Here is a 72089-nt window from a genome sequence, read left to right as displayed (position 1 = left end):
CTCCAAATAGCATTTTAGTAAAAATGCAGTAAATGAGCTTCAACTTCCAAAGAATTCCTTGGAGGGGGATTTTTACCATACCCTAGATTTAGCTGAACTGACACCAGTTAGTCAATTGGCAAGTTTAGCCTACGTTTCTTCTTTTCTTTATGTATAATCTATTCCTGGTTATTCCAGAGCGACTCAGTCATTTTTATTACCTTTCAGTACCATTTCAATGTAATGATCGGGGAGGTGTCTGTGGAACTATAGTAATTAACTGAAATGTCTTAGTCACACGCGATATCTTAATTGGCCCAAGGGGGACGCTGTATCATTCATGGGGTACAACATGTTTTCTGTTGCCTTAGTTTTTCATACTGCACTGACAAGTCATATAACGATTGATGTTCATTTGAAAGTTTTTCAATAGGCCTAGCTATTTTTTTTAAGCGGTAAATTTGCAGGCCTTGTCGAGCTTCTTTGGCTTATGAATTGAATTATGTAGCCTAAACTCAAGCGAGGGGCCAGCCTGATCCTGGAAGAAAATATGACAGAGGGATTTCCAAATAATAAGTGTCAGAAAACGAAACAGTAATTTGCTGGTGGTCTAAAAAGCCTACTAGCCTAGTCATTTGTGAACAGACATTGTTCAACTTTAAGTTGAATAGCTAAAACAAATCCCCAACTTTAAAACAAAAATCGGTCATGGCGAAGGGCTAAGTGCTGCTCTGTGATTTGGAAAGGAATGTAGGCGGTGTGCCAGTGCCCCTTCCCGAAGAGCGCAGTGCCCCTTCCTGAAGAGCGCTGTAAGGGAAAGCTTGCAGAGCTGTCAGCCATCCGGCCCTGTTAGGGCTGCTTTGCCTGAATTGTTGAGTAAAAGTGACATTGAGTCATGCAGTGTCTGGTCTCCGCAACACAAGCTCTAAAGAAAACACCATACCTCGCCATAACTTCAGCAACAGAGATATGGCATGTCTGTACGTTTTAATTATTGTGTGTGATGCCGTCTGTAGATTATGGAGTTGCCGTTTATTTTGCCGTTTGCCGTTTATAGGGAGCGTTTATTTTTGCCGTTTATTTTTGACAGGTGGACAGGTTGTTAGCTGTCAGTCAAACGGAAACTAACCTCGATAGTTAAGTTTAAGTATGAATTCCGAATAGTTAAAGTAACAGAAACAAAAATAACAAAACAAGTGCCTATCACTGGTATTGAACCTGCGATCCTCAGTCTTAGCTTGCAATTTAACCCCAACCACAATGCCCTAGCTCGTCACAAGCCTACTAGATAGTAATTGGTGCTTGCATAGCCCATAGTGGAAGGTAGGAAATTGCCATGTAAATAAAATGACAATAACAACATTTTAAATATTCCATTATCCACTTGAGTTTAGTCTGGGTCTCCCATGATGAGATATCAGCCTTCTACATCTCCACATGAGGGATTGCCAATGGCACACCTTTCAGGGTCACCATGTCAGACAACACACTTTTTATCTTGTCTGTTTCACTATCCCTGAGCCTAATGCTAAACATTAGCATTTCACTATCCCTGAGCCTAATGCTAAACATTAGCATTTCACTATCCCTGAGCCTAATGCTAATCATTAGCATTTCACTATCCCTGAGCCTAATGCTAAACATTAGCATTTCACTATCCCTGAGCCTAATGCTAAACATGAGCATTTCACTATCCCTGAGCCTAATGCTAAACATTAGCATTTAACTATCCCTGAGCCTAATGCTAAATATTAGCATTTCACTATCCCAGAGCCTAATGCTAAACATTTTCAATGGTAAAGCAGAGTGTACGTCATCTGTTGTAGCCTACTATTTCATCAATTGAATTTCTGTTATTCTCACCAATTTCGTGATATCCAAATAGGTAATTACAGTCTTGTCCCATCGCTGTAACTCCTGTACGGACTCAGGAGAGGCAAGCGTCCCCTGAAACACGACCCTGCCAAGCGGCACTGCTTCTTGACACATTGGCCGCTTAATCCAGAAGTCAGCCACACTAATGTGTAGGAGGAAACACCGTGCATGCGCCCGTCCCGCCACAAGGAGTCGCTAGAGCGCGATGGGACAAGGACATCCTGACCGGCAAAACCCTCCTCTAAACCAGACGACGCTGGGCCAATTGTGCGCCGTCACCCGATCGCGGCAGGCTGCGACACATCCTTCTGTAGTGACGCCTCAAGCACTGCGATGCAGTGGCTTAGACCACTGTGCCACTCAGGAGGCCCTATTTGGATTTCTAATGGCCACACACACTGACAAATCCACTGTTTGTTTTCTATTTTCGAACATGGCACAGAGTGCATTCCTCTGAAAAGTATCAAATATGTCCTTCATTGCTCTATTAAACATTGATTATTGAAAGGGAAGTACATTATAAGGACAGGAAGGTTTCTGTTTCACGTCTTCGGATTTCTAGAAGTGGGTGATTGAATTCTTACATCCAAGGTTCTAGTAAGGGAAATAGGCTTATACGGTATTCACATAGAGGAGAAAGAACATCATTTATATTGTGATATTGTGTAAGATCCATACACTGACCGAGAATGAAACTATGCAGCATTTCCAGTCCACATACAGGATTATGCTAATTTCACATGGTGCCAGGATTCATCTCTGTAACCTGTGTCGGTATGTGTGGCCATCAGGCCCATGGGAAGAAATACCATTTACACTGAGAAACTGTTCTATAAAATGAAACAGCCTAATCTATTGCAGCCATGGGAACTATAGGCAGGCCTGGTTCCACAAGGGGCCCCCTCAGTTTTTTTATGTTCCTATATAAGCAAAAAAGTTAAAATTGTTGAGTGACAGGTTGGCGCAAAATCTGTATCTGTGCTGTGCCAGCACAATGGACACAGCGCGCCGAGGTGTGTGTAGGGCGGCTATGGAAAGCCACTGAGGCAGTTAGGTATGACTCCTTGGGGTTGTAATATTAGATTTTTATTCGGGGTGGGGTTGAGGTTACGGTTGAAGCTGCTTCACTCAACTCTGCCTCACAAGCTACCACTACAGAGTTTAGTTTGCTTGTAGGCTATCTGTAAAAGCGTAAGTGTTATCAGCCGATTCAGCATGCTCAAAACCAGATAATCTACCATTGCCACGATGGATACCAGAAATGGTCTTTGCCAAAGTACCCAAACAATACCAAAGGAGAAGAACCTGAATACTGTGTCAATGGTTGTTAAAAGTTGTGAGCATTGAGGTGCCTCCCGAGTGGTCTAAGGCATTGCATCGCAGTGCTCGCTGTGCCACTAGAGATTCTGGGTTCCTGTCCAGGCTCTATCACAACCAACCGGGAGACCCATGGGGCTGTGCACAATTAGCCCAGCGTGGTCCGGGTTAGGGAGGGTTTGGCCGGCAGGGATGTCATTGTCCCATCACGCACTAGCGACTCCTGTGGCGGACCGGGCGCAGTGCACGCTGACACGGTTTCCAGGTGTACGGTGCTTCCTCCAAAACATTGGTGCGGCTGGCTTCCGGGTTAAGTGGGCATTGTGTCAAGAAGCAGTGTGGTTTGGTTGGGTTGTGTTTAGGAGGATACCGGCTCTCGACCTTCGCCTCTCCCCAAGTCCGTACAGGAGTTGCAGCAATGAGACAAGACTGTAACTGCCAATTGGATACCACGAAATTGGGGAGAAAAACGGGTAAAAATTAATTTGTGAGCATTGTGAAGTTCCTCTCTGACATGTACAACAGATGACTGGAAGATACAGGGCTGCTGACGACGGTGAAGGACCCCAGCTTTTAAGTTTACAATCACCATGGTGCACAGAATCCTCAGTCTTCTCCATCCTACAAACTAATAACTCCAGGCAAAAGTAGCGTATCTTTACACTGGTCTGGAGTGCGTCGAAAAGCTGGTGTGTGACTACGAGTTCGAAGCCTTTTGGGCACATTTCAGTGCCAGTGGCACTGACGCACCACCAGTTCCAAGCATACGATGATGTTATGTAAGTACAAATCTCCAGAAATACGTACAGTAGGCCAGCAGGACAGAGGAGAAGAGACTGAGTGTAGAAGAAGGTTCTTGGATGCTGTCAATGATGAAATGTCAGAACGATTCAGCGAGCGCAACAGCCAACTGGTGGAGGCCCCGTGTGCCCTTGACTTAGAGAGCAATGACTTTCTAGATGTAAAAAAGGTGAAAACATCGCTGGATCTAAGCAAAAGAGATTTGGTGGAAGCTGAATTTAGTGTCACGTGGCAGTTTTTGCAGACTGAAATCGCTGGCTCTGGCTCCAGTGAGGGCAAATGGACCCAACTTGATTTTCTCCAACGATTCTCTGGGTCTTTCTTCGCTATGCTTACTGCACTGACACATGGATTGACTTTTGGGGGTCTACAGTGTTACGGATACAAGTATCCTGTGTGTATCCTGTGTGTGTGTTTCTATTCTCTCCTTCTCCCCTCACAAGTGAAAATCAATCATCAATCAGAAGACACACCTCCTCCTGTTTCCTACCAAATCACTGTTCCTTTCCCTTTGTTTAAAAACCCTGTCAGTTGTTTGCTGTGGAGCTCAATCTCTCTGTAAATGCCATGTCTGTAGATCTCTCTGTTTCACTCTCTTTATGTATTGACCTCTCTGTTGTTTGAGCACCTCCATATCACTTTGTCATCACCTGTGAGTATTGTTTTTGGTTATGGTGTTTGTTTGTTTCCTGGTGGGAAAAGGGGGAACCAAGACAAGTTGCCCATGGGCATACACTACCCGTAGGTAAACTTTGTTAAATACACTAGTTAGAACTGGGCGGACCACCCACTGTATTTTTGGTTAGTTAGTTCGCTGTTGTTAAAGTAGGCTAGTCTAGCTTAGGGGTGTTTTTGAATACTTATTGTTTCTTTCCTTGGGTCCAGCTCAGCCCCTTTTCCTGCTCCCCCATTAACGTGTGTTTATTAATAAACCCTGAGTTTGACGGTAGATTTCAGTTGTCGTAGTTATTTCGTTCTCACTTTTACTTTGTCACTATTAGAATTGGTATGAGTTATGTTACGGGTCTCATTACCATCCCCCCTAGACTGTCGGGCCAAAAGGGATTCGTAACAACAGCTACATGTGAGAACTCACTTTCCACTTTGAAGAAGCATGCTACTGCACAGCCGAGGGAAGCTCAACTAATCCAACCTGCAGTTGAGTGGGATCTTACAAGAAAATTTCAGGCAAAATGGAATGACTGATTACTCAGGAAGTTCCACAGAGCATAAAGGAGGCTGTGACTTCTGAAAAGGTAAGAAACAATCTGCTGGTTGGTTTTAATCCAAATCTTGGTGGTATAGCCAGTGGTGTCATGATATGTTTATAGGCCTACCTGGTATCGCTGTTTTGTTCTGTTCACATTCATTTGTTCACATTTGCGTCAGTATTCTAAGCCAAAATGCTATTCAGTATTTTTGTTTGCATGAATAAATAACTAGGCTACTACTATCTGTCACGTTCTGACCATCGTTCGAGTGTGTTTTCCTTGTTTTAGTGTTGGTCAGGACGTGCGCTGGGTGGGCATTCTATTTTGTGTGTCTGGTTTGTCCATTTCTATGTTAGGCCTGATATGGTTCTCAATCAGAGGCAGGTGTTAGTCATTGTCTCTGATTGGGAACCATATTTAGGTAGCCTGTTTTGTGTTGGGTTTTGTGGGTGATTGTTCCTGTGTTTGTGGCACCAGATAGGACTGTTTTGGTTTTTGCATGTTTGTTGTTTTGTAGATTGTAGTACTTTCATCTTTATTAAAGATGCACAAAACTAACAACGCTGCATTTTGGTCCGCCTCTCTTTCCCCACAAGACAACCATTAGTCAGCCAGGATCCACCATTACAGAATCACCCACCAACCAAGGACCAAGCGGCGTGGTAAACAGGATCCACCATTCAGCCAGGATCCGCCAGGATCCGCCAGTCAGCCAGGATCTGCCAGTCAGCCAGGAACCACCATTACAGAATCACCCACCAACCAAGGACCAAGCGGCGTGGTAAACAGAGGCAGCAGCAACAGCAACAGCAGGAGAAGCAACAGGTGCAGCAGCAGAAGCAGCAGCAGGAGAAGCAGCAGCAGGAGAAGCAGCAGCAGCAGGAGCAACAGCAGCAGCAGCAGTGGGAGAGGCTGCACTATTTGGAAGAATGGACTTGGGATGAGATCCTTGACGGGAAAGGACCCTGGGCAGAGCCAGGGGAATATTGCCGCTCCAAAGCTGAGCTGGAGGCAGCGAAGGCAGAGAGGCGGCATTATGAGGAGCTAGCACGGCAGAGCGGCTGGAAGCCCGAGAGGCAGCCCCAAAAAATGTCTTAGGGGGGGCACAGGGAGAGTGAGGCAGAGTCAGGAGCCAGACCTGAGCCAACTCCTCCTGTTAACAGTAAGGAGCCATGGATGTTATCGGAGCTATCGGTGAAGCTGAGGGCTGAGTCTGAGAGGGTCGAGGAATTATTGGACAGAATGGAGGAGAGTGAACGGATGGGAGATGAGGAGACACTCGAGGAGGTGTTAATAGAATTGGGGGAGTGTGAAGAGAGAGGAGTTGATTTGGTGTAGTATGCAAGGCATTCGCCCTCAGGTGTGTCCCCAGCCCGGTACCACCAGTGCCGGCACCCCGCACCAGGCTGTCTCTCCGTCCCATCAACACAGGTGCTCCCGCCTGTCCGGCGCAACCAGAGTTTCCGCCCCTCAGTCCAGAGGCGCCAGCGCCCCTCAGTCCAAAGGCGCCAGCGCCTTCCTGTCCAGCGCCGCCTGAGCTACCCGTCTTCCCAGCGCCGCCTGAGCTACCCGTCTGCCCAGCGCCGCCTGAGCTACCCGTCTGCCCAGCGCCGCCAGTCTGCCCATCGCCGCCAGTCTGCCCAGCGCCGCCAGTCTGCCCAGCGCCGCCAGTCTGCCCAGCGCCGCCAGTCTGCCCAGCGCCACGAGTGCTGCCAGTCTGCCCAGCGCCGCCAGTCTGCCCAGCGCCGCCAGTCTGCCCAGCGCCGCCGGCGCCGCCAGTCTGCCCAGCGCCGCCAGCGCCGCCGCCAGTCTGCCCAGCGCCGTCTGCCAAGCGCCGCCAGTCTGCCCAGCGCCGCCAGTCTGCCCAGCGCCGCCAGTCTGCCCAGCGCCATCAGTCTGCCTAGCGCCGCCAGTCTGCCCAGTGCCACGAGCGCCACCAGTCTGCCCAGCGCCGCCAGTCAGCCCAGCGCCGCCAGTGCCGCCAGTCTGCCCAGTGCCGCCAGTCTGCCCAGCGCCGCCGGTGCCGCCAGCCCAGTCTGCTGCCCAGCGCAGCCAGTGCCGCCAGTGCCCAGCGCGCCAGTGCGCCGCCGGTGCCGCCAGTGCCGCCAGTCTGCCCAGTGCCGCCAGTCTGCCCAGTGCCGCCAGTCTGCCCAGCGCCGCCGGTGCCGCCAGTCTGCCCAGCGCCGCCAGTGCCGCCAGTCTGCCCAGCGCCGCCAGGATCCGCCAGTCAGCCAGGATCCGCCAGTCAGCCAGGATCCGCCAGTCAGCCAGGGTCCGCCGGAACCGCCAGGGTCTGCCGCGCCGCCAGTGCCGCCAACCGTGCCGCCAGGGTCTGCCCAGGAACCGCCAGCCAGCCAGGGTCTGCCGGAACCGCCAGCCAGCCAGGGTCTGCCGGAACCGCCAGCCAGCCAGGGTCTGCCGGAACCGCCAGTCAGCCAGGATCTGCCGGAACCGATTCATCAACCTGCCTGAGCTGCCCCTCAGTCCCGAGCTGCCCCTCAGTCCCGAGCTGCCCCTCAGTCCCGAGCTGCCCCTCAGTCCCGAGCTGCCCCTCAGTCCAGTGTGGCCAGTTGTTAGGGTTCCTAGGCCAAGGTTAGCGGCGAGGGTCGCCACTCAAGGGACGCTAAGGAGGGGGACTAAGACAATTATGGAGTGGGGTCCACGTCCAGCGCCAGAGCCGCCACCGCGGACAGATGCCCACCCAGACCCTCCCCTGTAGGTTTAGGTTGTGCGTTCGGGAGTCCGCACCTTGGGGAGGGGGTACTGTCACGTTCTGACCATCGTTCGTGTGTGTTTTCCTTGTTTTAGTGTTGGTCAGGACGTGAGCTGGGTGGGCATTCTATGTTGTGTGTCTGGTTTGTCCATTTCTATGTTAGGCCTGATATGGTTCTCAATCAGAGGCAGGTGTTAGTCATTGTCTCTGATTGGGAACCATAGTTAGGTAGCCTGTTTTGTATTGGGTTTTGTGGGTGATTGTTTGTGGCACCAGATAGGACTGTTTTGGTTTTTGCACATTTCTTGTTTTGTAGATTGTAGTACTTTCATCTTTATTAAAGATGCACAAAACTAACCACGCTGCATTTTGGTCCGCCTCTCTTTCCCCACAAGAAAACCATTACACTATCAACATTTAGTTTGCATAATTCTGGTAAGACAGCTAACAGGTTGCATTCACATACTGTATGATGTTTGTAATATGTCAATTGCCCTATGAATCTTGTATCCTACATGTATAAGTATCACCAAAACTGCCTTGCTTTAGTGCGTGGGGCTCTGTCCATTGTGCTGATAGGTACGGTAAGTGCTGTTATTGTGAATTTGAAACGTCTAGGAGCAACAACGGCTCAGCCGTGAAGTGGTAGATCACACAAGCTCACAGAACAGGATGGCCGAGTGGTTGCAACACTCACTACCGAGTTCCAAACTGCCTTTGGAAGCAGCAATAACTGTTCGTCAGGAGTTTCTTGATATGGGTTTCTATGGCCGGGCAATTGCACACAGGCCTAAGATCACCATGCGCAATGTCAAGCATCTGCCGGAGTGATGTAAAGCTCTCCGCCATTGGATTCTGGCGCAGTGGAAATACGTTTTCTGGAGTGATAAATCACGCTTCACCATCTGGCAGTCTGACGGACGAATTTGGCGGATGCCAGGAGAACGCTACCTGCCCGACTGCATAGTGCCAACTGACTGTGAAGTTAGGTGGAGGGGGAATAATGGTCTGGGGCTGTTTTTTCATGGTTCGAGCTAGGCCCCTTAGTTCCAGTGAAGGGAAATCTTAATTCTACAGCATACAAGGAAATTCTAGACGATTCTATACTTCCAACTTTGTGGCAACATTTTAAGAAGGCCCTTTCGTGTTTTAGCATGACAATGCCCCCGTGCACAAAGCAGGTCCATACAGAAATGGTTTGTTGAGATCGGTGTGGAAGAGCTTAACTGGCCTGCACAGAGCCCTGACCTTAACCCCATTGAACACCTTTTTTATTTTTATTTTATTTCACCTTTATTTAACCAGGTAGGCTAGTTGAGAACAAGTTCTCATTTGCAACTGCGACCTGGCCAAGATAAAGCTTAGCAGTGTGAACAGACAACACAGAGTTACACATGGAGTAAAGAATTAACAAGTCAATAACACAGTACAAAAAAGGGGAGTCTATATATATTGTGTGCAAAAGGCATGAGGAGGTAGGCGAATAATTACAATTTTGCAGATTAGCACTAGAGTAATAAATGATCAGATGGTCATGTACAGGTAGAGATATTGGTGTGCAAAAGAGCATAAAAGTAAATAAATAAAAACAGTATGGGGATGAGGTAGGTGAAAATGGGTGGGCTATTTACCAATAGACTATGTACAGCTGCAGCGATCGGTTAGCTGCTCAGATAGCACATGTTTGAAGTTGGTGAGGGAGATAAAAGTCTCCAACTTCAGGGATTTTTGCAATTCGTTCCAGTCACAGGCAGCAGAGTACTGGAACGAAAGGCGGCCAAATGAGGTGTTGGCTTTAGGGATGATCAGTGAGATACACCTGCTGGAGCGCGTGCTATGGATGGGTGTTGCCATCGTGACCAGTGAACTGAGATAAGGCGGAGCTTTACCTAGCATGGACTTGTAGATGACCTGGAGCCAGTGGGTCTGGCGACGAATATGTAGCGAGGGCCAGCCGACTAGAGCATACAAGTCGCAGTGGTGGGTGGTATAAGGTGCTTTAGTGACAAAACGGATGGCACTGTGATAAACTGCATCCAGTTTGCTGAGTAGAGTGTTGGAGGCAATTTTGTAGATGACATCGCCGAAGTCGAGGATCGGTAGGACAGTCAGTTTTACTAGGGTAAGTTTGGCGGCGTGAGTGAAGGAGGCTTTGTTGCGGAATAGAATACTCTTGATTTGATTTTCGATTGGAGATGTTTGATATGAGTCTGGATATTACAGTCTAGCCAGACACCTAGGTACTTATAGGTGTCCACATATTCAAGGTCGGAACCATCCAGGGTGGTGATGCTCATCGGGCATGCGGGTGCAGGCAGCGATCGGTTGAAAAGCATGCATTTGGTTTTACTAGCGTTTAAGAGCAGTTGGAGGCCACGGAAGGAGTGTTGTATGGCATTGAAGCTCGTTTGGAGGTTAGATAGCACAGTGTCCAAGGACGGGCCGGAAGTATATAGAATGGTGTCGTCTGCGTAGAGATGGATCAGGAAATCGCCCGCAGCAAGAGCAACATCATTGATATATACAGAGAAAAGAGTCGGCCCGAGAATTGAACCCTGTGGCACCCCCATAGAGACTGCCAGAGAACCGGACAGCATGCCCTCCGATTTGACACACTGAACTCTGTCTGCAAAGTAATTGGTGAACCAGGCAAGGCAGTCATCCGAAAAACCGAGGCTACTGAGTCTGCCGATAAGAATGTGGTGATTGACAGAGTCAAAAGCCTTGGCAAGGTCGATGAAGACGGCTGCACAGTACTGTCTTTTATCGATGGCGGTTATGATGTCGTTTAGTACCTTGAGTGTGCCTGAGGTGCACCCGTGACCGGCTCGGAAACCAGATTGCACAGCGGAGAAGGTACGGTGGGATTCGAGATGGTCAGTGACCTGTTTGTTGACTTGGCTTTCGAAGACCTTAGATAGGCAGGGCAGGATGGATATAGGTCTGTAACAGTTTGGGTCTAGGGTGTCTCCCCCTTTGAAGAGGGGGATGACTGCGGCAGCTTTCCAATCCTTGGGGATCTCAGACGATATGAAAGAGAGGTTGAACAGGCTGGTAATAGGGGTTGCGACAATGGCGGCGGATAGTTTCAGAAATAGAGGGTCCAGATTGTCAAGCCCAGCTGATTTGTACGGGTCCAGGTTTTGCAGCTCTTTCAGAACATCTGCTATCTGGATTTGGGTAAAGGAGAACCTGGAAGGGCTTGGGCGAGAAGCTGCGGTGGGGGCGGAGCTGTTGGCTGAGGTTGGAGTAGCCAGGCGGAAGGCATGGCCAGCCGTTGAGAAATGCTTGTTGAAGTTTTCGATAATCATGGATTTATCAGTGGTGACCGTGTTACCTAGCCTCAGTGCAGTGGGCAGCTGGGAGGAGGTGCTCTTGTTCTCCATGGACTTCACAGTGTCCCAGAACTTTTTGGAGTTGGAGCTACAGGATGCAAACTTCTGCCTGAAGAAGCTGGCCTTAGCTTTCCTGACTGACTGCGTGTATTGGTTCCTGACTTCCCTGAACAGTTGCATGTCGTGGGGACTGTTCGATGCTATTGCAGTCCGCCACAGGATGTTTTTGTGCTGGTCGAGGGCAGTCAGGTCTGGAGTGAACCAAGGGCTGTATCTGTTCTTGGTTCTGCATTTTATGAACGGAGCATGCTTATCTAAAATGGTGAGGAAGTTACTTTTAAAGAATGACCAGGCATCCTCAACTGACGGGATGAGGTCAATGTCCTTCCAGGATACCCGGGCCAGGTCGATTAGGAAGGCCTGCTCACAGAAGTGTTTTAGGGAGCGTTTGACAGTGATGAGGGGTGGTCATTTGACCTTTGGGATGAATTGGAACAACGACTGCGAGCCAGGCCTAATCTCCCAACATCATTTCTCGAACTCAATAATGTTTTTGTGGCAGAATGGAAGCAAGTCCCCGCAGCAATGTTCCAACATCTAGTGGAAAGCTTTCCCAGAAGAGTGGAGGCTGTTGTAGCAACAAAGGGGGGTCCAACTGCATATTAATGACCACAAATTTGGAATGAGATGTTTAAATATACTTAAGGTTACACACATACTTATCCCTTGGAGCCACCTGTATTATTGTGCTCTAATGTGAATAGAAAACCACTCGGCTATGTTTTCCTGGTACAGCCTTATTAAGTTCTGTTGAGGACTCTATTATTATTATTAGATTGCTCTATAAGGTTGTTAATCAAATGTCAGTCTCTTCATCAATGTAGTGGATATTGGCTAGTGATGTGTATTTAACCAACTGATGGCTCCAGAGGATAATATTTTGAGAGGGAAGTTGAAGCATGGGTCTGGCATCGCTCTGTCTCTCTCGCTCTCTCTCTGTGTGTGTGTTGTTCTGAAACTGACTGGTGGTTCCACACAACCAGCATTTTAACAACAGGAGTATAAGGGAGGTTTGCATTGTGTATGTTCTGCCAGTCACATTCTGTTAAAGGTCCTGAAAGCACAAACATCCCTGGGTCGCTCCTCTTTTCAGTTCGCTGCAGCTAGCGACTGGAACGAGCTGCAACAAACACTCAAACTGGACAGTTTTATCTCAATCTCTTCAGTCAAAGACTCAATCATGGACACTCTTACCGACAGTTGTGGCTGCTTTGTGTGATGTATTGTTGTCTCTACCTTCTTGCCCTCTGTGCTGTTGTCTGTGCCCAATGATGCTTGTACCATGTTTTGTGCTGCTACCATGTTGTGTTTTCATGTGTTGCTGCCTTGTTGTTGTCTTATGTTTCTCTTTATGTTGTGTTGTCTCTCTTGTCGGGATGTGTGTTTTGTCCTGTATGTGTGTATGTGTATGTGTGTGTGTAACAAGTATTTGATACACTGCTGATATGCAGGTTTTCCTACTTACAAAGCATGAGGTCTGTAATTTTTATCATAGGTACACTTCAACTGTGAGAGACAGAATCTAAAACAAAAATCCAGAAAATCACATTGATTTTTTTAAAAGTAATTAATTTGCATTTTAATGCATGACATAAGTATTTGATCACCTACCAACCAGTAAGAATTCTGGCTCTCACAGACCTGTTAGTTTTTCTTTATGAAGCCCTCCTGTTCTCCACTCATTACCTGTATTAACTGCACCTGTTTGAACTCGTTACCTGTATAAAAGACACCTGTCCACACACTCAATCAAACAGACTCCAACCTCTCCACAATGGCCAAGACCAGAGAGCTGTGTAAGGACATCAGGGTTAAAATTTAAGACCTGCACAAGGCTGGGATGGGCTACAGGACAATAGGCAAGCAGCTTGTTGAGAAGGCAACAACTGTTGGCGCAATTATTAGAAAATGGAAGAAGTTCAAGATGATGGTCAATCACCCTCGGTCTGGGGCTCCATGCAAGATCTCACCTAGTGGGGCATCAATTATCATGAGGAAGGTGAGGGATCAGCCCAGAACTACACGGCAGGACCTGGTCAATGACCTGAAGAGAGCTGGAACCCCAGTCCAGGCCTGTCTGAAGTTTGCCAATGACCATCTGGATGATCCAAAGGAGGAATGGGAGAAGGTCATGTGGTCTGATGAGACAAAAATAGAGCTTTTTGGTCTAAACTCCACTCACTGTGTTTGGAGGAAGAAGAAGGATGAGTACAACCCCAAGAACACCATCCAAACCGTGAAGCATGGAGATTGAAACATCATTCTTTGGGGATGCTTTTCTGCAAAATGGACAGGACGACTGCACCGTATTGAGGGGAGGATGGATGGGGCCATGTATCGCGAGATCTTGGCCAACAACCTTCTTCCCTCAGTAAGAGCATTGAAGATGGGTTGTGGCTGGGTCTTCCAGCGTGACAACGACTCGAAACACACAGCCAGGGCAACTAAGGAGTGGCTCCATAAGAAGCATCTCAAGGTCCTGGAGTGGCCTAGCCAGTCTCCAGACCTGAACCCAATAGAAAATCTTTGGAGGGAGCTGAAAGTCCATATTGCCCAGTGACAGCCCCGAAACCTAAAGGATCTGGAGAAGGTCTGTATGGAGGAGTGGGCCAAAATCCATGCTGCAGTGTGTGCAAACCTGGTCAAGAACTACAGGAAATGTATGATCTCTGTAATTGCAAACAAAGGTTTCTGTATCAAATATTAAGTTCTGCTTTTCTGATGTCATGCAATAAAATTCAAATTAATTACTTAATCATACAATGTGATTTTCTGGAATTTTGTTTTAGATTCGTCTTTCTTTTTTTCTTCTTTTTTTTAACCCCTTTTTCATGGTATCCAATTGTTGTAGTAGCTACTGTCTTGTCTCATCGCTACAACTCCTGTATGGGTGTGACGAAGGTTGAAAGTCCTCCGATACACAACCCAACCAGCCGCACTGCTTAACACAGTGCACATCCAACCCGGAAGCCAGCCGCACCAATGTGCCAGAGGAAACACTGTGTACCTGGCAACCTTGGTTAGCGCGCACTGCACCTGTCCCGCCACAGGAGTTGCTGGTGTGTGATGAGACAAGGACACCCCTACCAACCTAACCCGGACGACACTAGGCCCACGGACCTCCTGGTCACGGCCGGTTACGACAGAGCCTGGGCGCGAACCCAGAGTCTCTGATGGCACAGCTGGCGCTGCAGTACAGCGCCCTTAACCACTGCTCCACCCGGGAGGCCCTTAGATTCCATCTCTCACAGTTGAAGCGTACCTATGATTAAAAATTACAGACTACATGCTTTGTATTTAGGAAACACTGCCGATTTTGCAGGTTATCTAATACTTGTTCTCCCCACTGTATATTTTTAATCCCAGCCCCCGTCCCCGCATGAGGCCCTTTGCCTTTTGGGAGGCCGTCATTGTAAATAAGAATTTGATCTTAACTGACTTGCCTAGTTAAATAAAGGTTAAATAAACGATCAAATGAAATCAACAGACCCACCACACAGGGGGACAAGTTGAAACAGGTGTCACATGATTAGAGGAACATAGCTACAGTATAGATTTGCATGAGTTGATGCCATCCTCTTTTTAGAATGAAAATGTAAATGTATTATCACAAGGCTGGGGTATGTGGGACATGGTATTGGGGACTGACTGGTGGATTCCGTCTGAAGTGACCCTATCAGATTTGACTGGCCTGTGAATTTCCAGTCTGACTGCATTCTAAGTGAAGAGCCACATGAGTTTTTCAGTGCCTTCTATTTCCTCTCAGCCTGTATGCCTTTGGCTTTCCCCTCCCGAGAGCAGAGCAGAGAAGTGTATTGTATTTCAATCAAGGAAGTGTACCTTCGCATGATTTTCGGGAACTGGTTTATAAATTCTGTTTGTTCTGTCTCTGTTCGGTCTGAATAGAAATTGGAAGCCTAAATATATATATTTTTTGAGGATGTGAGACATTTGTCGGCTACCAAGAAATTCTCCCACAGAATTTAGTCAAAATGATGTGCTCTGCACCTTATGTTAACTGTAACGTGTGTGTGGGAGCTGGAAATGTTGTGACATTCAGACAGGGTTGCTTGTCTTCTGTCATTTTATATTTCACTGCTGAGAACAATAACAGACATCGCGGGCATTGAGGTCACTGGTCAACCTGGGCTGTGGTTTTTGGAAGTGTTTGTCGTTTGACTAGATTTTCATAACTAACACCACTGGAGCTTTAACGTGCCAGAGACATTCTGGGGCTGGAATATACTGTATCCTCATGTGTTTGTCTTTAGCTCCTAAACCACCTCTTTCTATGAAACCTTTGACTTGTGTCCTCCCTGGCTCCAACATAACACAACTCCAATGTGCATGATCTGTGTTTTCTGTACTGCTTGGTCTGGATTAGACATTTCACTTGCATGGACATGACCATTGAAGTTGACTTTGGTATCTTATGTTGACCCTTCGTCTAACAGTGGCCTGATAAGCTTTCCTCTGTACTGATTCTTCACAGCATCCCTATTTCTCCTGACGGGCATCTGTCTGTCGTCCAACCTGTCCATCACGGACAGTCCAACCAAGTGGGGCTCAACTTCCAAATGTCTCATATTAGAAATGTCACATGACGTGTTTTAAGTGTTGCGTGCGACCTGTTGTGTGATGCTAGCGATAACCAGTGTTTCACAATGCCAACGGAAGCATATTGGACGATTTGATTGGCATTTTGAGTCGTTTTGATCTAATTGGCTATCATGTAACAGGGCTGAACAGAGCCCTCTGCTGGCCACGCATCCATGTTAACAGAGACTCTACTGTGGTAGCAAAATGACTTCATGTTCAAGCAGACAGAATCTGGGCTGTGTTACTAGCGCACTCCCAGTATCGCCCAGTACCGTGAAGCTCAGAGGAAATATGATTTTGCTCCTTCAGGAGTACGTTTGTCTACACAACATAGAACATATTAATAAAATGTGTGATTTAGTTACCATGTTACATTTTTGTATGGGTGTATGTGTAAACAGTGTTGCCATGATCAGGACACCAAGGATAGAAACGTTTAAGATGTCAGACCTTTAAGCCAACCTAAATTCCAAGGAATTCTGGGACATCTATCTCAGTGCTTCCCAACTCCAGTCCTCCAGTACCCCCAACAGAACAAATGTATTGTTGTCGTCCCAGACAAACTCACATGATTCAACTTATTAAGGGCTTGATGATTAGTTGACATGTTGAATCAGGTATGCTCGTCTGGGGTTCCAGCAACAAATGTATGCTGTTGGGGCTACTGGAGGACTGGAGTTGGGAAACACTGAGCTAGATGAAGGCGTTTGTGAGACTGTAAATGTCCAACATAATACTAACAGCATAACATAATGTTAAAACCAACCCGCACCACAAAGCAGAAGGCAAACCACATATCACCAAGAGAAGCATGTATTCTGCTGTTTTGTGTAAGCTAAAGATCTCACTGCTACTAAACTAAGAATGGCTTTATCATGTCAGTATCTCCATGGTCTCTACAGGACACTGACTTGAGTATGGAAACAGCTTCTATCTGCGCAGTGTCTAACTCTCCTCTTTCTGGAAGTATTTCAATTGATTATACAGGTTTATATGAAAGAACATTGTAATAATGCTATGTAAAAGGAAAGTGTTGTAGTGAATGCTTGATTTAAAGTGAACACAAACAATGTTAATAAATTAATTTTGAGACACAATTATCCTCAGTTTTTCCATTTTACACAGACTATTTTACACATGTATTGCTTGTTTTCCAGTTTAGCAGCCACGGCTTCAGTTTGGGACACAGTAGTGCGACTTGAACTCATGGTTACAGATTCCTGAGAGATGGATAGCATCTATTGTGGATAAATGACTGAAACATGATGTAATGATGTTAGACCAGGTGACACTGATCCAGTAGTCATCATACTACTCCATCTAAAATGTAGTGATAAAAATTGTCAGCACACTAAAAATACAGTGGAGGTTTAAAAAGACATTGACAAAAAACAGAAAATATGAAATGTATTGTGAATATAAAATAGTTGATAAAACTCTCTTCCATCATATGCTCTGAGGAGCCCTTTGAATTATGTTTGTTTTTATTGGTCACTTGTCAGTGGGACCTTTCAGATTACCAAACGGTGAACTGGTCAGGCTGAAGAGTTCATCCACTTTCTACTGAGCAAGGGTTTTAGTCACCCATCAAGGCAAAACTTTCAACCCATCCCAAAATGTTCAAAAGTGCAGTTCCTGCCTATTTATTTAATTGCAATACTTTTTGGTATAAAGTTTATATTTTGGTATAAAGTTCAGAAAAACAGCAAAATCTGTATTTTGAATGTCAGTTTGAGAAGTACCTCCAGTATGATCTTAGTAGTACCTGTACAGCGTTGCTGGTGTCCAGAGGGTTACAGCCCAGTCCTCCACTCTGGATGGACCTGCTGCTGGAGGTCCCTCTCCTTTGTCGGACCTGAGCCAGACTCCACCAGGATTTTAAGAGAAGCCAGTGTACACCTACTGGTTAGTGTTCTGAGACTGTTCACTATCCTCCACACACAGGGTGACCAGTCTCAGAACACTAACCAGTACAGTGTGTTCTTGTTGGTGTACAGTGTTTTCTTGTTGGTGTACAGTGTGTTCTTGTTGGTGTACAGTGTGTTCTTGTTGGTGTACAGTGTGTTCTTGTTGGTGTACAGTGTGTTCTTGTTGGTGTACAGTGTGTTCTTGTTGGTGTACAGTGTGTTCTTGTTGGTGTACAGTGTGTTCTTGTTGGTGAGGAAGCTGAGGACGGCTCATAATAATGTCTGGAACGGAGCCAGTGGAATGGCATCAAACACCTGGAAACCATGTGTTTGTTGTATTTGATACCATTCCAACTATTCCACTCCAGTCATTAAGGTGCCACCAAGCTCCTGTGGTGGACACCATGATGATCTTCCTATCCCGTCCCTACAACTCCTCCACTGAACCCACCTGGAACAACAACATGGTTAACAAACAACAACAATCATCAACACTCAAGGCCTCGCCTGAACAAGGGCCCCGTACACACTCCGATTTTAAGACGGGACTCACCTTGGGGCTCCTTGCTGTCCTTCCATTGATTCAACTGTTTGACAGACTTCAGAGCATTCTGGATTTTCTCAACCTGTTCAAAACAGCAGATGAACGTAGGTAAAACTCTTGTTCCTTCACATAAGATATTTAGTGATGGGTGCTTTAACTCTCCTGTATGGACCGATGATGTTGATGTCTTTAAGGGAGAGTCTGCCCTTGGTCTCCATCAGCTTGGTGAGGTAGACCACCAGGACCTTCTTCAACGTGTTGGAGGTGGGGGACGGACTGTTGGCCTCTCTCTCATTCTTCCCCATCACTTCATAGATTATCCCTGTACAGAAGCACCACCAAAATGCATCCCCTACTGGAGACTTTTCCACCCCCACACAATCACGACTTAAGCCATGATTACCATCCTGCAACAGGGGCACTCATATTTGATATAGCATTTTATTTAGAAATATTCATGAAAAAAACTCAGGAGAAAAAGGTGTCGAAAAAGACCTGTAGCTGCATGTTTTAGACAGAGGTAGCCTAGTGGTTAGAGGGTTGGACTAGTAACCGGAAGGTTGCAAGTTCAAATCCCCGAGCTGACAAGGTACAGTTAACCCACTGTTCCTAGGCCGTCATTGAAAATAAGAATTTGTTCTTAACTGACTTGCCTAGTTAAATAAAGGTCAAAAATATATATATATGCTGCTGCTAATGAGGATTCAGGAATAGCTCTGTGGACGGACAGACAGACAGTGAGCTGCCTGGGGAGAAGAGACAGACAGACAAATATTGGAACAGTGACAGATTTTTGGTTGTTTTGTCTCTCTACTCCAGCACTTTGAATGTGATACAATACATGACTATGAGGTTAAAGTGCAGACTGTCAGCCTTCATTTGAGGGTATTTTCATCCATATCGGGTCAACTGTTTAGAATCTACAGTACTTTTTCTGCATAGGTTTTGGGACAGATTCACTTATACAGTATGTGTATTAAAGTAGTAAAAGTTAAGTACAGTATTTTTGGTACCATATTCATAGCACGTAATGACTACATCAAGCTTGTGACTCTTCATATTTGTTGGATGCGTTTAGAGTTTGTTTAAATTGTGTTTCAGATTATTTTGTGCCCAATAGAAATTAATGGTAAACAATGTATTGTGTCATTTTGTAAATAAGAATATGATATGTTTCTAAACACTTGTACATTAACGTGGATGCTACCATGATTACGGATAATGCTGAATGAATGGTGAATAATGATGAGTGACAAAGTTAGACTGTTACAGGTTTTGGTTTTTCCTTTGAGGTTTTGAGGTTGGACTTCAGCACGTATAGCTTGTTAGCCACCTGTGCTGGTTGCCATTTCGTTAGTGGGAAGGTATTAAGAAGCCTTTTGACGTGTCATGGTGTGGCCCTTTCTGGGTATAGATCATGGCATCCCCCGCCCTCTCTTGTACACCCAGGTTCTGTTATCTCAGGTCATAAATTCCTGGAGGAGACTCTCTTCCCCTGGCCATGGAGAAAGAGAGACACATCGAGAGAACAAATGAAACCTCAGTTTAAAATAAGCGGTCTAAGGCACTGCGTCTCAGTGCTTGACATTTACATTACATTTAAGTCATTTAGCAGACGCTCTTATCCAGAGCGACTTACAAATTGGTGAATTCACCTTCTGACATCCAGTGGAACAGCCATATAGTGCAATAGTGCATCTAAATCATTTAAGGGGGGGAGAAGGATTACTTATCCTATCCTAGGTATTCCTTGAAGAGGTGGGGTTTCAGGTGTCTCCGGAAGGTGGTGATTGACTCTGCTGTCCTGGCGTCGTGAGGGAGTTTGTTCCACCATTGGGGGCCAGAGCAGCGAACAGTTTTGACTGGGCTGAGCGGGAACTGTACTTCCTCAGTGGTAGGGAGGCGAGCAGGCCAGACGTGGATGAACGCAGTGCCCTTGTTTGGGTGTAGGGCCTGATCAGAGCCTGGAGGTACAACTGCTGTTCCCCTCACAGCTCCGTAGGCAAGCACCATGGTCTTGTAGCGGATGCGAGCTTCAACTGGAAGCCAGTGGAGAGAGCGGAGGAGCGGGGTGACGTGAGAGAACTTGGGAAGGTTGAACACCAGACGGGCTGCGGCGTTCTGGATGAGTTGTAGGGGTTTAATGGCACAGGCAGGGAGCCCAGCCAACAGCGAGTTGCAGTAATCCAGACGGGAGATGACAAGTGCCTGGATTAGGACCTGCGCCGCTTCCTGTGTGAGGCAGGGTCGTACTCTGCGGATGTTGTAGAGCATGAACCTACAGGAACGGGCCACCGCCATGATGTTGGTTGAGAATGACAGGGTGTTGTCCAGGATCACGCCAAGGTTCTTAGCGCTCTGGGAGGAGGACACAATGGAGTTGTCAACCGTGATGGCGAGATCATGGAACGGGCAGTCCTTCCCCGGGAGGAAGAGCAGCTCCGTCTTGAGGAGTCACTACAGACACCCTGGTTCAAATACAGGCTGTATCACAACTGGCCGTGATTGGGAGTCCCATAGGGTGGCGCACAATTGGCCCAGCATCATCCGGGTTTGGCCGGTGTAGGCCGTCATTGTAAATAAGAATTTGTTCTTAACTGGCTTGCCTAGCTAAATGAAGGTTTGAAAAAAGTCCCGTTACTTGAAAGCTGCAGCTCTACCCTTAAGCTCAGTGTAGATGTTGCCTGTAATCCATGGCTTCTGGTTGGGGTATGTACGTACAGTCACTGTGGGGACGACATCATCAATGCACTTATTGATGAAGAAAGTGATGTGGTGTACTCCTATATGCCATCGGAAGAATCCCACAACATATTCCAGTCTGTGCTAGCAAAACAGTCCTGCAGCTTAGCATCTGCTTCATCTGACCAGTTTTTTTATTAACTGAGTCACTGGTGCTTCCTGCTTTAGTTTTTTCTTGTAAGCAGGAATCAGGAGGATAGAATTATGATCAGATTTGCCAAATGGAGGGCGAGGGAGAGCTTTGTACACATCTCTGTGTGTGGAGTAAAGGTGGTCTAGAGTTTTTTTTTCCTCTGGTTGCACATTTAACATGGTGGTAGAAATGAGGTAAAACGGATTTAAGTTTCCCTGCGTTAAAGTCCCTGGCCACTTGGAGCACCGCATCTTGATGAGCGTTTTCCTGTTTGCTTATGGCCGTATACAGCTCAATGAGTGAGGTCTTAGTGCCAGCATCAGTTTGTGGTGGTAAATAGACAGCTACGAAGAATATAGATGAAAACTTTCTTGGTAAATAGTGTGGTCTACAGCTTATCATGACATACTCCACCTCAGTCGAACAAAACCTTGAGACTTCCTTAGATATCGTGCACTAGCTGTTGTTTACAATTATACATAGACCGTCACCCCTTGTCTTACCAGAGGCTGCTGTTCTATCCTGCCGATAGGGTATAACCCGCCAGCTGTATGTTATTCATGTCGTCGTTCAGCCACGACGACATGAATATATTGCAGTTAATGTCCCGTAGGTAGAATATACATGCTTGTAGTTCGTCCTATTTTATTATCCAATGATTGTACGTTGGCTAATAGGACTGATGGTAAAGGCAGATTACCCACTCGCCGCGGGATCCTTACAAGGCACCCTGACCTTTGTCCTCGATATCTCCGTCTCTTTCTCCTGTGAATGACGTGGATGAGGACCTTGTTGGGTGTCTGGAGTAAATCCCTCTCATCCGACTCATTAAAGAAGATATCTATGTCCAGAAGCTCTTTTTGGTCATAAGAGACGGTAGCAGCAACATTATGTACAAAAGTTACAAACAATATGAAAAAAAAATTGCAGTTGTTTAGGAGCCCATAAAACGGCAGCCATCCCCTCCGGCGCCATTATAGTGAGTGACATTTTTGGTTTTCTTGCTGGGGAGCGTAACACAGACTCAATTACAACCAATTGATTACAGCAACACCCCCAAAAAATGGAGGAGGCAGCGGGAGTAGGTCGGGAATTGGTCTTTCTGCCCAATACAAAGAATCAAAAATGGCAGAAATAGGACAGTATACCAGTTCCATTTGAGGGCCAGGATGTGGACCGCTGTGCTATACAGATTGCAAAATAGCTGAGAAGAAAATAAATACACTGATTCCATGGCACAGGATGTATGAGTTGATATTTAAACTGACACAAGATTCAACACTTCGTACAGCTCCTGCTCAACCCAGTCAAAGCTCTCCCTTCAGTGATCTAATACTTGCACTTAACTCTTTCCACCTACTAGCTTGGAGGAAAAATGTAGTTAATATGACTGAGATGTGTGGTTGTCCCACCTAGAGATCTTAAGGTGAACGCACTAATTGTAAATCGCTCTAGATAAGTGTCTGCTGAATGACAAACATTTATGTAAAATAAATATGCTAATCAGTCTTTATGTTCACATTAATTTAATGATGATCCCATCAACTACAGCAGTGGAACTGTGTGTAGAAAATGCTCATAATATCAAGGCACAAGGCGAAGCCCAAATGCAGACACAGAAGGCAGATGGTTGGTCTTACAATGTTTATTCATCCAAAGAAGTAGGGAAGAGAATTGTTGTGGATGGCAAAAATGTAAACCAGATCAAAGTCCAGGGGGTACAGAGTGGCAGACAGGCTCGTGGTCAAGGCAGGCAGACAGGTACAAAGTCCAGAAACAGGCTAGGGTCAAAACCAGGAGGACTAGAAAAAGGAGAAGGCAAAAGCAGGATAAGGCAAAAGCAGGATAAGGCAAAAGCAGGAGAATGAGAAAAGCAGGAGAATGAGAAAAGCAGGAGAATGAGAAAAGCAGGAGAATGGGAAAAGCAGGAGAATGGGAAAAGCAGGATAAGGCAAAAGCAGGATAAGGCAAAAGCAGGAGAAGGCAAAAGCAGGAGAAGGCAAAAGCAGGATAAGGCAAAAGCAGGAGAAGGCAAAAGCAGGAGAAGGCAAAAGCAGGAGAATGGGAAAAGCAGGAGAATGGGAAAAGCAGGAGAATGTGAAAAGCAGGAGAATGGGAAAAGCAGGAGAATGTGAAAAGCAGGAGAATGGGAAAAGCAGGAGAATGGGAAAAGCAGGAGAATGGGAAAAGCAGGAGAATTGGAAAACCGCTGATTGACTTGGAAACATACAAATGAACTGGCACAGCGAGACAGGAAACACAGGGATAAATACACTGGGGAAAACAAGCGACACCTGGAGGGGGTGGAGACAATAACAAGGACAGGGGAAACTGATCAGGGTGTGACACATAATGCAAATCACTTTTGTCTGATCTAAAACATGGAGTTTTAAGTTCTGTGCTTAGTTTTCTAAGATAACTGATTGTGTTGTCCGTCACCTCTTGTCCTGTGAATTGTTATTTAGTCATATTTCATGTTGAAAACCTCAAATGAAAAATGTTAATCTAAAATGGGGCGTAAATGTTTTCACTAAAGCAGCACAACAGCATGTGAAGATAAGATTTATCATGCCGGTATAATGAAGGTAAGGTCATATCGAAGCGTTCAGTGAAAGGGACTGAAAGCAGAGAATAATTGTGTTTTTGTCCAACATGGTTTTACATTCGACACAAAATGTGCAGACAATGCAGATGAAATATACCGACACAAAACGTCAAGAGGCGCATTTTAAGGTGATTAAAGTGATATACAATAATCTGTTTCTTTATTCAAATGTCCCTTTTACTTTTTGCTGTGCTAGCCAGCATTTATACACATACACATTTGGCACCAAATCAGATTATTTTCCAATCAGCATATTTCTACATACTGGTAAGTAAAACGCTATTTATGGTTAACGGTTAATGATGACAATAGTTACAGCATAGTATTTGGTGCAACTTCTTTATTCCTTTGAATTATACATGTTCTTACATTTTGTATAAAAAAATATAGCAAAAAGCTAAAGGAAGGCATGTGGGCGGTAAGGAGGAATATAGGTATATTATATATTAAGTTGGCCGAATCACTGATAGTGGATACTGATGGTGCTCTGCTTGTTTAGGCCTGATTAAACCTTTGTACAAGTACAGCTCTTTCCAACGGGAAAGCTTGCAGGGGACAGAGCTGATACTTAGAACTTTTTTAAGAGGGTGTACAAATGTAGTCACTTAGGAGGATACACCTCACTTGGAGGAGACCTTGGGTTACAGATATATAGGTCTTGGCCAATCTAAAATATAGGTCATGATTCAATCCAATGACCTGCACACAGCGATAGACTTTTAAAGGCAATTTCCCAGACATCACGCAGCGGATGGCAGCTGAGTCAGAAATCGCCTTTAAAGATGAACCACAATGCACAGGGTCGTTTATCTGCATTTGTTTGAATCCCGGCCATAGTGGGTTACGAAATGGGCTTAAACGGATGACTACCTGTGGCCCCCAGACACAAAGTCAACCAAATGAGGGGTATGAGGATATGACTCTGATTTTTGAAGCATCGGTGTGTGAGAGCGAGGTTGACCCATGTAATCCAAACTTTCAGTGTCACTAAAGGCATTTTGTTCAAATGAAAAATTTGCAAATGAGCGAGAGCTAAACAATCCAAAATGTCCTCTTAAAATGAAGCCATCCCTCCTAATGCGCCTGAAGAAAGCATACCAACTCCATACACCAAATCAAACCGTGGCATTCTTTAACAAAGACAGAATAGAGTATCATTTTTTCCCCTACCCTCTCTGTCTTTGCAGTAACACAGTAACAATGACTGACACACTGTCCTCTAAGCATTCTGCATCTCCTTGCCAATCTTGTAGCTGAGGATCTTGTTCCAGTCAATCTTGGTGCGGGTGACAGGAAGCTGCCGGCGCAAGGCTTTGAATGTGGTGTCAGACATGGTCTGGTAGTTCTCACTGATGGCCGTCTGGAAACAAGGAAAACAAATGTTTAGACTCTTGCCTCCCTCATTGAGGGAAAAAAATACATTAAACTGATTTATTCCAATTATGCTAATATTACTGTGAGGAAACATGTTGCATACCTGGTATTCATTTTCTGCATCCTCAATGATTTTCACAAACTCCTTTGCAGTCTGAGTCTCACTCTGCCAAAACAAGACAATGAATGCTTTTGACAATTGAATTGCCTGTAAACTTGACAGATTGAAGACCATCTCTCTTTATCATAAAGGACATTTCACTTGTTATTTTACTTCATCCTACTTCTCTTGCACTAATGAACAGCACTAGGGTTGCAAAATTCCTGCAACATTCAATACATTTGAGGATTCCCAGAATCAGGAGGAAATAAGCAGGACATCTGGAATTCTACAACCAGGATTTCTGTAGAACCCTGAAAAGGTTTTACACCCTTCTCTCTTTGAATGCTTATGTTCAGGTCCAAAATATCCTACTGAAAGGGGAACTCACATTTACAGTGAGGGATTCCTGTACTTCCTTGTGGCTGACCAGCTGCACATTTCCATCCTCGTAGTAATGCACCTGCAACCACAAGATGGCGGGTGAGGGAGACTATATACCATATGACAAAGCAATATCCATTTTCAGTTCATCAATTTAACTTGCATGGGCCTGTGCCCTAGCCTCGTACGAACGATCCCGATCTCACAAGCTAACATTCTGCAGGCTACCTGTGCCCAACCAGTTGTCTTTGAACAGGCTTTTAGACAGCCTGACAACCCTTGGAGATGGACACGACTAGCCTACCTGTATTTTGAGGACCCCAACGACTTGAGCTGTAGATTGGGAGATGCTGAACTTCCATTCAGACCGACAACGACCATTCCTGAGAACAGAAATCAAATATTAGTCCTTTCCCAAATTTATAGTGCATTTGCGTTATGTCTAAGGCACTATTATAGACAGAATTACACGTTTAATACAAAACAATGGACATGTAGTATAATGCTTCAAAATGCACATTTTAGTGTACTCCTTCCCTGATAAATGAAAGGTTAGATAGAAAAATGATTGGTAACCATGAGACTACACTTACCAGAAGTTCTTTGGTTGAAATTGATGACCTTCAATGCAAGCAATTATGGTTTGCTGGCCGTCAATAGTTTTCCCATAAACCTGTGATAAATAAAACAAGGTGCTGTCAATAACATGCTCATGTGAAAGATAACGTTATTGTGTTCTGCAGGTGAAAGACGGGACGTACAGTGCAGACGCCGCTGGGGTAGTGCTCCTTGACGTAGGCCCTCAGAGCGCTGTCACACGCGTCTCTCCAGGGTCTGAGAGCTGCCTCTCCCTCATGGGGCTGGGGGTCACTGGCCTCCTTCCTCAGGTGGTCAAATTTGAATGACCGCTTGTTGCGGGGGTCAAAGAAACGGCCATTGCCCAGGTCTCCATGCTCTGTGATCAGCACCTGGAGGGGAAATGGATCACAGGGACACAGATAGAGGTCCTCAGTTGCTGCATTGATCTTACAGGGATTTTTCTGCCATAAAAACTCTTGGGCAGGCCTAAGTGTTTTTGCAGGACACCTAAGTCCAAACTGTCTGTAAAAAAAAAGTTTATAATGGATATATATTAATTAGAAAAAAGTTTTTATATATACACACTTTCGGGATGGAAAAACGCTTTCAGCATAAACGCTTTCAGTGTGAATTTAAATGACTAAAACCAGATATAAAAAGATAATGGATCTATATTTTTTATTCTAATATAATATTTGAGAACTAAAACTACCAAGATAAAAGCTAGACAGTCAGTGGAATTGAAATCCAAAAACAATGACTTTAACAGTATTGATTTTGCTATTATGTCTAGGCAAAGGAACACAGCATTAGCCATGGCAAAATGCACAGGAAAATAACTTTAAATTGCGGAATTCTCTCTCAGTTCCATTGCAGAATATGTAGAATCCCTGGAAATGTGCTTTAAACTGCAAAGATTTATCTTGGCTCCATGGAGAAATTCTGATAATTCCAGGCTTAAAAATGCTTTATCACCAAGATGGGGGGCATTAAAATTTTAACATTTTGCAACAGCAACCACTGCCATGCCCCCTGCCACGCCCACCACCTAAGCCACCTTTTTATCCAGAAGAAAAACTATATTTTAATGATGCGTTCAATCTACACTGACTGCAAAAAACATTAAGGACCCCTACTCTTTTCATGAAAAAGACTGACCAGGTGAATCCAGGTGAAAGCTACGATCCCTTACTGATGTCACTTGTTAAATCCACTTTAAATTTTTTTTATTTTTAAATTTGACCTTTATTTAACTAGGCAAGTCAGTTAAGAACAAATTCTTATTTTCAATGACGGCCGAGGAACAGTGGGTTAACTGCCTGTTCAGGGGCAGAACGACAGATTTGTACCTTGTCAGCTCGGGGGTTTGAACTTGCAACCTTCCGGTTACTAGTCCAACGCTCTAACCACTAGGCTACCCTACACTTCAATCAGTGTAGATGAAGGGGAGGAGACAGGTTAAAGGAGGATTTGTAAGCCTTGAGACAATAGACATGGATTGTGTATGTGTACCATTCAGCTGGGGAATGGGCAAGACAAAAGATGTATGTGCCGTTGAACAGGGTAGGTATGGTAGTAGGTGCCAGGCACACCGGTGTGTGTCAAGAACTGCAACGCTGCTGGGTTTTTCACCCGCAACAGTTTCCCGTGTGTATAAAGAATAGTCCACCACCCAAAGGACATCCAGACAACTTGACACAACTGTGGGAAGCATTGGAGTCAACATGGGCCAGCATCCTTGTGGGATGCCTGACACCTTGTAGAGTCCATGCCCCGGCGAATTGAGGCTGTTCTGAGGGCAAAATGGGATGGTGCAACGCAATATTAGGAAGGTGTCCTTAATGTTTTGTACACTCATTGTATATATCACAGTATGAAACCAACAAGACTCAAAACATCTGGGAAGGAGTCACAGCTCAAATGACTGAGCATCTTACCTGATCATCATACCCTTCAAGTTTGGCAAGGGTGAACTGATCCATGTTGTACTGGGCAAAGGCACTGTTTTGCAATGGAGAAAAAAAACAAAATACAGCATTTAACACACAAATTTGCATAACAATACAGTAAATAAATCAATAAAATACTACTCACTGTGCTGCACCCTCCCTGAGAAGATTGTCATTGTTGAGCAGTAGCCGCACATCTGAAACCAAGAGACTGCTTTATCAAGAGATTGCCAATGCCTTAACAGACTATATAACAAATCAAGTGTATTGGTAAATAAACAAATAGTACAAAGAATAAGATTTCTAAGCACACTCACCGTTGAAGACTTCATTGAATTCTCCAGGTGGAGCATGGACGACAAAATTAGCCGCAATGCGCACCTGAGGGAAAGAAAATACGAGGTAAAGAGGCAACTATCCACTTTTTGGCTAGACAGCTTTTACACCTGAGTACCAACAGAACATTTTTGGTACTATATGATAAAATGTTTACTCTATTCTACCTCGTCATTTGCTTTATGTTCATATTCTTATATTTTCTTATTTATGTTGCATTGTCGAGAAGAGACCTGCAAGTAAGCATTTCATTTTATGGTGCATACCATGTGTATCCTGTACACACGACTAATAAAACTTGAAAAGATATTGCATATGCAGTATATGAATATTTCTACCACTGATATGAGACCCAGAGACAGTGTAATTATGCAGCCAAGTCATTATTACACTGGCCACTAGGGTGAAGCAGAGAGCAGTGACTAACTTGGCTTCCTGACTAGCCTACCTCTGCACTGCCCATGCCACTCCTTAGACGGCAAGAGCTTTTCTTAGCAGCTGTAATGCATGTGTAAGCATGTGGTGTCAGATCAGAACCAAAAACAGTGAGGAGGGGGGGACTAGGCAATCTTCATTAGGGCTCCCCTGAACCTGAAAGTCTAGAGTTGCACTGAAATCAGTACGCAGAACGTCAGTATTTTAGGCCCTAATGTATGTCTTCATGTCCAGAAACAGACCCAAAGGTTGCATGGGTTACACACAACACTTCACAGTACATTGCAACACTACCAACAGGTTCTGGAACTTCTGGTGTGTGTGTGCGCTGTTGCCATATAATTAGATGCTCCCAAACACTGTTCCTTCTCATGCTAAGTATTGTATTTACAAAATACCTATGCCCATTCTACTGGTCTGTACATGTATCTGACCGCATCCCTGCTGTGGGCCTGCCACTGAAGCGGCAGGAATGCGAGACACCAGTAAGCAGCCTCAAACATGTATCTATCTGCATGCTGCTGACAGCAACAATGGTCAAACCCAAGCACTCATATTAAGGTTGTTTAGTTTTTGGTGATTCAATCTCAATTAGTTGAAAATGCTCACAATCACTTTTATCGTGTATGACCTTCAGAAGTCTTGTAAATAGGGTTGTATGTATTTGTGGACTTTTTCATGAAATCATGACTTCAATGATTCCTACACCAAATAATTGGTCAATCGAAAGTTTGTGTTGTAATGCGTTACAGTTAATAGGCCAGGGGCCATCCCAAGACAGAAAATGGGATTATAAAGTATGCCTAATATATTCACAATTGTTTCTAGCAGGGTGTGGAGGCTGTTGCAATCAATACAGGAAGTAGTGGCCTTTTCTAGCATATAGGTTCATATGTTTTTAGACTAAAGACATTTGCAAATAACCCATGAACAATTGTATGATCATGTATTGCTAGATAGTAACTACCTGACCCAGAGGGACAATTGCCATTGTAATGTTAGCTAGCCACCGTGCAAAAGCCCAAATGTGGCAAAGCCCAGTTAAAGTCAGACTTGACAATGCTAAGGCACATACTGTACTAGCTAATATTTGGCTAAGGAGCATGGCTAACATTTACAAACATTTTAGCTAGCTAAGCAGTAAGCAAACTGCTTCTTGTGTATGGTATGTTTTAGCATGGTGTATGGAGTTGTATCTAGCTACTGTATTTAACTCGGTGATACAATGTATTCCCGTGTCAGTTTGTTCGCTAACTGTAGCTAGAGTGTAGTGTTAGTTTAGCGAGCTAGTTGTAGCTTAGCAAACATTTTTTTTTTTTGCGGCCAAAATATTTGAGTAAGGACACAAACAACCGAATTTACTAAACTTCGTAAAACAATGAGCAAAGCTTCTCAAGACTATACCTTCTCTTCCTCAGTGAGCTGTTCTTCGAAATCGGCCATCTTGGCTCATGAGACAAACCTCTTCTGATCCGCGACTGACTGCAGCGGACGGTGAGGAAGCGGATCTTGACAGTGCCACTGGCACATGATTCCTCTGTTTACAGCCATCCGTTAAAAACATGGAGGACGCGACCAGCAGTAATCCTCAATCTCTTGGATTTACAGATAAATTAAAATCATGGTTGTCCTGGTCATGGACATACATATGTGCCGTTTGGTTTGCTATGGTTTTAACTATGATCTATGTTCTGCGAAGCCCCTTGAAACTGCAGGACACTCTTACCTCAGGTGAGTTAGCTAACGCTAGCTTTCTAAGAGTGTAATGTAGCTAGCTAGCCAGCCTTCTAACGTTAGCGAACTAGCAAATAAAAATCGAGAGACAGTGGAGGAACTGAAAGTTTGACAGGAGGCTGGCTAACTGTATGACAACACATTGCACAAAAACATATCCCAGGTTGGTTTATTTTTTGAATGGTAGCGAGACATATTAGTTAGCTAATGTGGCTACTAGCTATCTACGTTAGCTAATTTAGCTACTTGCTGTTAATGTTACGCTTGTGCATAACTAGCCAGCTAGCTAACGTTAGCTTACATCATTCAAACAATGCATAATACTAGATAGAATTGCATTAAAAAAACTATTTAACTATAAGCAAGTCGGTTAAGAACAAATTCTTATTTCCAATGACGGCCTATGGACAGTGGGTTAACTGCCTTGTTCAGAGGCAAAAAGACAGATGTTTACCTTGTCATCTCTGGGATTGGATCTAGCCACCTTTCGGTTACTAATCCAACGCTCTAACCACTAGTCTACCTGCCGTCCGCGGAAGTTTATTCGTCAGTGTGTCTATTAGCTTGTTACATAACATTAGCTATAGCTATAACATTAACATCATGGTACTTCAACATCACACACCGACTCAGTCAGCATCTGTCGGTGTGGTCGGCTCTGCATGATCAGCAAGCTACTAGCTACCATCAGAGTTGCCAGTCTGAATCTCTGTTAGGCAAGTGTCATTCATTTTTTGTGCGATGTGTTTGAGCTAACATAGCGTTCATTGTTGTTTCAGCATCTGTGTTCTTGAATACACTGACCCCTAAATTCTATGTGGCACTCACTGGAACATCCTCTCTCATCTCTGGCCTAATCTTGGTGAGTTGTAATGATCACAGAGTTATTTGTAGTTTGATTGTAGACACTACATTTGGAAATGTGGATTTCAAATACCAACACCAAAGGTAGCATATATTCATTGTACAGTTAGTGCACAATAATGATATGATAATCAAATAAATTGTTTAGAAGATTTGTGTACCGGTACGTTGCTCTCTGTATGACTGTCCCAATCCCCTGTCCCCAGATATTTGAGTGGTGGTACTTCCGTAAGTATGGAACCTCATTCATCGAGCAGGTGTCTGTTAGCCATCTGCGACCCCTCCTAGGTGGGGTGGAGAGCAGCTCAACCACTGGCCTGTTCTCCTCAGTCAACGGAGAGGCTGAGCCCAGACCCAGTGTCTCAGGTAAACATTTCACCAACTAAAATGTTTCCCCATTTTGCAACAGAAAACTAAAATGGCCGTGGGTTAAATATGTGATTCAGGTTTGCAAGGCCATCAATGTAACAAAGTAATGATACAATGACACTGTCTTTTGCAGAGTGTAAAGTTTGGAGGAATCCATTAAATCTATTCAGAGGAGCAGAATACAGCAGGTAGGGTGAGACCTCACAGAATGTCACTGTCTTCATGTTGTACTTTAGCCTAACACTGTCCATGTTCATGTTGTACTTCAGCCTAACACTGTGTTGTACTTCAGCCTAACACTGTCTTCCTGTTGTACTATACCCATCTAAAGGTACACCTGGGTGACTGGAAAGGAGCCTTTGACGTACTACGATATGAACCTGTCTGCTCAAGACCACCAGACTTTCTTCACTGGTGACACTCAGCAAATCAAGGCTGAAGATACTGGTTAGAATCCACACTTTTTAATCAGCATATCATTGAAAAGTGTTAGCCAAAGTGTAAATGTCTGCAAAGGAATAGAACACTTTAATTCCTTTTGAAAGACTGCTTTGGTCCTCATCGGCCTCATTCCTACTCCTGTGTTGATATTTTCCGGATCCGTCTCTTTGTAATGCATTCAGTTGAGTATTTGTTGTCTGGTTCTGGCCTGTTACAGTGATGCAGAAGGCCTGGAGGGAGAGGAATCCCCAAGCCAGGATAAGAGCAGCTTACCAGGCCATAGAGATGAACCACGAGTGAGTTCCACCGTAACAGTTTCTGTTTAAAAGACTGCATGCTCATTCAGGAAAATCCCAAATTAAGTTTCTCATTCATTAAAACAAGTATGTATATTCTTATGAACTTGATTGCATAGCAAATGTCTTCCCTGTGGTTTTTAGGTGTGCTGCTGCCTATGTGCTACTGGCAGAGGAGGAAGCCACCACCATCACAGAGGCTGAGAGGCTGTTTAAACAAGCCCTGCGAAGTGGTAAGAGAGAACAGAGAGTACAGGACCCCGTCACAAGCCTTAGGCCTCTGACCCTTAGTTTAAAAGCATTAGTCAGGGTTGCGATTGTTATAATAAAATGTATTCATTTTCCTCTCTTCCATAGCTGGCAAAGACATCAACTTGCTGGTGTACATCAAACGCAGACTGGCCATGTGTGCACGCAAGCTGGGACGCATCAAGGAGGCAGTGAAAATGATGAGAGATGTGAGTGTTGCCATTTCCTTAATCAGGGGTGTTCAAATCAGGGCCTTGAATTCTGCATTATGGCTGCTTTTCTTTGCTCCTTAGTAGCTGATGTCATTGATTGGCTAGAGGGAGTGTTCATACACGTTGTCCCAGGTCTGAGCCAGTCGCTGTTAAGAAGAACAACTATAAGTATTGTTGAACTGGAGGCCCTGGGGCGCACTCAGCAGTACGCAATGTTTTGGAACCTTTGGATATAAATATGCTATGTAGAACAAACATGCCTCTGACATGTAGAATGACAAGGAATCATGATGGCTCTATTAGAAGAATTTCCATCTGCAACGTTCATGTATGTTTGACTACTGAACGTAGCCCTGATATGTGTAGTTTTGTCTTTAGTCTTCTTCTATTCTCCTTTAATACTGGTTAGTCCTGCCATTTTTATGATTCCTTCGTTCACTCACTGTTCCTTACTTCTCCCAGTTAATGAAAGAATTCCCACTGTTGGGAATGTTGAATATACATGAAAACCTCCTGGAGGCACTACTGGAGCTGCAGGCCTACGCTGATGTACAAGCAGTCCTCGCCAAATATGACGGTAAGATATATGCCATGTAGCAGATGCTTTTATCCAAGGCGACAGTAGTGAGTCTGTGGCCGGCAGTGGGAATCAAAGCCATGATCGTGGCGTTGAAAGCATCATGCTACCAACTGAGCCACGCAGGACCACATCAGCAAAACAGGATTCAAGCCAACTAACTACTACAACTTTGAACCAGTCCTTTGTCACTTTATTTTTTTACTGTCATTTATGTAGTAAATATTTTCTTAACTCTAATTTCTTAACTGCATTGTTGTTTTAAGGGCTTGTATTCGGCTCATGTGACAAATTTGATTTTGATACTCATGATTTCCAGACTCCTCGTTTGAGTTTAAAGTGAAATAACCGTCATGTGTTCTCGTTGTAGATATCAGCTTGCCAAAGTCAGCCACTATATGCTACACATCTGCACTGCTGAAAGCACGGGCTGTATCAGAGAAGTATGTTCCTGTGGAAAGACAGAACTGTGATTTAATGTAACATTTTTAAGATATAAACAAACAGTATGATCTATACTTGACATGGATGCATCTGTCTTTATAGGTCAGACTAATCTTTAAGATGTGTTTGTGGGACATCAAACCCCCTATTTGTGACTGAAGTGCATGACATCTCCTACTTAAAGCTGTCCTGACACCTGTGTCTTACCATGGGTGTGTCTTCTCTCTCTTTCTCTTATCTCCCAGGTTTTCTCCTGAGGCAGCATCCCGGCGGGGCCTGAGCACTGCAGAGATGAACGCTGTGGAGGCTATACACAGAGCTGTGGAGTTTAACCCACATGTGCCAAAGGTCAGTCCAGACCCTCAGTCACAGATCTAGTATCAGTTTACCCAATCCAAATCCTAACCTTAACCATTAGTGGGGAGAAATGTACAGATCTAGGATCATCTTAGCGTATCCTATCTAACTCCTGACCTGAACCAATGGTGGGGTTAACACGACTGATATACGACATTGTCTTTATATACAGTTTGCTTTATTTGAGCAAAGTCTCATATTTTACACAGGTGATAGCTATTTAGTTGTCTCTGTACGCCATACTCCTCTTGAGTGATAACTGCAGAGCTGACTTTGCTCTACTGTATTACCTGTAATGACCTATGTTAGCCAGCGGGTGTCAATATTGCACTGCATAGTAAACGTAGCTGCTGTTGTCAGGACTGGACCTGTGAGCCACTTCTACTCTCTCTCTCTGCTGCACAGAAGAACATGGTACCATACACTTAGTGGATTTTACTAAAAGAGACACTATTAGTGTAATTATTATTCCTTTGTCATGGCTATCTATCAGTGAACTATAAAGAGTTCATAGTGAGATCTGGGTCAGTACGGCACATTGTTTTGCAATGGAAAATACAAATCTGTGTTATTATTGCACAAGGTCAGGTAGTACATCCCTAGTTTCAAAACGTTTTCTACCTACTGAACAGGAAGTGCACCCTCCCTGATCATACGTCTGTCTGGGCTCTGGGCGACAACAAGGGGCCCCTGCCTCTGATGTATCTCTCCCCGCAGTAGACGGACAGAAACAATTCCTGCACATCTCTTCCCACAGGGATTAGGCTTGGATGCCCCATACTAAAACACACTCTCTCTCTCACACTCACTCATATGCACACACACACAGGTCGCAGAACCCCCTACAGCAAAATGTAGTCTGTGTGTGTTGCATCCTGTGTGCTCCTTGTGTGTGTGTGAGCTGCAATGTGTGGTAGTCACAGGCAGAGAGGGGGAAACTCAGCTCTTTGATCCAGGCTTTGATGACAGGTCCCTCATCCTGAGTGTCACCTGCCCCCAGGGGCACTGCTGCCCCCCCGCTACGGCGTTGACATACACACAGGGAGGGTCAGACTATAAAGTAGTGATCCCAGAGATAGTTCACATCTACAGTACCTCTGCTTTCAACTGGTGATACCCTAGACTGTTGAGGTAGAAGAGATTAGTCTCTCCTATCTGTCAATCTCTGTCCCGTTGAAGCACAGCCTCTCCCTCAGTCTTTCACATGGGCTTCACGTCTCATAATAGACAGACAGACAGACCGGCTGAGCTCTGAGTCTGAGACAACCCGAGGAGGAGGAACTCAGCTGTGCTGTCAAAATGGCCGCTGACATGCAGCGCTGTTGATGTGACGACCTGTAAAGGGATGTCGGTCGGAGTGAAGCATGTTCTGTGGACTCACCGTGTCAACTCACCTCATTGACTCCACTAATGTTCTTATAGTGAAAGCTTTTGGCTGTTGTTGACTGAAATTTAGCAGTTAGTGGGAATATTTCCATTTATTTGTGTCAGACCTGTCTTTCTTTATTTATCAAGTTGAGTGCCATTGAGATCTTCTGTATCTCTTTCGCAGGGGAGCGCTGTCTATGTCTGTCTAAATGGTCAGTGACTGCACCTGTAGTCGTAGAGCCTGAGGCATGCCTGGCGTGGGCTGTTTTCTGCCCAGAAGCCAGTGTTCACACACAGATACCAGTGGTTCACTGGACTGGAGCGAGCTGATCTGGCTCTGTTGTGGGTGGGCTTCCATTCCCAGCAGCTTCCCCACATTCTCCGCTTCAATCAACGTGTAAGACCCCCCCTCCCCATCCACCCCAATTCCTTTCTTGGCCTTGGCTACTTGACCCCTCAGCAGCCAGCTAACCCCCCTCCCCCCACCAGCAAGCTAGCCAGCCAGCCCCCCAGCTAGCCAGCCAGCCAGTCCCCCAGCTAGCAAGCCAGCCAGCCAGCCCTCCAGCTAGTCAGCCAGCCAGTCCCCCAGCTAGCCAGCCAGCCAGTCCCCCAGCCAGCCCCCAGCCCCCAGCCAGTCCCCCAGCCAGCCCCCAGCCAGTCCCCAGCCAGCCAGCCAGTCCCCAGCCAGTCCCCCAGCCAGCCAGTCCCCCAGCTAGCCAGCCAGCCCTCCAGCCAGTCCCCCAGCTAGCCCCCCAGCTAGCCAGCCAGCCAGTCCCCCAGCTAGCCCCCAGCTAGCCAGCCAGCCAGTCCCCCAGCTAGCCAGCCAGCCAGTCCCCCAGCCAGCTCCCCCAGCTAGCCCCCAGCTAGCCAGCCAGCTCACCAGGCAGCCTGGGAAGGGCAGTGTAATGAAGGCCAGATTTCTGTGTATTCTGGTTCAGGCGTGGGGAGTGTTAGGGCCAGCATCGCAGCAGGCCTGAAGGGATAATATATGGACATCACGCTACATCACATGAACAGACGGCACTAAATGCTCCACACACCCAGCTGTTTCAGTGCTCAACCGCCATGCCTGCTCCACCTCTACCCTTTATTCTGTCTGTCCCAATCAATCTCCCCTGCCCCTTTCTTTTTCCCTCTCTCTCATGCACTCTCTACCCCCTACTCCAAGGTACGGTAGAAAGGTTGAGCAACCGGACTGAGGGCAGCCAGCTGGTCATGTGTTAAGGACACCTGAATGTGTTTTAAATTTATCACACTCCTGTGGTAACAATTCCTCACGCCTTTGGAGTGGGCTTCTTTGTGCCTGGTAGCCTGTGTTGTGGCGATGGCCTCCTCAGCTCTGTTCAGGATTCAGGGGGATGGAGGCTTCACATAGGTAGTAGCAGGTATGACGCAACACCTGAGACCGAGAGTAGTAGTTATAGACTGACTCTAGTAGGAAGAAGCCTTAGCACAGATCTAGGGTCAGCTTCCCTTCACCAGACCCTAATCATCGGATGGAACCATTCAAAACTGACCTAAGATCAGTGTCTATGGTCAATATCATTCTCCTACTCGGGATCTGTCCAGTACTGTCCACAGATGCCTGAGGGTGACCTAACATGGTAGATGGCCTCAGAGGTCATCTGTATCCTCACCAGCACTGTGAGCCAATGAGACGATGGCTAGATTATGTCATTATTGTCGAAGTGTTCCATTGTGCTCAATGCCGAAGATCTGAGGGAGGCTTATGAGTTAAACTCCAGTTCATCAGTGTTCCAAGATAAAAGGGGAGTGTCAATGAAACGCAATCTCTTCAACAAAGAGGCGACTGGGGATGGGCTGGTGGGGTGTTACCCACCCTTATGCCAGGACATGCCAGGCAGGACAGCTGCCAGTCAAATGCTTTGGTAAACATCACCTCTACCCTCTTATTAAACTCTGGGATACCTGGGTAAAGGTGCTGCTTGCAACAGTATAGAGAATGACCAGCACCTTTTTGCAGTAAGTGCTGACCCACGTTAAAGTCTCAACTTTGGAGAGGACATGAAAGTCGCACGACTTGGCAGTCAAATAAAACACAGCAGTGAGGAGTGTTGTGTGCAGAACACGTTTGAACACTTATCCAAGCATACCCATCACCAACACATCCACACTGTAGCCAGCTAGCTACCACCACCTAACTGTCTCTGAGAGAAGAGCAGAGGGTTGGGGCTTGTCTCCCTCTCCTGCCCCTGGGTGCGCCCCAGGGCGGCTCTGCACTGGGCGGCTCTGCACTGGGCTGCTCTGCACTGGGCTGCTCTGCACTGGGCTGCTCTGCACTGGGCTGGCTGGTTGGCTGAGCTTGTGACCATGGGGGGGATTAGACAGGATTAGCTTTATGGTAACCTTCCCAGAGTGTCAGACTGAGACTCATAGTCCTGGGAATCCAGCAGGCCCAACGCCAATGGCCCCCGCGGCCTCCACAGCCCAGGGGACCAGTTCAGAGGGGATTAACGCCACAGCCACGCCGCTATGCACACACACACACACACACACCGTGTCTGCTAAATAACTATGATGTAAATGCCTTTGACTATAATGTTATCTAATCATGTTACTTTCCTGTCTCCCTCTGTCTGTAGTATTTATTTGAGATGGATATTATGATCCTGTCTCCCTTTTTGATTGTAGTATTTATTAGAGATGAAGAGTCTGATCCTGTCTCCCTCTGTCTGTAGTATTTATTAGAGATGAAGAGTCTGATCCTGTCTCCCTCTGTCTGTAGTATTTATTAGAGATGAAGAGTCTGATCCTGTCTCCCTCTGTCTAGTATTTATTAGAGATGAAGAGTCTGATCCTGTCTCCCTCTGTCTGTAGTATTTATTAGAGATGAAGAGTCTGATCCTGTCTCCCTCTGTCTGTAGTATTTATTAGAGATGAAGAGTCTGATCCTGTCTCCCTCTGACTGTAGTATTTATTAGAGATGAAGAGTCTGATCCTGTCTCCCTCTGTCTAGTATTTATTAGAGATGAAGAGTCTGATCCTGTCTCCCTCTGTCTAGTATTTATTAGAGATGAAGAGTCTGATCCTGTCTCCCTCTGTCTGTAGTATTTATTAGAGATGAAGAGTCTGATCCTGTCTCCCTCTGACTGTAGTATTTATTAGAGATGAAGAGTCTGATCCTGTCTCCCTCTGTCTGTAGTATTTATTAGAGATGAAGAGTCTGATCCTGTCTCCCTCTGTCTAGTATTTATTAGAGATGAAGAGTCTGATCCTGTCTCCCTCTGTCTAGTATTTATTAGAGATGAAGAGTCTGATCCTGTCTCCCTCTGTCTGTAGTATTTATTAGAGATGAAGAGTCTGATCCTGTCTCCCTCTGTGACTGTAGTATTTATTAGAGATGAAGAGTCTGATCCTGTCTCCCTCTGTCTGTAGTATTTATTAGAGATGAAGAGTCTGATCCTGTCTCCCTCTGTGACTGTAGTATTTATTAGAGATGAAGAGTCTGATCCTGTCTCCCTCTGACTGTAGTATTTATTAGAGATGAAGAGTCTGATCCTGTCTCCCTCTGTCTAGTATTTATTAGAGATGAAGAGTCTGATCCTGTCTCCCTCTGTCTAGTATTTATTAGAGATGAAGAGTCTGATCCTGTCTCCCTCTGTCTGTAGTATTTATTAGAGATGAAGAGTCTGATCCTGTCTCCCTTTGACTGTAGTATTTATTAGAGATGAAGAGTCTGATCCTGTCTCCCTCTGTCTAGTATTTATTAGAGATGAAGAGTCTGATCCTGTCTCCCTCTGTCTGTAGTATTTATTAGAGATGAAGAGTCTGATCCTGTCTCCCTCTGTGACTGTAGTATTTATTAGAGATGAAGAGTCTGATCCTGTCTCCCTCTGTGTCTGTAGTATTTATTAGAGATGAAGAGTCTGATCCTGTCTCCCTCTGTCTGTAGTATTTATTAGAGATGAAGAGTCTGATCCTGTCTCCCTCTGTGACTGTAGTATTTATTAGAGATGAAGAGTCTGATCCTGTCTCCCTCTGTCTAGTATTTATTAGAGATGAAGAGTCTGATCCTGTCTCCCTCTGACTGTAGTATTTATTAGAGATGAAGAGTCTGATCCTGTCTCCCTCTGTCTAGTATTTATTAGAGATGAAGAGTCTGATCCTGTCTCCCTCTGTCTAGTATTTATTAGAGATGAAGAGTCTGATCCTGTCTCCCTCTGACTGTAGTATTTATTAGAGATGAAGAGTCTGATCCTGTCTCCCTCTGTCTAGTATTTATTAGAGATGAAGAGTCTGATCCTGTCTCCCTCTTTGACTGTAGTATTTATTAGAGATGAAGAGTCTGATCCTGCCTCCAGAACACATCCTGAAGAGGGGGGACAGCGAGGCGGTGGCCTACGCCTTTTTTCACCTGCAGCATTGGAAGAGGGCCGAGGGAGCCTTAAACCTGCTGCACTGCACCTGGGAAGGCAGTACGTACTAGGTGTAGGACATTGATTGATTGATGAATTAGTGGGTTAATTGGTTGATTTAGTTAAAGGATTATGCACTCGCATTGAAAGTCATTGATGTGTTTTTTTTCTGCATTTCTCTCCTGCAGCTTTTCGGATAATTCCCTACCCTCTAGAGAAGGGTCACCTGTTTTACCCCTACCCTGGGTGCACAGAAACAGCAGATCGGGAACTGCTGCCGAGTAAGTAGGACAAGTCACTACTATACAGTATACTCAATGCAATGGTCAATTCTGCTGTCCACTCATGATATGTGCCTCTCTACCCCCACCCCACCTCTCTCACTCTCCTTCTCTTCTGCAGCCTTCCATGAGGTGTCTGTGTACCCGAAGAAAGAGCTTCCCTTCTTCATCCTCTTCACAGCGGGCCTTTGCTCCTTCACAGCCATGCTGGCCATGCTCACACACCAGTTCCCTGAGCTCATGGGTGTCTTTGTCAAAGCAGTAAGTCCTGCACTTCTCTTCCACTGATCCTAGAATAATTGTTTGATACTGGCCTGGATCTGTTTAAATTAGAAGTTAGAGTTTTAATGGGAACAATTCAATTATTGAGATGTGTATGCATGGCTTCAGTGCCTCTCATTACCAAATACACATAGCATCAGCAATCCAGCAAAACACCGTTGGCTGTATGCATGTTATTATGTACTCTGACCTGGTTGACCTCTGGTGTAGTCGCTGCCTCTCGTCTCTGTCAACAACGAGGCTCATGGGATGCCTGGGTCTGGTGGTCGAGGCGCCGGTTTGTTTCACTGCACATTCACTCCCTACACCTCAACTGCTGCTCTCCAACAACTTGTTGTGCACCGCAGTTAAGCCAAAATCGTGTATGATTTAATATCTTATTTCATGGGTCTGTTTTGTTTCCAAGGTTTGAGAATGAAATGAGGCCTAACCATATCCATTTGTAGATTTCAAGAGTACTGTATGACTTGGCGCAGAATAGGGATGGCACAATTACCGTATAATTGTGTATCTGACAATTATGGATGAAGACCATCATTTTTTAATTTTATTTGACCTTTATTTAACTAGGCAAGTCAGTTAAGAACAAATTCTTATTTTCAATGACGGCCGAGGAACAGTGGGTTAACTGCCTGTTCAGGGGCAGAACGACAGATTTGTACCTTGTCAGCTCGGGGGTTTGAACTTGCAACCTTCCGGTTACTAGTCCAACACTCCAACCACTAGGCTACCCTGCTGCGCTGTCATAACCGGTATGAAAAAAATAAACTGGAACGAACATCTGACTGACAACGGGTTGGCCGGAAATTTGTGCGGTTGAGTCCATTTCCGCGGTAACATGGACACTTTACACAACGTGATGAAAATGTGTTGCTCCTTGCTGAAGCAAGCAAGGTGTTGTAGCAATCAAGTCTTTGGTTTCCTAGGCAACGTCCCCTCCCTGCAGTCAAGAGTGGAGGTGGGGGGAAGAATGTGTGTATTAAATAACAAACTGACAATTATAACGGTGACCTGCGGTCATTTGACTGACAAATAACTGTCCTCCAAAATTCCATGAATGTCACAGCACAGAAGCAGCATCTCCATCTAAGCTCTGTCCCAGCCAGGTAGTTAGTAGTTCAGTTCAGTGGATTGGATAGCAGGACTTGAAGACCATCCAAGAACCAACAGCTAGGAGGGCCACTCGTGGGTACTCGTTCAGATCTAGGATAGTAACAGTCTTAACTGGCTCGTCTTGCATTGCCAGTTCCAAGTCTCGTGGGAAACGTTGGATCCAGAACAGGCAAACGACACCTCTGTTCAACAGCACTGTACTTGGATAGTATATCAGACCTGAGGATGTAGCTTGCTTTGATGATGCCAGTTTTCCACAGAGCCACACCCTGTTAGAAGGGTCAGCTTCAGGTTGATAGAGGGCCTGTCACTACGACAATAGGCTAACACCTCCACTCAGTCATTTTCAAAGGGCTGTTCCCAGGCCAGCCCAGGCTCAATTTCGTAGGGCACAATGCCAGTTAAACATCAAAAGCAAAGAAAACTGCAGTCCAATTGCCCCCATAGACAAATTCACCAAGCCCCTTTTCCTTGAAGTTATGGCCATATATGGTGGCCGAAAGAGTGTGTAAGTAGCTGATAACACAATGCAACATATACTCTATACCCTTGACAGACAGACTTAACGGTATGTTGCCAAAATAATAAAAATCTGGCAATGTTTTTTAGAGACAAATTCATACAGTCCCATTTTGACCACATTCTTTCCGGGACAAGCCTTTTATATGTACCTTGTTTGTCACGGCAAGTTTAGGAGTGTGCCAATGTGGGTGGACATATATTTGAATAAATCCATTGAATATACACCATTACAAAGAAATCCATTTATTAATGTGTTTTTGGGCAGGTTTTAAGAAACATTATTAGACTAAAATATATTTTCAAAAGAATAGAATGGCACATTTTTTGTTAAATGATGTTACTGGTCTGTGCAGCCTATAGGCTACATGGCTGCACAGGAAATCAATAGTGATTTTGTTCATTAAACAGACAAGACACTAAGTAGGCTACCCTGATCACAGTCAAAAAACATATTTTATAATGGGTTAAGAATATAAGGAAATATAACAATCGAATACAAGTCATATATTTCCCACACAACTTTTGTGTCACGGCAACATTTGGAACCGCTGTCATATAAAAAAAGTGATATTTTGAAACAAGCCCATGTTTTTAATTTTTTTAAATCCACATTTCATCTGTTTCCTACCCTCACATTCACTTTGTTAGGGAGCAGGCGTAGGGTCTTACATTGAGAATATCATGATACCGATAGAAAATAATAGCAATCTATATTTTCAAAATGCATTTGAGTCGTGTTTGTATTCCACAACCTCTGCAGGCTTTTGGAGTTGCCTTTATGAGATGGAGCAAAATAATAGGCCTACACTTGATTAAGACTACATTATTGCATGCTAAATGGTTCTGATCAGCGATAGATGAGTAAACGAATAGATGAACTACCACCTCAATTGTTTGCCAGCCAGAAAATTAACCAAATATACAGATGGAGAATCAATGAGAAAAAATCCCATTGATTAAGACAAGTACAGGCTTTTGGTCGCGTGTAGGCTACTAAGCGGCTGTGAGTGAAGTGTAAAACAATCCACTTCTTAAACTACATAACATGCTGACAAAATGTTCTGATCAGTGCTAATGAATGAGCCAACTCGACATTTCCACAGCCTAATTGTAGCCTAACCTATATCCAAACAGAGATTCAGTAAAAATACAAATCTGACATCGATTGATTTATCAAGATGACTCTCCACGCTTGTCTAAAAGCAGCAGGAAATGGTGCTGAAATAGTGAACACACTGGCAGGCTATTGTTTCAAATGTATTATAACATGTGGATGACTTTGGGAGATTCAATACGCAACAATTTGCCTTTCACTTGCATTTGCCTTCTTCATTCCTTCCACTTGCATTCGCCTTCTTCATTCCTTCCACTTGCATTCGCCTTCTTCATTCCTTCCACTTGCATTTGCCTTCTTCATTCCTTCCACTTGCATTCGCCTTCTTCATTCCTTCCACTTGCATTCGCCTTCTTCATTCCTTCCACTTGCATTTGCCTTCTTCATTCCTTCCACTTGCATTCGCCTTCTTCATTCCTTCCACTTGCATTTGCCTACTTTATTCCAATATTTACGTCAACCAGTGATATTTATTCCCCCAGTAATTATTAATGGATCCATCCAGTTGTGGTTAAGAAAACAGTGACTCTGGTGGACTATGTGAAGAGACGGGTGAGGTGACATTCCTCGCAAAGTTTAGAACTGGCAGGAGGATAGTAGTAACGGGCGCTGCCTAGCAACCATCAAGAGCTTAATTAAGAGCGTAGTTAGTGCATGCCAATGCCGCCTCAGCATTACGACTGCATTTCATACTAGGCTGTAGGCAGAACTTTACAAAATTCATGACTAGGTTGGTTGCTGGAAATACACTGAACAAAAATATAAATGCAACAATTTCAATGATTTTTCTGAGTTACAGTTCATATAAAGAAATCAATCAATTTAAATAAATTCATTAGGCCTTAGTCTATGGGTTTCGCATGACTGGGCAGGGGCGCAGCCATGGGTGAGCCCGGGACGGCAAAGTCCACCCACTGGGGAGCCAGGCCATGCCAATCAGAATGAGTTTTAGCCCACACAAAAGGGCTTTATTACAGGCAGAAATTCTCCTCATCAGCTGTCCGGATAACTGGTCTCAGATGATCCCGCAGGTGAAGAAGTCGGAGTGGAGGTCCTGGACTGGCGTGGTTACACGTGGTCTGCGGTTGTGAGGCCGGTTGGACGTACTGCCAAATTCTCTAAAACGATGTTGGAGGGCGGCTTATGGTAGAGAAATGAAGAGCATTAAATTCTCTGGCAACATCTCTGGTGGACATTCCATTCCAGTCAACATGCCAATTGCGCTCCCTTCAACTTGAGACATCTGTGGCATTATGTTGTGGGGCAAAACTGCACATTTTAGTGGCCTTTTATTGTCCCCAGCACAAGGTGCACTTAATATACCACACCTGTCAGGTGGATGGATTGTCTTGGCAAAAGAGAAATGCTCACTAACAGGTATGTAAACAAATTTGTGCACAAAATTGGAGAGAAATATGTTTTTTTTTTGTGGGTATGGAACATTTCTGGGATATTTTTCTTCAGCTCATGAAACATGAGACCAACATGTTTTAATGTATGTGATTTAATCCCATTTCTTATGTTTTCATAAGACACGTGTGGCAGACTCTGCATTTCTGTTTTTAGCTTGTTTGGCTAGGCCCTCTCTCACACTAGGCTAATCCTCTGTTTACAGTGGCCCTGTTTATTAGCTCTCACCTTACACAGCAGGGCTATTAGCCTGGGTAAAAGCAAGCCCTCAGAGACCGTCTCATGCTCAGACTTTTGTTATGGGAAAGGCTACCTCTAGATAGTGGAGAGCCTGGTTTTTACATCACAGCGGAGAGCCTGGTTTTTACAGCCCGGTGGAGAGCCTGGTTTGTGTAAGGGCCAGATAGAGAGAGGCACTACATGAAAGCCTCAGAGGCTGGAGGGAAGAACGGCCAGGCCCCCACCATTCTCTGAGGTTAACCGCCCCCTGGCTTCCTCTTATTCACTCCTATTCCCGCTACATGACAGCTGTAATCTACTCCTAGTCACACTACATGTTAGCCATAGCTGTCCTCATCTAGGACTGGGCGGTATACCATATTTTACTATATACCGGTATTGATGAATGGACCGGTTTGGGTTTTTACTTTACCTTCTATAACTATTTGTTTGTTAAATGTGATATTCCGTGTGTAACGTCCATTTTTATTGTTTACACTGCTACAACTTAGACCGCTGTGCCACTCGGGAGCCCTAAGGCACTGCATCTCAGTGCTATAGGCATCACAACAGACCCTGGTTCGATTCCAGGCTGAATCACAACCGGCCGTGATAAGGAGTCCCATAGGGCAGCGCACAATTGGCCCAGCATCGTCTGGGTTAGTGGAGGGTTTGGACAGGGAAGGCCGTCATTGTAAAAAACAAAATGTACTTAACTGACTTGCCTAGTTAAATAAAGGTTAAATAAAAAACATTTAAAAAAAACTTGAGTCATCCCCCATCTTTCCATCTCTCCATGCCGCTTTCCTCACATACCTCGCCCCGCCCCCTATCACTCAAGGAGCGCATTTGTTGTTGCTTGACCACCAGACACTTGGGTTCAGCCTGCATCGTCAATGAAGCACATGCAACAATTTTGATGACATTTACTTAATATAAATCCACAAGCGTTCTATAATTACACTTCGTTTCTTACATCTGCAAACATCTAGTTTCTCTTTTCTTAGCTAAGCTAAATCGTGTTAGCCGCTAATTCTAATCGTTAGTTAGCTGGCTAGCTAGCTAATAAATGTACTGAGTCAGAGCAAACGTAGCTAGCTAATAGTGCCAAAGATTATAGTGTCCCAGATGAAACACTGACCATCACGTTGGTTCTTACCCTGTCACAATAACTCCTGCCTGGCATTTTCATTCATTGTCATGTCAAACAACACTGTATACAAAGTGCCCACTATTATATTCTAACTATAGAATTAGAATGATTATTCTATTTCCATGATTCCTACAGTTCACCCAAGTGTTAAGACCTAAATCGCAAGTCAAATTGCAATTGTTGGTTAAAAATAAGGCCTAGTTCCCCCCCCCCATATTTTTCCCCCCAAATAAGTGCAGTAAATGCAAAAATGTATGGAAATGCAGGAAATTGAATTGAACAGTATTAAGCAATCAGAATGGAGAAAGACCCATTTGAAATCACTTAGAATGTATGTGTTACCACCCTAGGGTCACGCACTACTCACAAAGCAAGTTTAGAACTTTTATTATTAAAAAAACATAAAATACTGTCAAAAAATAGGCTACCTATCATTGGCGGCAGTTGGTCAGTAGAGACTTGCCTAATTCAATGTGTGCTTTGTAACTCTCTCCATCTTATGCAGGATGGATGATGTTTTCAGTTTTCAGACGTACAGTGTTCACCCCCTTGGCATTTTCCCTATTTTGTTGCCTTACAACCTGGTATTAAAAATAGATTTTTGGGGGATTTGTATCATTTGATTTACACAACATGACTACCACTTTGAAGATCATTTTTTTTTTAAATTGTGAAACGAACAAGAAATAAGACAAAAACTTGAGCGAGAACTTGAGCATGCGTAACTACCCCCCCTAGTTAATACTTTGTAGAGCCATCTTTTGCAGCAATTACAGCTGCAAGTCTCCTGGGGTATGTCTCTCTAAGCTTGGCACATCTAGCCACTGGGATTTTTGCCCATTCTTCAAGGCAAAACTGCTCCAGCTCCTTCAAGTTGGATGGGGTCCCTTGGTGTACAGCAATCTTTAAGTCATACCACAGATTCTTAATTGGATTGGGGTCTGGGCTTTGACTGGGCCCAACATTTAAATGTTTCCCCTTAAACCACTCCAGTGTTGCTTTAGCAGTATGCTTGGAGTTATTGTCCTGCTGGAAGGTGAACCTTCGTCTCAGTCTCAAATCTCTGGAAGACCGAAAAAGGTTCCCCTCAAGAATTTCCCTGTATTTAGCACCATCCATTATTCTTTCAATTCTGACCAGTTTCCCAGTCCCTGTCGATGAAAATCATCCCCACAGCATGATGCTGCCACCACCATGCTTCACTGTGTGAATGGTGTTCTCAGGGTGATGAGAGGTGTTGGGTTTGCACCAGACATAGCGTTTTCCTTGATGGCCAAAAGCTACATTTTAGTCTCATCTGACCAGAGTGTACCTTCTTCCATATATTTGGGGAATCTCCCACATGCCTTTTGGTGAACACCAAATGTGTTTGCTTATTTTTTTCTTTAAGCAATGGATTTTTTCTGGCCACTCTTCCGTAAAGCCCAGCTCTGTGGAGTGTACGGCTTAAAGTGGTTCTATGGACAGATACTCCAATCTCCACTGTGGAGCTTTGCAGCTCCTTCAGGGTTATCTTTGGTCTCTTTGTTGCCTCACTGATTAATGCCCTCCTTGCCTGGTCTGTGAGTTTTGGTGGGCGGCCCTATCTTGGCAGGTTTGTTGTGGTGCCATATTCTTTCAATTTTTTAAGAATGGATTTAATGGTGCTCTGTGGGATGTTCAAAGTTTTATATTTTTTTATAACCCAACCCTGATCTGTACTTCTCCACAACTTTGTCCCTGACCTGTTTGGAGAGCTCCTTTGTCTTCATGGTGCTGATTGCTTGGTGGTGCCCCTCGCTTAGTGATGTTGCAGACTCTGATACTGAGATCATGTGACAGATCATGTGACACTTATATCGCACACAGGTGGACTTTATTTAACTAATTATGTGACTTCTGAAGGTAATTGGTTGCACCAGATCTTATTTAGGGGCTTCATAGCTAAGGGGGTGAATACATATGCATGCACCACTTTTGTGTTTTTTATTTCATAGAATGTTTTTGAAACAAGTAATTTTTTTTACATTTCACTTCACCAAATTCAGCTATTTTGTGTATGTCCATTACATGAAATAAAAATCCATTTAAATTACAGGTTGTAATGCAACAAAATAGGAAAAACGTCAAGGGGGATGAATACTTTTGCAGGGCACTGTAGGTGATTGAGTGTTATGACGAAAGAGAAAGTTGTTTCCTTGTAAATCTTATCTGATGGAGTGTCTTTAAACACTTTGAAACATCTGACTGCTCGTCACTGCACACTGTTCTGTTTGGGTCTGGGTGGACGTGTCTGTAGATTTCTGATTATTGAAATGTTTACCAAGAGACGTGTTTTTATAAACACAAGCAAATAGTTGGCCAAAATGCACTTCAACAAGGAATGTATGAAGACCACACTCCAGATGAAAACGTAGTCACAACTTTGCAGTCTTGTATAATGTCGCTTACCTGAATGTGAAAAACAATGATCAATTGTGCTGATATCTTAAAACCATGACCCATTGGGTTGATATGTTACGTGAAGTATAGACATTATACATTCCAGTTGTTGTACTAGGCATGAAGAGTAGCCTATGTTATCATATTGTGTGGTGTCTTCGCTGTATTTTGCACAATTTCCTCATTACAGTCCCCTACTTCATTAAGGGTTGAGTCTGTAGGCTTGGGCGGTATACCGTGTATGTACTGCATACCAGGGTATTTTGAAATGCCGACAGACAGTATGATTTTCAATACCGTTTGGGGCAGCCTAAAGCTTGAGGGGTGCGTGCTATACCCTTGCTTAACTATCTTAGGTGTGCAAAATACATTTTCTCCAACTCAGGGCTCCAGCTATGCATTTGGTCATGACACCCTGTTCTGTTTGAGTCTGGGTGGACGTGTCTGTAGACCTGTGACTATTGAAATGTTTACCAAAAGGCTTGTTTTTATAAACGCAAGCAAATAGTTTGCCAAAATACACTTCAGCAAGGAATGTGTGAAGACCACACTCAAGATGAAAATTTGCAGTCAGTACTTTGCAGTCTATAATGTTGTCTACCTGAATGTGAAAAACCATGTTAACATGAAGTATAGACATTATACATTCCAATTGTTGTATTAGGCATAAAGACTAGCCTATGTTATCATATTGTGTGGTGTTGTCGCTGTAGGTTGAGACTGTGTGTTTTGCACAATTTCCTCTGCTTCATTAAGGAGTGTGTGTATATGTTACGCTTGGGCAGTATATCATATACATTTTGAAATACCAACGGTATGATTTTCAATACTGTTTGGGGCACCTTAAAGCTTGGGGGGGGTCTAAGATAGTTATCTCCAGCTCAGGGCTCCAGCTATGCATTTGCTTTGCTAACTTGCTAGCTAAGTGACTCTCTTGCAAAATCCAGATTCTTGGTCACAGTAGAGACAATCAATCCCCTCCTGGATGAAGATCTTTATTGCTTAAATTTTCTTTGTGAGTAAAAAAAATCTGTACAAATCTTTGGAAATAAACAGCGGCCCTTGTGTGCGCTGCCGGTAATACCGTATACCCATGGGACTTCCCCCATAACATTTTAATAATGATAATGAAACCTACAATTCTACACGGTTGCTTAAGAGAACATAACTCTTTCTTTTGGGGGAGGGGGGGTTGCCACAATAAATAATATTGAAAAAGGGTTTTAATGACTAGATTACTAATCTACTCTCCTGAAAATCCCTCCCCCAATAATGAATTGATAGGTGTGAAATCCTACCAACTCTGTGACTCTCAAAAATATCCTGCTCCACCCCTGACAATCCCATCCACAGTGATCGATTGATAGGCCAAACTCGGGAGGTAATGTGCTCGGCATTTGATGGTGAAATATTCCAGATCGGGAGAACAAAAGGATTTGTGTTCCTGTACGTTACCACAATCACACCATGAGTTATTTCCTCATTGCAATGTTTTATCCTGGCCACATTCTTAACTTTATTCTGTTATCTCTGTTATCGTCACGGTCGTGCATATCCCCCCCCCCCAAGGAAGTAGACTGGACTTTGTGCAAACTGGAAACTGCATATCCTGAGGCCACATTTATAGTAGCTGGGGACTTTAATAAAGGAAATAAGAGGAAAAGGTTAACTAAGTTTTATCAACACATCTCCTTTGCTACTCGCTCATCGAGCACTCTTGACCACTGCTACTCCCCCTTCCTGGATGTCTATAAGGCATTGCCCCCCCCCCTTCCTTCAGCAAATCAGATCACACCTCCATTTTGCTCCCCTCTGTCGTGTCTTTACTATCATTAACTGAAGATTCTCTTTAATTAGTTATTACGCGATCAACTGATTAATCACGTAACTAATTAACTAGGAAGTCGGGGCACCAAGGAAAAATATTCAGATTACAAAGTTATCATTTCCTAAAATAACTTTTCAGATATTTTATCTGATCAATGAGTCTTCGATTTAATGAATTATTTACTTTACCTCACGTTAGTCTCATTCCAAATGTCGTAAATTGTTGGTTATCTGCACGAACCCAGTCTTCACTATGAGTCATCCATACATCAATTGTCTTTAAATCATTTATTTATTACTAACTAAGTAATTCACAGAAATGCATAAACAAACACGGTAAATGTGGTTACATGAAATGATAGGAGAATGTGACCTAGTGGGCTAAACCGGCATGGCGGCTTGTTAGACAAAAGGGGGAGTGGAGGTCGACTAAGATGTCACTACAGTTAATGATTACTATAACAATTGAAATGCTTATCCTTTACACATGAACACTCACTCATTCGGGAACAATTGCTATATATATATATATATATATATATATACGCTCAGTGTGTCGTCTTGATCGCTGGTGAAAAGTTTGTCTTTCGTAGAATTGTCCGTCCCTCTCTCTCTCTGTCTTGGTTAGAGGGGATAGTTCAAAGTGACATTAGTTTTATTTGGAATGGCAGAAAAGGGCTGTCCCAGGGCTCAGGGGCGGTCCTCTGATTTAGTTCAAATCCAATAACCTTTTTGAGTTTTCCTTCATTAAACAGTCCAAATTCACATTGTAAAATTGTGTAAACAGTATCTTACTCATCCATTCATCTTATACAGCAATTAGATGTAAACCTTATATCTGGGGCTATTATATACATAGCGTTATGGTAATGTGGCCACACCGTCTCCCATGAGCTTCCCAAGTTGTGACAAACGGACCAGTTCGTAGCTGGATTCTTCACCGATCTTTTATACTTTCTCTGGAACATGAAATTTGTTCGTACCTCAAGTTCTGTGAGGTGGAAGGATTTCCTTCGTTCTCCATGAAAAACTACTCTCTATAACTGTTTGTCCATGAGGTCTTCTCAGGAATTTACGACCTCTGACCACAGCAGCCTAGTTGAAGGAGGCAAGGGGGAGGCAGGGAGAGGGGGATGAGCTTGCTATACCCAAAGAGGCCAATGTCATGACACCTCCTATAGCCAGAAACTTAAACAGGAAATACTAGTGGTAAGGGGACTGTTCAACGTTGGTCTGAGCAATCATAATCTATGCTTCAAGATTGTTTTGATCACGCGAACTGGGAAATCTTCCGGGCTGCCTTTGAGAATTGTATTGATGTGCACATCGACTCGGTGACTGAGTTCATCAAGAAGTGCATAGAGGATGTTCTTTCCACTGTCACGATTAGAACCCAAAAACATGGATAGATGGCAATATTTGTGCTAAACTGGAAACACGAACCACCCCATTTAACCACTGCAAGGTGACTGGGAACATGGAAGTGTACAAACAGACCAGCTATGCCCTCCATTAGGCAATCCGAGGCGCAACAACCGGGACAAAGTGGAGTCGCAATTCAAAGGCTTGGACACGAGGCGTATGAGCCGGGGACTTCAGACAATCACAGATTATAAAGGGACAAGCGAAACACCACCACCTCCCGCTTCAAGGAAAACTCAGAGCCGACAACGTGGGCCACCGCCAACGTGGGCCACCGCCACTCACAAGGACTGTGTTCTTGTTCTCCGTGGCCGACATGAGTATGACATGGTCTGCACGTCCTCAGAGCATGTGCAGACCAGCTGGCTGGAGTGTTTACGGACCTATTCAATCTTTCACGATCCCAGTCTGTTGTCCCTACTTGCTTCAAGATGTCTAACATTGTTCCTGTACCCAAGATAAGCGACAGTCATTTAGTTCAGTTACCATCGCCCTATAGCACTTACTCCTGTCATCTTGAAGTGCTTTGAGAGGCTAGTTAAGGTTCGATCCCAGGCTGTGTCACAACCGGCCGTGACCGGGAGTCCCGTAGGGTTGCGTCCGGGTTAGGGGAGGGTTTGGCCAGGGGGGGGCTTTACTTGGCTCATCGCGCTCTAGCAACTCCTTGTGGCGGGCCGGGTGCTTGCTGGCTGACTTCGGTCATCAGTTGAACGGTGTTTTCTCCGACACATTGGTGCGGCTGGCTTCCAGGTTAAGCGGGTGAGTGTTAAGAAGCACGGTTAGGTTGGCTCATGTTTCGGAGGATGCATGGCTCGACCTTCGCTTCTGCCGAGCCTGTTGGGGAGATGTAGTGATGAGACAAGATCGTAATTGGATATCATGAAATTGGGGAGAAAAAGGGGGGTAAAATCCACAACAACCAAAAATATGAATGCTCAGCCTTCAACACGATAGTGCCCTTCAAGCTCGTCACTCAGCTCAGGGCCCTGGGTCTGAACCCCACCCTGTGCAACTGGATCCTGGACTTCCTTATGGGCCAACCCCAGTTGGTGAAGGTAGACAACAATACTTCTGCCACATTGATCCTCAACACAGAGGCCCTACACGAGTGCATGCTCAGCCCTCTCCTGTACTCCCTTTTCACCCATTTACATCTACAACTCAATCATCAAGTTTGCTGACGACACAACAGTGATGTGCCTGATTACCAACAATGACGAGACAGCCAACAGGGAGGAGGTGAAGGCCCTGGCGGAGTGGTGCCAGGAAAATAACCGTCAACAAAACGAAATACCTGATCTTAGACTTCAGGAGACAGCAGAGAGAGCACACCCCCATCCACAATAATGGGGCCGCAGTGGAAAGGGGGAAAATCTTTAAGTTCCTCTGCGTACCCACCACTGACAACCTAAAATGGTCCATCCACACAGACAGTGGGGAAGAAGGCTTAACAGCGCCTCTTCAACCTTGGCCCCTAAGACCCCCACATACTTCTACAGATGCACCTTTGAGAGGATCCTGTTGGGCTGTATCACCGCCTGGTACGTTAATTTCACCATCCGCAACCACCGGGTTCTCCTGGAGGGAGTGGTGCGGTCAGCCCAACGCATCACCGGGAGCGCATTGCCTTCCTTCCAGGTCATATACAGCTCCTTGTGTCACAGGAAGACCAAGAAGATCATCAAGGACCTCTGCCAGTTTGGCCACGTCCTGTTCACCCCACTACCATCTAGAAGGAGGAGACCGTACAGGTGCATCAAAGCTGGGACAGAGAGAAGCTATTTTTCAGTCTATCTCAGGCCATCAGTACTCTGTCACCACTAGCCGGCCTCTGCCAAGTACCTTGCCCTGAACTTAGTCACTGTTACTAGCTGGCTACCACTCAGTACTCTGCTCTGCACCTTAGAGACTGCTGCCCTACAGTTTTTCTTCCTTTAAAAGTTACGAGCTTATGCCGTGACCGTTAGTGGTAGATGGTGGCATTCTATCATTGCACCACACTATCACAGGGGGGAGTTAGAGCGCTGATCTATCGGTAGTCTAAACTGTGGCAATTAATGGAGGTGTTTTCGGTCTGAGAGTCTCCTCTGGCACTAGAGTCCTGCATCAGTCAACAACAACAAAACTGTCGGTGGTCCTGGAGTTAAGAGAGAACTTGGGTAAATAGAGAGAACTTGGGTAAATCTACATTCAATCACGGACTACAAGATGAAATCCAGCTCAGTCACGGACCAGGATGTCTTGCTCCCAGGCAGACTAAATAACTTTTTTGCCCGCTTTGAGGACAATACAGTGCCACTGACACGGCCTGCAACGGAAACATGCGGTCTCTCCTTCACTGCAGCCGAGGTGAATAAAACATTTAAACGTGTTAACCCTCGCAAGGCTGCAGGCCCAGACGGCATCCCCAGCCGCGCCCTCAGAGCATGCGCAGACCAGCTGGCTGGTGTGTTTACGGACATATTCAATCAATCCCTATACCAGTCTGCTGTTCCCACATGCTTCAAGAGGGCCACCATTGTTCCTGTTCCCAAGAAAGCTAAGGTAACTGAGCTAAACGACTACCGCCCCGTAGCACTCACTTCCGTCATCATGAAGTGCTTTGAGAGACTAGTCAAGGACCATATCACCTCCACCCTACCTGACACCCTAGCCCCACTCCAATTTGCTTACCGCCCAAATAGGTCCACAGACGACGCAATCTCAACCACACTGCACACTGCCCTAACCCATCTGGACAAGAGGAATACCTATGTGAGAATGCTGTTCATCGACTACAGCTCGGCATTTAACACCATAGTACCCTCCAAGCTCGTCATCAAGCTCGAGACCCTGGGTTTCGACCCCGCCCTGTGCAACTGGGTACTGGACTTCCTGACGGGCCGCCCCCAGGTGGTGAGGGTAGGCAACAACATCTCCACCCCGCTGATCCTCAACACTGGGGCCCCACAAGGGTGTGTTCTGAGCCCTCTCCTGTACTCCCTGTTCACCCACGACTGCGCGGCAACGCACGCCTCCAACTCAATCATCAAGTTTGTGGACGACACAACAGTGGTAGGCTTGATTACCAACAACGACGAGACGGCCTACAGGGAGGAGGTGAGGGCCCTCGGAGTGTGGTGTCAGGACAATAACCTCACACTCAACGTCAACAAAACTAAGGAGATGATTGTGGACTTCAGGAAACAGCAGAGGGAACACCCCCCTATCCACATCGATGGAACAGTAGTGGAGAGGGTAGTAAGTTTTAAGTTCCTCGGCATACACATCACAGACAAACTAAATTGGTCCACTCACACAGACAGCATCGTGAAGAAGGCGCAGCAGCGCCTCTTCAACCTCAGGAGGCTGAAGAAATTCGGCTTGTCACCAAAAACACTCACAAACTTCTACAGATGCACAATCGAGAGCATCCTGGCGGGCTGTATCACCGCCTGGTACGGCAACTGCTTCGCCCACAACCGTAAGGCTCTCCAGAGGGTAGTGAGGTCTGCACAACGTATCACCGGGGGCAAACTACCTGCCCTCCAGGACACCTACACCACCCGATGTTACAGGAAGGCCTTAAAGATCATCAAGGACAACACCCACCCGAGCCACTGCCTGTTCACCCCGCTATCATCCAGAAGGCGAGGTCAGTACTGGTGCATCAAAGCTGGGACCGAGAGACTGAAAAACAGCTTCTATCTCAAGGCCATCAGACTGTTAAACAGCAACCACTAACATTGAGTGGCTGCTGCCAACACACTGACTCAACTCCAGCCACTTCAATAATGGGAATTGATGGGAAATGATGTAAAATATATCACTAGCCACTTTAAACAATGCTACCTAATATAATGTTTACATACCCTACGTTATCCATCTCATATGTATACGTATATACTGTACTCTATCATCTACTGCATCCTTATGTAATACATGTATCACTAGTCACTTTAACTATGCCACTTTGTTTACATACTCATCTCATATGTATATACTGTACTCGATACCATCTACTGTATCTTGCCTATGCTGCTCTGCACCATCACTCATTCATATCTTTATGTACATATTCTTTATCCCCTTACACTGTGTATAAGATATTAGTTTTGGAATTGTTAGTTAGATTACTTGTTGGTTATTACTGCATTGTCGGAACTGGAAGCACAAGCATTTCGCTACACTCGCATTAACATCTGCTAACCATGTGTATGTGACAAATAAAATTTGATTTGATTTGAAATACAATGGGGTTATTTCACTTGACATGTGGACTGACGGTTTTCGAAAAATAGCAACGGTGGGCTTTTGGTTTCTCTCCCTCTACAAACAGAAATAAATAACAAACTGGCTTTATTGACAAATTCATAATAATGTCTCACCCCATGTTCAAGAATATCCGTTTTACCTTTATTCAGATTACAGTTGCTCACTTGAAACAAAATCATCTCCAAATTATTGTTATTTTTTAAACAAGCCATAGAAAGTTGGTTGCAAATAAAAATAAGGAACTTGTCAGTCGGCCCTGCATTAAAGACGAAAATTGGTTAAAGAAAATTGTGATAAATAAAAAATATATACCAGTTTCATTTAAGGACCAAAAAAATGACAGCAGTGCCATATCGGTATTTTCAATGTATCCATTACATGGCATGTGGTTTATGAATTGACATGCAATTTTCCGCTCCTCCTGAAAGCCCTAATATTAAAAACAGTCAAATGCTCTCCGTCGCCCACATGCACTTTAAACATTTGGATTATAAAGCATTTAAAGGCTGACATTAGTTGATTTTAGTACTTCTGACAGCCAAAATTCTTACTCCACCCATATCTTCTGGATTTTTAAACATTCCCAGAAGGCATGGATTTTTATAACCTACTGCAGGCCTAAAACCTATGGGTGCAAACAAGGTTTCCATGATGGGCTCTTAGCAGGACAGTAGACTCTTCAACCTTTACAAAAGGATAGCTTGGGCTAGGTGTGGAAATAAAATCCCCCTAACTTGCAATGTAGTAAGTACTCTAAAGTTTTACATTTCTAATTCCAAACATCATGCAACTGCAGAATGTCGGGTAAAGCATACACTGTACACTATTTCTTCATCAACATCTTAATGCTTTCGTTAATAAAATAATGATAATGATTTTTCAAAATGCAGATGTTTATTTCAACTATCAGCAGGGTAATAGACTCTTGCCGAGTTTAGGGACTTTAAATATATTAATGGATCCATAACAAATTACTATGGGAATAAATATCACTGAATGACATTGCATGGAGTCTGGTCTTGATAAATCAATCATGGGCCTATTTATATAATGAATATGGATTCAGAGGGCAGAAATTATTAAATATTAAAGCATGAGACCTCTCACTAAAGGCGTCAGTCATACAAAAGTTATACTTAAATCCGAACAGGTTTTGCAGTTTGTCACAAATCATTGGGTCGAAACTACAGAACAGTACAAAAAAAGAGAACACACATGGTTAACGTTCTGGAAATAAATAGAAAATATATATATATTTTTTTAAATGTATATGTACAGTGGGGCAAAAAAGTATTTAGTCAGCCACCAATTGTGCAAGTTCTCCCATTTCAAAAAAAAGATGAGGCCTGTAATTTTCATCATAGGTACACTTCAACTATGACAGACAAAATGAGAAGAAAAAAATCATGAAAATCACATTGTAGGATTTTTAATGAATTTATTTGCAAATTATGGTGGAAAATAAGTTTGTATCACTGTATTTGGGGAGTTTGTCCCATTTTTCTATGCAGATTATCTCAAGACCTGTCAGGTTGGATGAGGAGCGTTGCTGCACTGCTATTTTCAGGTCTCTCCAGAGATGTTTGATCGTGTTCAAGTCCTGGCTCTGGCGGAGCCACTCGTGCGTTGTCTTGGCTGTGTGCTTCGTGTCATTGTCCTGTTGGAAGGTGAACCTTTTGCCCCAGGTCCTGAGAGCTCTGGAGCAGGTTTTCATTAAGGATCTCTCTGTACTTTGTTCTGTTCATCTTTCCCTCTTTCCTGACTAGTCCCCCTGCCGCTGAAAAACATCCCCACAGCATGATGCTGCCACTACCATGCTTCACCGTAGGGATGGTGCCAAGTTTCCTCCAGACGTAACGCTTGGCATTCCGGTCAAATAGTTAAATCTTGGTTTCATCAGACCAGAGATTCTTGTTTCCAAGTGGGCTGTCATGTACCTTTTTATGAGGAGTGGCTTCCGTCTGGCCACTGTACCATAAAGGCCTGATTGGTGGAGTGCTACAGAGACGGTTATCCTTCTTGACAGTTCTCCCATCTCCACAGAGGAACTCTGGAGCTCTGTCAGGGTTGGTCTCCTCCCTGACCAAGGCCCTTCTCCCCCGATTGCTCAGTTTGGACGCTCTAGGAAGAGTCTTGGTGGTTCCAAAATTCTTCAGTTTAATAGTGATGGAGGACACTGTGTTCTTGGGGACCTTCAATGCTGCAGAAATGTTTTGGTACCCTTCACCACATCTGTGCTTCAACAAAATCCTGTCTTGGAGCTCTATGTACAATTCCTTCGACCTCATGGCCTGTTTTGTTTTTTATATAGACAGGTGCGTGCCTTTCCAAATCATGTCCAATCAATTGAATGTACCACAGCTGGACTTCAATCAAGTTGTAGAAACATCTCAAGGATGATCAATGGAAACAGGATGCACCTGAGCTCAATATCAAATCTCTTAGCAAAGGGTCTGAATACTTTTATGTAAATAAGGTATTTCTTAATTTGAAGTTTTATACATTTGCTAAATTTTTTACAATTCTCACCACTTGACTTTTTTTCACATTTAGTTGTTTTACAGCCTGAGTTTAAAATGAATTATATTGATATTTTCTGATAATACACCTTAATGCAAAGTGGAATTATTTTTTTGTTTGTTTGTTTTTTGTTTGACAAATGTATAAATTAAATGCTGAAATGTCTTTTAGTCAATAAGCATTCAACCCTTTTCTTATGGCAACTACAAAAAAAATTCAGGAGTATGGGCTTAACAAGTCACAAGTTGCATGGACTCACTGTGTGCAATAATAGTGTTTAACATGCTTTTTGAATGACTACTTCAGTCGATCAGTGAATTTCAAACACAGATTCAACCACAAAGACAAGGGAGGTTTTCCAATGACTCACAAAGAAGGGCACCAATTGGTAGATAAAAAAAAGAGCAGACCTTGAATAGCCCTTTGAGCATTACGTTATCAATTACACTTTGGATGGTGTATCAATACACCCAGTCACAACAAGGATACAGGCTTCCTTCCTAACTCAGTTGCTGGAGAGGAAGGAAACTGCTCAGGGATTTTTTTGTTTTGATGATGGTGACTTTAAAACAGTTACAGAGTTTAATGGCTGTTATATGAGAACTGAGGATGGATCAACATTGTAGCTACTCCACAATACTAACATAATTGACATAATTGAGTGAAAAGAAGGAATGCAAATATTCCAGAACATGCATCCTGTTTGCAACAAGGCACTAAAGTAATACAGCAAAATAAATTGGCAAAGCAAATTACTTTTTGTCTTGAATTAAAGTGTTATGTTTGGGGCAAATCCAATCCAAAACATTACTGAGTCCCACTCCATATTTTCAAGCATAGTGGTGGCTGCATCACATTATGGGTATGCTTGTAATTGTTAAGAACTGGGGAGTTTTCCATGATAAAAAATAAACAGAATGGAGCAAAGCACAAAATACTAGAGGAAAACCTGGGTCGGTATGCTTTCCACCAGACTCTGGGAGATGAATTCACCTTTCAGTAGGACAATAACCTAAAACACAAAGCCAAATCTATGCTGGAGTTGCTTACCAAGAAGACAGTGAATGTTCCTGAGTGGCAGAGTTACAGTTTTGACTTAAATCTGCTTGAAAATCTATGGCAAGACCTGCAAATGGTTGTCTAACAATGATCAACAACCAATTTGGACTGGGAAGTTTTTTATAAATAAATAAATTGAGCCACCAAATCTACAATAGAAAGAATAAAATGTAGCTCCTGTAATATGGGTCATATTTGGGTCATATTTGAGCAGTTTGATTTAGAGGCCATTAAAATACAAAAATATTTTTTCACAAGCTACTCATTTACAGCCTGCATATTTTGTTATTGTGTAGGCCTAATTTGATGAATAGAAACAAAGTAATGTAATTGCGTTTTGGTTTTTAGAACCATGCATTTTTGATTCGTTACTGATTTCATTCATCATTGCTACAGTTATGATGTATATCGTGCTATTTCTGTTGTTCTATGTATTACCATTTTCATTGTTTTATTTTTACTTAGTGTCCGAGCTCCAACATGTATGACTAAGATGTTTACTGTACCCTGCAATCACACCTGCAATCCTGTACATGTGACTATTAAACACTGAATCTGAATTATGAGAACAAAAATCTTTCTACTGTAGCCTACCTTGAGAATCTTGCCTTTTTTAAGATGAGTGAAAATTACACGGTTTTACGTTTGAACAAATCTGTAGCCTGCAACTACTATCAATGATTTTTAAAATTGTAATTCTGTTTAATAGTGGTCTTTTTGAACAACAACCACTGTGAGGAGAATATAAACAGAATAACCATGAAAAGTATGAGGACTAACAAAAGTGTAGTCTCAGCAAGCACACTAGTATTCCGCTTCAACTCCGACATGGACTTTGCTTGGTGCCATCGTTTGAAGCTCCGTCTCCATGAACATGTTTAAATTGAACAGCACCGTACATATTTGATGAGAAGAGGGTTGAAATTGCTTATTTGGTCGAAATTAGTTACCAAACCAAGCAGAGCTGTTTTATGGTGATACAAATATCCTGTGCTTTTTCATTTGGGCATAGGTGCATACAGACTAAGCTTGGCTACATTGTAACTCTGAAGTGACCACAGTGCGCTGGCATATGGGGCTCACCCAGGAAATTATACAATGAAAATGATATGTAACAACACCATTGGACCAAACACTCTGACATGAAACAACAATATAAATGAAACGACAGCGCAACAAAATAGATGTAAATAAATATTTAGCAGGTCATATTGAACACCAGCGGTGCAACTAGTGCTTTGTAACTTTACGGAACATCACAGAGCACGCAGGAGTGAAGACTTTCTATTGGTCAATACCGTTCATCTTGAGGCAATGGAGAATGGGTTCAAATTGTATTATTATATATTTTTTTTACTGATTTAACCATTATTTAACTAGGCAAGTCAGTCAAGAATAAATTCTTATTTACAATGACTGCCTACCCTGGCCAAACCTGGACAACGCTGGGCCAATTGGACCGCTGCGCTACTTGGGAGCCCAAAATGCAATCTGTTAAATATTATACAGTGTCATATATAAAATGGACATATCTATTTTAATACAGACTACTTTGAAATATTACTAATCATTGGAAATGACATTACCCAACACATCATGATCATTTTCTGGTAAAAAGGTGAGGGTGCAAAAACATACGTTTCCCTATTTAGAAAGTCTGTGTCCAGCTGCTCCACTGCTCAGGCACCTATACGTATACCCCAGTATGGTACAAGAATGGTATGAACATCTGGATACCACCCAGCCCTAGTTTGAAAGTCTGGGTCCAGCTGCTCCACTGCTCAGGCACCTATTTGAAAGTCGTATGCTCCACCCAGGCAGTATGGTACAAGAATGGTATGAACATCTGGATACCACCCAGCCCTAGTTTGAAAGTCTGTGTCCAGCTGCTCCACTGCTCAGGCACCTATACGTATACCCCAGTATGGTACAAGAATGGTATGAACATCTGGATACCACCCAGCCCCAGTTTGAAAGTCTGTGTCCAGCTGCTCCACTGCTCAGGCACCTATACGTATACCCCAGTATGGTACAAGAATGGTATGAACATCTGGATACCACCCAGCCCTAGTTTGAAAGTCTGTGTCCAGCTGCTCCACTGCTCAGGCACCTATACGTATACCCCAGTATGGTACAAGAATGGTATGAACATCTGGATACCACCCAGCCCCAGTTTGTGTATCTATTAAGTGAGGGTTAGAACTGGGGAAGAGAGACCCATTACATGGCATGCTTGGTCATAGTTCCACATACTAGAACAATGCTGCTTCCCACATCCTGTCAAAACCATCTGTTCACCTCGCGAATGTATTGCTTCATAAACACAAAGTGTTGTTTATGGTGGATTGAACTATTGGGGTTGAACATATTTCAGATGTGTGATCGTGGATGATTTCTATTGGTTATGCTGGAGAGGGAGAGGCCTCAGTAAGGGTTATGGGTCTCCTATCTGTACTTGCTTACTTGTTTTGGGAGAGCATTTTATACAATTACACCTGGTTTCCCTAGTATTAGTAGTGATGCAAGCTCTGGTATTCAGCCTTAGCTGAAGGGTACATTCTAACGTGCCCCCTGCCCTCAATACAAGTCACCATGCTTCTGCTGGTATTCAGCCTTAGATGAAGGGTACATTCTAACGTGCCCCCTGCCCTCAATACAAGTCACCATGCTTCTGCTGGTATTCAGCCTTAGATGAAGGGTACATTCTAACGTGCCCCCTGCCCTCAATACAAGTCACCATGCTTCTGCTGGTATTCAGCCTTAGATGAAGGGTACATTCTAACGTGCCCCCTGCCCTCAACACAAGTCACCATGCTTCTGCTGGTTTCAGCCTTAGATGAAGGGTACATTCTAACGTGCCCCCTGCCCTCAATACAAGTCACCATGCTTCTGCTGGTATTCAGACTTAGATGAAGGGTACATTCTAACGTGCCCCCTGCCCTCAATACAAGTCACCATGCTTCTGCTGGTATTCAGACTTAGATGAAGGGTACATTCTAACGTGCCCCCTGCCCTCAATACAAGTCACCATGCTTCTGCTGGTATTCCCACTTTAATTTATCCTCCCTATGTGTAACCTTTATTTAACTAGGCAAGTCAGTTAAGAACAAATCGTTATTTACAATGACGGCCTAACCCTCACAATGACGGCCTAACCCTCACAATGACGGCCTAACCCTCACAATGACGGCCTAACCCTCACAATGACGGCCTAACCCTCACAATGACGGCCTAACCCTCACAATGACGGCCTAACCCTCACAATGACGGCCTAACCCTCACAATGACGGCCTACCCCTCACAATGACGGCCTAACCCTCACAATGACCCTCACAATGACGCCTAACCCTCACAATGACGGCCTACCCTACCCTACCCTCACAATGACGGCCTACCCCTCACAATGACGACCTAACCCTCACAATGACGGCCTACCCCTCACAATGACGGCCTAACCCTCACAATGACGGCCTAACCCTCACAATGACGGCCTAACCCTCACAATGACGGCCTAACCCTCACAATGACGGCCTACCCCTCACACCCTACCCCTCACAATGACGGCCTAACCCTCACAATGACGGCCTAACCCTCACAATGATGGCCTACCCCTCACAATGATGGCCTAACCCTCACAATGACGGCCTACCCCTCACAATGATGGCCTAACCCTCACAATGATGGCCTAACCCTCACAATGATGGCCTACCCCTCACAATGACGGCCTACCCCTCACAATGACGGCCTAACCTTCACAATGACGGTCTACCCCGGCCAAATCCGGACGACCCTGGGCCAATTGTGCGCCGCCCTATGGGACTCCCAATCACTGCTGGATGTGATGCAGCCTGGATTCAAACCAGGGACTGTAGTGATGCCTCTTGCACTGAGATGCAGTGCCTTAGACTGCTGCGCCATTCGGGAGCCCAACTATATAGTGCTCTAAATACCCCCAATTCATGTTGTTAAATTCTAAAGAATACAACATAAAAATTGCTGACACCATTCAAACCATTGGGGGTTCGGAATCAGCCAATTATCTCAGAATCATATTTTTTGCATATAGAACCGTATATATCCCCATCTCTGAATGGGTTGTAGGCTATTGAATGTGGTGTATTGAAATGACTTTGTTTTGTTCCTCAGTTCTTCAGCACCCTCTTCACACCCCTGGGTTTCTTCGCAGACAAGATGGAGAGCTTCATGCCATCCAGTTTCTGGCATCAGCTGACTCGAATCTGACCCCATCTCACACACGTACACATACACACCCCTCAGACACCAACACTCCAAAACTACAGACAGAAATGTTTGCTCTCCTGTCTTCAGCGTGCACACACACTTGTTGTTTTGGTACTGATTATGTTGGCCAAGTCTTGTATCAACATCCAGACGCAACTCAGAGATGCAACTGCTAAGAAGCCAGGTTTTTAAAGTAAACATTTACCAGATATTCACGCAGTTATTCGTTTATTATTATTATAGGAACTTGAAGTTATGTTGAGTTACACAGAACGGTAAATAGAAAGTATTTCAACCTACATTTTACTTCCAAGTCCCACCTCTAAATTACGTCAATCTCTCATACACTTCTGAATTAAGTGCTGAAACAAAAAATGTATTATTACGTCATGTTTCATTATTGTGAAGGCTAACACTACAGTTCATGGAAGTAGTATCCCTCTGTTCTGTTCTAGGGTTGCAAAATTCCAGGAACTTTTGATAAATTCCCTGATTTTCCTGAGATCCTGGTTGTAGAATTCCAGATTTCCTCCTGATTCCCGTACTGATTCCCGTACTGATTCCCGTCTGATTCCCCTCCTGATTCCCCTACTGATTCTGGGAATCCTCCAACTGGGATTTTGGGAAAAACATGGAATTTATTGAAAGTTCCCGAAATTTTGCCACCCTGGTTCTCGTGTTGCTATTCATAATATCTTGCCAAATGTATTGTCTGTTAGCTGGTGCAGCAGGAGACAGATGGATGTCTATAGAAAAGAATACTAGAAGGCCTGTTTTCCACGATCGCATGTCTGAACAGACACATTCATGTTCACTAGAATAAGGTAGAGCCATGTATTTAGACAGTTGGGACATTGTGGTTTCTGCTTTATGATGCATTTACATGAGACAACAATACATGGCAGCCATGTTAGCGGCCATTTACATTACATGGGAAATATGTCTATAATGCTATGTAACAATGTCTAGAATTAGAACAATATCATTTAAAAAAAATCTAAATACATGGCTCTAGAATAAGGTCTGTGTGTCATGCCAGTTCATATGGGTTGAGACAAACACATAGCCTTTATGGTACATAGTCATCCTATGGGGCAGAGTTTAAGTTTGTGAGACCTTCTAAAAACAGATCCTTGATTTACTGCTTCACTCTGTCTGTAGTGTATACAACGCCTGCAGTGTTTTGCCAGTTGTTGCCACAGCATGCCAACTCCGCGCTATATCACTGGCAACCTGCGCCCCCTCAAATGTAGCATAAACATGTAAGTGGGATTATGACCGGTTACGGCATGGGTAGTCATGGCATCACTCACAGCCAATCACATAACTGAACGCTGCGTTTCCAGGTCCTCTATGAGTTGTAGTCAACTCGTATTGCTCAGGTGTAATCAGCCAATCACAACAGGCCGCTTTGTTTGAATCACTGTGTGGTTTCACCGTAGCCTCAACAGCAAATACTCTGAACTGTGATCTAAGACTAGTCAATAGCCTACAGTATATATTGTGGCAGGACTCGATATTTGATCATGAATGGCACAAAGGGCCTTTTGTACCTCACTGACTAAACAGACAGATTGGATTTAAATGGCCTGATGAAATGAAAAGCTATTTTTCACAATACTCCCAGATATGTATTGTATTGATGAACCAATGTTTCGGCACACTGGTTTCAGAACCTGCTCATTCATTTGCTAATTCCTTCAACTATTTTATGTATTTTATCATACATAAACCCAATTATGAGTGAAGATGGCAGCAAGAGCTGACTGTTTATTGGTTGCTGGTAGTGCATTGCATCCAGGGCCGGACTAATGCATTTTGGGCCTCGGGGCCCCAAAAAATATATAGTTTGGGAGGAGAATACAGCTAACTTTCTGCATTTCAACATGTGCAGTTTTATAATGCAATTCTACACATTTTGTCACGTGCCCGTTCGATAATCCCGCCCTGTTTACATAATGTGATATTTGTGCACTGTGCTTGAACAGCACTTATGATTGGTTTGCTACTTTCATTCAATTTATGTGTCAGAGCCATCAACACTCCTACCTGGCTATACTGTGCACTATCTGGGTGTAATTACTGTACACTATTTTAATTCCATACTGTTGGATTATATTTGGGATAGTCCAGAATAACAAGATGAAATGCTGAAGACAGAAGTCCTATTTGAACTTACTACCATATGAGTTAGATAGCTCACAATAAATTGGTTCTTGAATGTAAATCTAATGCGTTTGTGTTTGAATTTTTGTTGTACTTTGTGAACAAATAAATTTAAAAAACAGATTCAAGACTGATTTGTATGTTTTGGGGATGTGGCCTAGGCCCTATGGTTTACCCTAGACCAGGGATGCCCAGCCCTCTTCCTGGAGATCTACTGTCCTGTAGGTTTTCAGTCCAACCCTAATTTAGCATATCTGATTCAGCTCGTTAAGGTCTTGTTGAGCAGCTAATAAGTAGAATCAAGTGTGTTAAATTAGAATGGACTGAAAACCCACAGGATGGTAGATTTCCAGGAAGAGGGTTGGGCAGCCCTGCCCTAGTCAGTGAACATACATGAAAGACAAGCTGAGTGTACCTACATTATACGTCCTTACCATTTCGCTATATTTGGTGTTTGGATGAAAAGCAGCTTTGACGTTATGACCCACATCAATGTTCCCTTTCCCCCACACCGTTAGAGAGCCCATCTCCTAACACTAGACTAGGGGTTGTTCAACTGTTATATTTACATTTATACTTGCAGTTTGGCGCTTAGAGGAAGTTGGCCACTTATTGAAGTTGTATCAGGTCCAGGGGTTTGTGACAGTTACTAATGATGATGTTTGTGTTTGAACCAACAAATTGCTGGTGAATGTTCCTCAGACTCTGGGGCCGTGACAACAACAGCAGGGACAAAACACTCTCATCGGTCCCCTATAAAGATACACAAACAGCCACTTTGTCTTAGTCAGTAGAGATACACAGAGACTTATAGAGAGTGGTTACCATGACTCATTGGCTTGGAGCATGGTGCTTGGGTTAGGGTTAGTGCTTGCAACACCAAAGTGGGGGGTTTGAAACAACCCTTATCGCCTCTAGGTATTTGTGTATATCTGAAAGGATTGGGTAAGCATTACCACAAAATCCCACTTCACACTCCATATCCCCAGATGGCAGTAGCTATACTGTCAAAGCTACTGTTCTATATACTCTCAAAGCTAGTATTCTCTATACTCTCAAAACTCCAAACTAGTTTGGGACTTGCGGAGGCTATGTGGTGGGATAGAGATGGACGTTAGGTGTGCTCCTGCACATGGAGACTGGATGGACTGATGTGGAACCCAAGTCCCTTTGATGAAGCTCATCATTTACTGTATATACCTGGTATCACCTATCTACAAACCAAACAATACAGGAGCTGGCCGGCCCGGATAGTCATCTCTGTTAATCAGAGGTCAGAAGCTGGATAGGAGAGGGTAAGCTGACTACCTCGGGGTAGACAGACTGAGGCATGTAAGATAAACCACTAGCCTGGTCCCAGATCTGTATGTGCTTTAGCAAATTCTTGTCTGTTGCATATGTAGGCTATACAACAATCGTGAGAGATGTTGGTTTAATACAGATCTGGGGCCAGGCTAATAATCCACCAAATGGCAGGGAGAATAAAACCCTTGTCACACTACTGAGTCAAACAAAGGTGGCCTCGTTTCACGTTCACTAGAGTTGCTGGAACCGTACTGGAAGAGACAGAAGAAATCTGAGCCAGCACAGTGCGGTTCAAGTTAATCTCTCGTAGACAGACTACGTAAACATAAATGGTAACACAGATCTGTCATGATACAACGACATGTGTGAGATAACCAGCAGCATTAGGCATTGAGATAACCAGCAGCATTAGTCGTGAGATAACCAACAGCATTAGTCGTGAGATAACCAGCAGCATTAGTCGTGAGCTAACCAGCAGCATTAGTCATGAGATAACCAGCAGCATTAGTCGTGAGCTAACCAGCAGCATTAGTCGTGAGATAACCAGCAGCATTAGTCGTGAAAAACCAGCAGCATTAGTCGTGAGATAACCAGCAGCATTAGTCATGAAATAACCAACAGCATTAGTCGTGAGATAACCAGCAGAATTAGTTGTGAGATAACCAACAGCATTAGTCGTGAGCTAACCAGCAGCATTAGTCGTGAGATGACCAGCAGCATTAGTCATGAAATAACCAGCAGCATTAGTCGTGAGATAACCAGCAGTATTAGTCGTGAGATAACCAGCAGCATTAGTCGTGAGATGACCAGCAGCATTAGTCGTGAAATAACCAGCAGCATTAGTCATGGGATAACCAGCAACATTATTCATGAGATAACCAGCAGCATTAGTCGTGAGATAAACAGCAGCATTAGTCGTGAGATGACCAGCAGCATTAGTCGTGAAATAACCAGCAGCATTAGTCGTGAGATAACCAGCAGCATTAGTCATGGGATAACCAGCAACATTATTCATGAGATAACCAGCAGCATTAGTCGTGAGATAACCAGCAGCATTAGCCGTGAAATAACCAGCGGCATTAGTCGTGGGATAACCAGCAACATTAGTTGTGAGATAACCAGCAGCATTAGTCGTGAAATAACCAGCAGCATTAGTCGTGAGATAACCAGCAGCATTAGTCGTGAAATAACCAACAGCATTAGTCGTGAGATAACCAGCAACATTAGTCGTGAGATAACCAGCAACATTAGTCGTGAGATAACCAGCAACATTAGTTCCGGTTCTTTGGACCATACACTATTTCACAGGTGTTAATATCTTTTGAATTTCGGAAGGGGAGGGGCAATTTGACCTATAGACTTGCCAGTAACTTGCAAAGAGAGAGGGTGGAGCTCCTTGTTCCGGTTCCGATCTCTTCTCGGCCCAGAACATAATCGAGCATCTAACTAATTACACAAGACTTTAGTTCTTGGTCAAGCAAGATTTGGCCTGGGTCAGCACATTCGTGGAAAAAGGGTTGGCCTATAACTGAGCAGACGCTATCTTCGTATCCATCTTCTGTTCATCCTCTCTACAGAAACAGACAGTTACACAAAAACTTGGCAAGAGACGCATTCTTGACAGTTGACTCACTAGATTAGGGTTTTCATGTGTTAATCCTCTGCCGCCAGCCCGGTAATCTCACCCGGACAGCGAACGTGTTAATAGACCATGAACCTCGCCTGGGAACTTTGCCATACATGTCCCTGAAGGTCACGTATATATATTACAATTAACTCCCCTATAAATCTGCCCCAGGGACCTATCCCTGGCACTGACCCTAAGCCTGCTGCTATGCTGCGCTGTTGTGGACTGCGGTCGGCTCGGACAGACAGGTAAGTAGCAAGCACATGGCTCAACCAAACACTGACCCACCACCAAACTCTAAAGCAGCCCCCTAGATCGCAACGCAGTGGGACCAGGTGTGGGATGTGTATTGACTATGGGTTTACCACAATATGCTATGATTCATATCTTGTTGAATTTATGACAGATTTGGCAAGGAGTGCATAGTGAACCGCAGAGGCCCCCAGTAACTTTTGTAGTAAATAAATAGAAATTACAATAATTGATACTGATAAAGATGCTTTTGCATGTAAACTAACTGTTGTATGATTTAAGAAGTTAATACATTACGATACTTGTTTATTTTTATTGTGTCACTGAGTGCATTGAGGTCTTCCACCCTCGGCTTTCTTTCCCCTGGGACAATTTTAGAATGATTGTCCTGTCACTAAATAGATGCCCATTAGATATCACTATGATGGGAGGAGAATGCAGGCAGTGACAAGCTGGTTATTTTAAAAGACTGATGTGAGAAAGGCAGGTGTTTCCTGTTCCATGTTCACTACATGAGATTTGGCAGGACATTTCCACAAGGACACAGCTGCACTGCCCTTTAAAAAGATTTAGAGACCAATAAAATCTTTTTTCGAAAGTGATTAATATGACTAATAATTTTACAATAATGCTCTGTGTAAAGAAAACAGTCTGCATAATATCCCCTGGTTTATACAGTCTATGAAATAGAGAAATTATTCCCACTTCTGGCATTGGTGAGGAGTACTCTGTTATAATTGGAGGGCCTTCACCACGGATTTGGCGAGTGCTGAGTCTGGCGCTGACATTAGGAGGACTTTTTTTAATCTATCTTAATTTAATGAATTACTCAAGAACAGTGTGGAGTAGCCTACATTCAGTGAATATCAGCTCCTGTATCTCAGTGACATGGGCAGCAGTATGAGGATGGAAGAAATCTGATGTGAATGACAGAAGGATCAACAAGGTTTAATATAGAACAAGTGTGGTATTTTTGGGTCTTACCCAAGGTGACAATAACCCTTCAACTAACATTACAATACAACTTTGCCCACCACACCCAACCGTTCGAGAACATTGCATTAAAATCATATCAGTTACCATTTACATTTGAAAATGTAGATCTTTTTAACATAAACTGACACCTCATTCAGTTTAAAAAGTAGTTATGATCATCACATGGATTATACTGCTTTTGTTCAATTACAGCCTTATTCTAAAATTGATACAATTCTACACACAATACCCCATAATGACAAAGTAAAAACAGGTTGTTAGAATTTTTTGCAAATGTATTACAAATAAAAACCTGAAATATCACATTTACATAAGTATTTAGACACCTTTTCTCAGTACTTTGTTGAAGCACCTTTGGCAGCAATTACAGCCTTGAGTGTTCTTGAGTACGACCTTAAAACTTGGCACATCTGTATTTGGGGAGTTTCTCCCATTCTTCTCTGCAGATCCTCTCAAGCTTTGACAGGTTGCACAGCTATTTTCAGATGTCTCCAGAGATGTTTGATCGGGTTCAAGTCCGTGCTCTGGCTGGGCCACTCAAGGACATTCAGAAACTTGTCTTGGCTGTGTGCTTAGGGTTGTTGTCCTGTTGGAAGGTGAACCTTCGCCTCAGTCTGAGGTCCTGAGCGCCCTGCAGCAGGTTTTCATCAAGGATATCTCTGTACTTTGCTCCATTCATCTTTCCCTTGATCCTGATTAGTCTCCCAGTCCCTGCAGCTGAAAAACATCCTCATAGCACGATGCTGCCACCACCATGCTTCACCGTAGAGATGGTGTCAGGTTTTCTACAGATGTGACACTTGGCATTCAGGCCAAAGAGTTCAATCTTGGTTTCATCAGTCCAGAGATTCTTGTTTCTCATTGTCTGAGAGTCCTTTAGGTGCCTTTTGGCAAACTTCAAGCAAGCAGTCATGTGTCTTTTTCTGAGGAGTGGCTTCCGTCTGTCCACTCTACCATAAAGGTCTGATTGGTGGAGTGCTGCAGAGATGGTTGTCCTTCTGGAAGGTTCTCCCATCTCCACAGAGGAACTCTGGACCTCTGTCAGAGTGACCATTGGGTTCATGGTCACCTCCCTGACCATGGCCCACTCCCTTGATTGCTCAATTTGGCCAGGTGGCCAGCCCTAAAAAGAGGCTTGGTGGTTCCAAACTTCTTCCATTTAAGAATGATGGAGGCCACTATGTTCTTGGGGACCTTCAATACTGCAGATATTTTTTGGTATTCCCCAGATCTGTGCCGCGACAAAATCCTGTCTCGGAGTTCTACGGACAATACGTTCAACCTCAGAGCTTGGTTTTTTCTCTGACATGCACTGTCAACTGTGCATGTCAGATATATAAACAGGTGCGAGCCTTTCCCAATCATGTCCAATCAATGTCATTTACCACAGGTGGATTCCAATCAAGTTGTAGAAACATCTCAATGGAAACAAGATCAATGGAAACAAGATGCATCTGAGCTCAATTTCAAGTCTCATAGCAAAGGGTCTGAATACTTATGTAAAAAATGTAAAAAAGGTATTTCTGTTTTTTATTTGTAATACATTTTCAAACGTTTGTAAAAACTGTTTTCACTTTGTCATTATGGGGTATTGTGTAGATTGATGAGAAAAATGTTAAGAATAAGGCTGTAATGTAAC

At 44.1% G+C, this 72089-nt stretch overlaps 2 protein-coding genes across 3 annotated transcripts; one reads left to right on the top strand and one right to left on the bottom strand.

Moving 5' to 3' along the window:
• Positions 1-24979: 24979 nt before the first annotated feature.
• Positions 24980-30490, bottom strand: LOC135540318 (F-actin-capping protein subunit alpha-1). Its single transcript, XM_064966906.1, has 10 exons — positions 30383-30490; positions 28525-28588; positions 28353-28404; positions 28196-28259; positions 26441-26647; positions 26273-26352; positions 25984-26062; positions 25687-25758; positions 25299-25361; positions 24980-25181 (listed from the first exon to the last, which is right to left on the bottom strand). The coding sequence occupies exons 1-10, from the start codon at positions 30419-30421 to the stop codon at positions 25041-25043; spliced, it is 861 nt and encodes a 286-aa protein (XP_064822978.1). The 5' UTR covers positions 30422-30490; the 3' UTR covers positions 24980-25040.
• On the top strand, positions 30470-66393 carry LOC135540317 (suppressor of tumorigenicity 7 protein-like). Of its 2 annotated transcripts, none has more exons than XM_064966904.1 (15): positions 30470-30709; positions 31492-31574; positions 31783-31942; positions 32079-32133; positions 32277-32392; positions 32604-32682; positions 32827-32915; positions 33040-33140; positions 33606-33720; positions 34091-34163; positions 34410-34512; positions 40175-40325; positions 40454-40546; positions 40668-40807; positions 64009-66393. In XM_064966904.1, the coding sequence occupies exons 1-15, from the start codon at positions 30541-30543 to the stop codon at positions 64102-64104; spliced, it is 1623 nt and encodes a 540-aa protein (XP_064822976.1). In that variant the 5' UTR covers positions 30470-30540; the 3' UTR covers positions 64105-66393. The 2 variants fall into 2 exon arrangements, with proteins under 2 accessions (XP_064822976.1, XP_064822977.1); XM_064966905.1 differs by lacking the exon at positions 64009-66393 and adding an exon at positions 44609-46580.
• The last annotated feature ends 5696 nt before the right edge of the window (positions 66394-72089 follow it).

This window comes from Oncorhynchus masou, chromosome 5 (assembly GCF_036934945.1).
Source record: "Oncorhynchus masou masou isolate Uvic2021 chromosome 5, UVic_Omas_1.1, whole genome shotgun sequence".
NCBI classification, from domain to species: Eukaryota; Metazoa; Chordata; class Actinopteri; order Salmoniformes; family Salmonidae; genus Oncorhynchus; species Oncorhynchus masou.
Note: the sequence above shows the minus strand (reverse complement) of the source record. Positions and strands in the feature narration are given on the sequence as shown.

Bases quoted from the DNA above. Each gene is read 5' to 3' on its own strand.
- LOC135540318 (XM_064966906.1), bottom strand. From the start codon at position 30,421: ATGGCCGATTTCGAAGAACAGCTCACTGAGGAAGAGAAG. The intron at 28,405-28,524 runs GTGAGTGTGCTT...TCTTGGTTTCAG, and splicing joins ATTCAATGAAGTCTTCAACG to ATGTGCGGCTACTGCTCAAC. The intron at 26,353-26,440 runs GTACGTCCCGTC...TATTTATCACAG, and splicing joins ACCCCAGCGGCGTCTGCACT to GTTTATGGGAAAACTATTGA.
- LOC135540317 (XM_064966904.1), top strand. From the start codon at position 30,541: ATGGAGGACGCGACCAGCAGTAATCCTCAATCTCTTGGATTTACAGAT. The intron at 34,164-34,409 runs GTATGTTCCTGT...CTTATCTCCCAG, and splicing joins GCACGGGCTGTATCAGAGAA to GTTTTCTCCTGAGGCAGCAT. The intron at 40,326-40,453 runs GTACGTACTAGG...TCTCTCCTGCAG, and splicing joins GCACTGCACCTGGGAAGGCA to CTTTTCGGATAATTCCCTAC.